This window comes from Ranitomeya imitator, chromosome 2 (assembly GCF_032444005.1).
Source record: "Ranitomeya imitator isolate aRanImi1 chromosome 2, aRanImi1.pri, whole genome shotgun sequence".
Lineage (NCBI taxonomy): Eukaryota > Metazoa > Chordata > Amphibia > Anura > Dendrobatidae > Ranitomeya > Ranitomeya imitator.
In genome coordinates this window covers 234,568,548-234,640,636 of record NC_091283.1, presented here as the reverse complement: position 1 = coordinate 234,640,636, position 72,089 = coordinate 234,568,548, and the positions used below count along the sequence as shown (strand labels likewise).

Here is a 72,089-nt window from a genome sequence, read left to right as displayed (position 1 = left end):
CCGCTGCTTTTTGCGTTGGCAGTGGAACCACTAGCACAGACATTTAGGAATTCAGTTTCGGTTAGGGGGTTCCGGTATGGCATGATAGAGGAGAAAATAGCCCTATATGCAGTTGACATGCTACTATTTTTAGAAAATTCTGGAGAAGCCTTGGAGGGTGCGATGAATATTCTCAGGACATTTGGTGATATATCGGGTCTTGAAATCAATTGGGAGAAATCAAATATCTTTATAGTGGATAAAGTGGGCGTTGACATCCCAATATCAGGGGAAGGTAGTAAGCTGACAGTGGTTTCACAGTTCAAATATTTGGGTGTCAAGTGTCTATTCCTCTTTTGAGCTATGTCGATCTAAATCTGTCCCCATTGCTGGACAGGTTTAGGAAGAAAATAGGGGCGTGGTGCAAACTATACCTTTCAGTGGTGGGAAGGATAAACTTAATTATAATGATTCTTATACCCCAATTATTGTATGTATTGCATAATTCCCCTTTTTGGTTGCCCCGAAACTGGTTTCACACCATTAACTATATTTTGAGACCTTGTTTGGGGGAAGAAACAGCCAAGAATTAGGCTGGAATTGCTTCAGAGGCCTAAAGACGGAGGGGGACTGGCCCTTCCGGATCCCTGGATCTATTTTTTGGCAGCGCAGGGTCAGCAGATGAGAGGTTGGAGAGAGGTGAATGGACTGGGCTCGGTTCAACGGATTTTGGTCTGGTTGATGTGAAGGGACCCATTGGTTCAGAGATTGGAGGCAGGGGGATTCAGGAAGTTTGGAATGGCTTATCCTACCTTGACAATGATTCAAAAGGTATGGGAGACAATTAAAAAGACAAGAGAAGTGGGACTCTTAACAAATCTATCCCCAATATAGCACAATGAAATATTACCTGAATTTATTAAAATGGGGGAATTCAAAAATTGGAAAGCATTGGGTATTCAATATATTGCTCAGATTCAGGATGCACAGGGACTGTTATCCTTTGAGGCACTGCAGGAGACTTACGAGTTGCAGGAGACCTGTAGGTTTCAATATGGACAGTTGAGACATGCCTATCTTGCGCAGAGCAAAACGGTTGATATGGAGATTCATAGAAACATTCTGGTTGACTATGTCTGTGCGACGGGAGGAACGAAAGGGGTAGTCTCGGATATTTATAGGGATTTGTTATATACCTTTATTAATAGATTCCCTATTAAAGCAAAAGAGAAATGGGAGGAAGAGCTGGGAAGGATAGAGGAGGATAAATGGGAGGATATCATGGAGTATATTCCCCAATTGTCCTTAAGTGAGCCGGGCAGACTTTCACAGGTATATGTGCTTCACAGAGTATATAGAACTCCAGATAGGCTGTATAAGGCAGGGCTGAGACAGACATCCGAGTGTCCTGGGTGCCAGTCCGAGGGGGCAGGGATTCTACACATGTTATGGCAATGTACGAGATTGAATTCATACTGGTTGGATGTGGGAAAAGCAATTGGAAAATCGTATGGCTGTGCAATTGAAAGCGATCCTCTGATATATATTTTGGGATATGTGGAAGAGATCCGAGTTCCAAATCATCATAAAGTGGCCATAGCTAGATTATTGTATGTTGCGCGAAAGCTAATTGCCAGGCACTGGTTGAGTGAGGTACCGCCGACTCTGCAGGAATTTTTATAGACAGTCTGATATGGTTATTAATATGGAAAAGGATATTTATGAAAAAAGTGTAAAAACCTTTGAAACACTTTGGAAACCGTGGATGGAGAGGAACTGATTCCAAGGGAATGTGGCTTTATTATGTAAGCAAAGAGTTTGTATGTTCTCTCCGTGTTTGCGTGGGTTTCCTCCGGGTTCTCCGGTTTCCTCCCACATTCCAAAGACATACCGATAGGGAATTTAGATTGTGAGCCCCGTCGGGGACAGCGATGATAATGTGTGCAGACTGTAAAGCGCTGCGGAATATGTTAGCCCTATATAACAAATAAAGATTATTATTATAGATTATTATTATAATGTATGCTATTGTCCTATTCTTGTTTACAGAGACTTTAAGGGTACCGTCACACTATACCATTTCGATCGCTACGACGGTACGATTCGTGACGTTCCAGCGATATCGTTACGATATCGCTGTGTCTGACACGCAGCAGCGATCAGGGATCCTGCTGAGAATCGTACGTCGTAGCAGATCATATGGAACTTTCTTTCATCGCTGGATCTCCCGCTGTCATCGCTAGATCGGTGTGTGTGACACCGATCTAGCGATCTAGCGATGCGATCCAGCGATGCGTTCGCTTGTAACCAGGGTAAACATCGGGTTACTAAGCGCAGGGCCGCGCTTAGTAACCCGATGTTTACCCTGGTTACAAGCGTAAAACTAAAAAAAAACAAACAGCACATACTTACATTCTGGTGTCTGTCAGGTCCCTTGCCGTCTGCTTCCAGCACTGTGACTGCCGGCCGTAAAGTGAAAGCAGAGCACAGAGCACAGCGGCTGTGCTTTCACTTTCACTTTACGGCCGGCAGTCACAGTGCGGGAAGCAGAGACTGCAAGGGACCTGACGGACACCAGAATGTAAGTATGTGCTGTTTGTTTTTTTTTAGTTTTACGCTTGTAACCAGGGTAAACATCGGGTTACTAAGCGCGGTCCTGCGCTTAGTTACCCGATGTTTACCCTGGTTACCCAGGGACCTCGGCATCGTTGGTCGCTGGAGAGCTGTCTGTGTGACAGCTCCCCAGCGACCACACTACGATTTACCTACGATCACGGCCAGGTCATATCGCTGGTCGTGATCGTAGGTAAATCGTATAGTGTGACGGTACCCTAAGGGGGGAACTAGGGGACTGTTTCAAAAACTTTTTGTAACATGTTTATTCTCCTTTTTGACACAATTGTGTCTGTTTGACAACTTGACTACTGTTAATAAAACATAATCTGATTTAAAAAAACAACTCCACCTATAGCAGAGATGGAACAATACTGGAGGAACATATGGGAGAAGGAAAAACACAACACCAGTGCAATGTGGCTGCAATATTTGAGAGTGAAGCACAGCAACCACCTAGAGCAAGAACCAGTCACCATTACAGAAACAGGCATCCAACAGCGGGTCAACAACATGAAGAGCTGGACAGCACCTGGCCCAGACATGATCACCTACTGGCTAAAGAAATTCACATCGGTACATGAACCCATGGCAAAGCAGATGAATCAACTGCTAGAAGCAGGCCACCACCCAGCTTGGCTAACACAAGGAAGAACAGTGCTGATCATGAAGGATCTTCACAACGTAACAGTTCCATCAACTACCGCCCAATAACCTGCCTTACAACAACATGGAAACTTCTGTCAGGCATCATATCCACCAAGCTACAGAACCATATGAACCAGTACATGAATCCAGCTCAGAAAGGCATTGGGACTGACACCAGAGGCTCTAAGCACCAGCTCCTAGTAGATAGAGCAGTCACTCAAAACTCAAGATCCAGGCAGACCAATTTCAGCACAGCCTGGATTGACTACAGGAAAGCCTATGACTCAATGCCACACACATGGATCTGTGAATACTTGGCTCTGTACAATATCATCAGGAAATTAAGAACCTTCCTCAGAAACTCACTGGGGCTAAGGAGAAAAACATTGGAAGTCAACTCAAGACAACTAGCACAAGAGACCATCAAATGCGGCATATAACAAGGTGGTGCACTGTCCCCATTGCTATTCTGCATAGGCTTGAACTCCCTCAGTCAGATAATTACAGAGTCTGGCTATTAAAGTTCAAGAGTGGAAGCACCATCAGCCACCTCCTCTACATGGATGACATCAAGCTGTATGCGAAAAATGAACGAGATATCAAATACTGATCCACCTGAGAAGGATATACAGTGAAGACATCGGGATGTCCTTCGGACTGGAGAAGTGCGGCCGGTTGTTAATAAAGAGAGGCAAGGTAATCAAGACTGATGGAGTGGAATTACCAGCAGGGCACATAGCAGATGTACAGACATGCTACAAGTACCTCGGCATCCCACAGGGATACGGTAACCATGATGAGGAGGCAAGGAAAGCAGCAACATCCAAATACCATCAAAGGGTAAGACAGGTCCTGAAGAGCCAGCTCAATGGGAAGAATAAAATCCATCAATACATATGCCCTGCTAGTTATCGGATACCCTGCTGACATAGTGTGCTGGCCAAAAGAAGAGATGGAAGCTGCAGATGTGAAAACACGAAAGCCCCTCACAATGCATGGAGGTTTCCACCCTAAGTCTAACTCCCAAAGATTGTATACCAACAGGAGGGTGGTCGAGGTTTGATAAGCATCCAAGCCACCATCACGGATGAAATAAGGAGTATCCAGGAATACATCAGAAAAATGGCACCAAAAGATGAGATGCTGAGAGAAAGCCTAAGGCAGCAACATCCACAGCTCTCGAAGGAAGACCAGGAACATGAATCGCCATGGCAAGACAAGTCGCTGCAAGAGCAAGCACTAAGTGCCAGATCCATAGAGGCAAGAATCTACCACACAAGACAAGACCAAAGGTGCAGAGTAGACTATGCAAAGAAACCTCAGAAACCGTCCAACACATAGTGTCAGGATGTAAAATGCAAGAACAGCGTATACTGAATGCCACAACCAAGTAGCGGTAATTGTATACAGGAACATCTATCTGCACAGCATATGGGCTAATTCCCCCTAAGTCCAGGTGGGAGACCCCAGAAAAAGTGGTGGAGAATGAAAGGGCTAAAATCCTGTGGGAATTCAAGATCCAGATGGATAAGCAGGTGTTGGCTAACCAACCAGACATTGTGATAGTAGACAAGGATCAGAAGACAGCAGTGATAATAGATGTGGCAGTGCTAAGTGACAGCAACATCAGAAAGAAGGAATACGAGAAGCTGGAGAAATACCAGGACCTCAAAGGAGAACTGGAGAAGATGTGGGAGGTGAAGGCAACAGTGATTCCAGTGGTGATAGGAGCACTTGGACATTGACCCCTATGTTAAAGAATGGCTGCAACAGATCCCAGGAGCAACATCTGAGCTCTCTCTCCAGAAAAGCGCAATGCTGGGAACTACTGAGATCCTGCGAAACAACCCTCGTACTCCAAGGCCACTGGTAGAGAACCCGAGAATGAGAAAGGACAACAAAGACCACCTCCATTGGGGGTGAGAAGGAAGTTTGTTTTTATAGATGTCAGTGACGCAGTGTATATATATTACATAGATAGAAGAAAAGCCGGTAATTCACCAGCCGCGATAGTGTAAATTCACCGCAGGAGCCGACAGGATAGATGACATGGATTACATACAGTAAATAGTATAGGTAGATATACAGATGTCAGTGACAAATACAATTAGTACAGTGGGTGCAGCTTAATGTTTATGTATTTAATTAATAAAATATTTTTCTGAAAAAATGGCGTGGGCTCTGTGAGATCCCCCGCTAGCACCATCAGGAAGTCGCACGGTGCAGCGGCGAGTTCACCGGGAGAATTTCACTGCGGTGAATTTAAACTCGCCTCTGCACTGTGCGACTTTCTAATGGTGGTAGCGGGGAACTCACTGAGGTCACCGCAGTTCAGCCCGGCTGGGAACGCAGCCTCAGTGATGTCACTGCTAGTGCAGAGTAAAAGCTCACAGACACAAAAAGAGGACTTAAAAATCCTCCAGAAAATTGAAAAACATCACAGAGAAAAAAGCAGAGATGATTACCTGCTGAAGCCTCCAAACAAATGCACTGGCAGGGTGCAGCGGACCCGATTAATGATGGCGGGAACACAGGTGCAAAAATTGTTTCATCTGTATTTTTTGCACCTCTGTTTTTGCCATCATTAATCGGGTCCACTGCACCCTGCCAGTGCATTTGTTTGGAGGCTTCAGCAGGTAATCATCTCAGCTTTTTTCTCTGTGATTTTTTTCAATTTTCTGGAGGATTTTTAAGTCCTCTTTTTGTGTCGGTGAGCTTTTACTCAATGTTTAGCGTTAGGACTGGCAAAATGTAAGGACCCTTGACGCGGGTTGCCAGCTTACATATTGAGGCCCCAATATAAACTAATACCTTACATACATTGATATGTGGGTTTTTTTTTGCACTTTATCTAACAGGGTGCAGTCGGACCAAGATGGCTCTGTAAACTGTAGGCCTCTGTTTACACAGCATGCATTTTGTAGCACTGGGCGGCCCGCCTGTATGTGCGTTAGTAATAGGCTGTAAACCAGATGCTCTGCATTGCCTGTGTGAACAATGCCACATACAGACTATTATCGCTTATCTCTTTGTGCACGAATGCCAAACAGCCAACACTGGATTGAAAGTGGTTGTTTCATCGGTATTTTTTGCACCTGTGTTTTAGCCATCATTAATCGGGTCCGATGAGCCCTGCTAGTGCATTTGTTTGGAGGCTTCAGCAGGTAATCACCGCTAGTGCTGTAGCGGCTGATGAATACACCTATCAACCGCTCCGGCTCTCACTATTATTAGCGGCTGTAGGTGTCGGATGATGGGAGCTGTAGTCCCATCAGCTGACACCAGACCAGTGCCCATATACCCATCAAACATCCTCCATCCCATGGTCCAGTGCCCATATACCCATCACACATCCTCCATCCCATAGCCCAGTGCACATATACCCATCACACATCCTCCATCCCACAGCCCAGTGCCCATATACCCATCACACATCCTCCATCCCATAGTCCAGTGCCCATATACCCATCACACATCCTCCATCCCATAGTCCAGTACCCATATACCCATCACACATCCTCCATCCCATAGTCCAGTGCCCATATACCCATGATACATATTTTCCATCCCATAGTCCAGTGCCCATATTCCCATCACACATCCTCCATCCCATAGTCCAGTACCCATATACCCATCACACATCCTCCATCCCATAGTCCAGTGCCAATATTCCCATCACACATCCTCCATCCCATAGTCCAGTGCCCATATACCCATCACACATCCTCCATCCCATAGTCCAGTGCCCATATACCCATCACACATCCTCCATCCCATAGTCCAGTGCCCATATACCCATCACACATCCTCCATCCCATAGTTCAGTGCCCATATACCCATCACACATCCTCCATCCTTTAGTTCAGTGCCCATATACCCATCACACATCCTCCATCCCATAGTCCTGTGCCCATACACCCATCACACATCCTCCATCCCATAGCCCAGTGCCCATATACCCATCATACACATCCTCCATCCCATAGTCCTGTGCCCATACACCCATCACACATCCTCCATCCCATAGCCCAGTGCCCATATACCCATCATATATCCTCCATCCCATAGTCCAGTGCCCATATACCCATCACACATCCTCCATCCCATAGTTCAGTGCCCATATACCCATCACTGGAGTTGAGCAACTTACTTTTTTAGGATCAAGTCGGGTTTCGCGAAACCCGACTTTGTCAAAAGTCGAGTCGGGTGAAATCGGCCGATTATTGCAAAAAGTCGGGGGCAGACTGAAACACGAAACCCAATGCAAGTCAATGGGGAATCAACCACGCAGAACATGGTTGGCTGATATACGACAAACTAAGAGGACTGAGGTACATCCACTTTGTGAGAATTTGAATCTCACTTTTTTGGGGGGGAGACTGAACCCAAACTCGGGCCCAGTGTATAAAACAACGCAATGTGAGTGGCAGCAAGTGGCTGGCTGATATACGACAAACTAAGGCTACTTTCACACTAGCGTCATACGACGCACGTCGTAATGCGTCGTTTTGGAGAAAAAAACGCATCCTGCAAAATTGCTTGCAGGATGCGTTTTTTCTTCATAGACTTGCATTAGTGACGCATTGCGACGGATTGCCACAAGTTGCATCCGTCGGACCGTCGGCACAAAAAAAGTTACATGTAACGTTTTTTGGTGCGTCGTGACCGCCATTTTCGACCGCACATGCGCGGCAGGAACTCCGCCCCGCATCCCCGGACATCACAATGGGGCAGCAGATGAGTTGTAAAACTGCATCCGCTGCCCCCGTTGTGCTTTTCTTTCACAGTTTGCGTCGCAATGCGACGTGCGTCGTACGACGCTAGTGTGAAAGTAGCCTAAGAGAACTGAGGTATATCCACTTTGGGAGAATTTGAATCTTACTTTTTTGGGGGGAGACTGAACACAAACTCAGGCCCAGTGTATAACACAACACAATGTAAGTGGCAGCAAGTGGCTGGCTGATATACGACAAACTAACAGGACTGAGGCCGTGAAATGGCCATCGTCTTGTGGAATCACGTTTGTTCCCTGATTCGTCCTGCCTTTTGACTACATGTCATAATAAAGAAGTGGATTTTAGCGGATGGTGAGTGCTCGCATTTTCTAATAGACTGTTGTACTTCAAGTTTGGATATTTTCATGGAGAGCACCCGATATCTGCATGGGCATATTTACGCATTATGAGGACATAGAATAAGTGTGTGCAGGTGACATAAACCAGCTGTTGGTGCGGCTGTAGTACAATTTCAATCTCCCTACAATGATCTCAGGACTAGTATGGCAGTAATAAAAAGGACTGCTGCACACAAAAGTGTGGACAAAGAAACAAGATAACTGCAGAAAGGAGCAACCGGATTTTTTGCTTTTAAAAAAGCAGTTGGTTTGCACAGCGGCGTACAAACAGCAATGCAGCTATCAGGGAGGCTTATAAGGCAGCCTAATAAGCTACAGAGCTGATGCACAAAGATATAGCCTCCACTGTCCCTGCAAAAAAAGGTGGTGTTGGACAGTGGAAATCGCTACAGCACAAGCAGTTGGGGGTTAATCTTCCCTCCCTAACTATATCTCTTCTTCTGATGAAGCTGCAGCAACCTCTCCCTATGCTAAGATTGCCAGAAGTAACATGACGGACGGCGTGCACGCCCCTTTATAGCCCCTGTGATGCCGCAGAAAGCAAGCCATTCACGGTCATGCCCTTCTCTAAGATGGGTGGGGACCGAGACCTATGTCATCACGCTGCCCACACTCTGCGTCCTCCTTTAATGGCTGAGAAATGGCGCTGAAAGCGTCATACGAAACGCGACTTTGGCGCGAAGATCGCCGACCGCATGGCCGATCCCACACTAGGATCGGGTCGGGTTTCATGAAACCCGACTTTGCCGAAAGTCGGCGATTTTTTTAATTTGTCCGATCCGTTTCGCTCAACCCTACCCATCACACATCCTCCATCCCATAGTCCCGTGCCCATATACCCATCATACATCTCCTCCATCCCATAGTCCGTGCCCATATACCCATCACACATCCTCCATCCCATATCCCCGAGCTGGGTGGCGCTGAGCAGGGAGTTCCTGGAGATGTTCTGTTATGTAACCTGGCAGTGCGGCTATGTGTGCGGCCGCTGATGGTGCGATTTTCTACACCGGTAACAATAGAGCGCGGCAGTACTAGAGGAGGGGGATTCATTTCTGTCATGTGCTCTCTGCTCCTTTCTGGGGGGAAGACAATGGCTGGAGCTTATGTTCCCAGGGATGCTAGATGTCTCCCACCCCGTCAGTGTCTGCTGAGGTGTTTTGGAGTGGGAAAACTGTTGCTCATAGCAACCAATCACAGCTCAGCTTTTTTTAAACAGCTATGGTGAAATGAAAGATGCTTAGTGATTGGTTTCTATGTGGAATGGGCGCGGCTTGTCACACACATACATACAATATACATACATACACTCAGCTTTATATAGATAGATTTTTTTTCTCTACGTCGGAGGGCCCAATTCCAGCTGTTGCTGTCGGACCTGTGATTTCTATCTCCTCCACTGTGTACAGGATAATAGAGTATAATAAAGTAGTTATGGACGAGACTTAACTAATATTGTGCAGTGACTCTGCTTTCCATATAGTGATGGATATTTCTTGTTGCTGAAACTATGATGTTTTTCACTTTAACCCTTTGTTAAACCTCTCTGATCAGTGCGATCATACAACATACAAGCCTCTGATGGCTCCGGTGATGCCCTGTACTACTGTAGTGCCGTGTATCATCACTGCTGTCAGTGTAATACTAACGGCCCCATACACATGAGATAAGAGTTGGCAGAATGGTCATTTGGCAGATGGCCATCTCTCCCGACCCCCCCCATACACACAAATATTCCAGCTTTCCTGGGGTCTGTGTGAGAGAGTCGCCTCCAGACTCCTCTAGCGGAGGAATATCTACAGGAAGAACAAACATATTCTCTGAAATTCAGGATGTCAGATCCTTCTCTGCCCTAACATCATCTGTCGGGAAGCCCCCAAATACATTACATAGTCGCCCAAACCCCCAAAATCAGTGCTTTCATGGAACTTTAGTCTAATGTGTATGGGGGCGGTAAAAGGTAATTTATTGGATGCTGCCTCTGGCGCGGCCTAATGGACCTTCATACATTGCAGGCCCAGACACCATTATTAGGCATGTAAGTATCATAATAACTAGGCCGCCCCATATTATCGAGCACTTGGAAGCGGGGGGTATTCAGCCAAACTCTGTCACACCTTCTTAGACGCCATGTTTGCTTTTCACAGCAGCAAGTGGTTAAACTGCCAGGGTTTTTGTTGAAGCCTCATCTGTGCTGTCCCTGCAGTGTACATCTATGTTCTGGTGCACAAAAAGATTAATTTCTTTTTAATAAATGTTTAACGTGTTAAAAATTATAAAATATGTTGTCTCGGATCCCTCTCCCTGCTGCCACTAATTCGTCACGTATCCGCTCTCAGCACGTGATTTGGGGTTGTGCCTGCAAGGGTTAATCTATCTTCCCACTCTCAGTCACGCTGCCACCACTCATCGAACACACGGGTGATGAGTCCCGGAAATATTAATAATATAATTGTCTACCACTCATAAGGCTCACACACATTATGCTTTGGATTCGTTAGAACATTCAAGGTTCAACTTGTTAAAGTTTTATACTTTAATACAAAAAGGTTCAGTGCTTACAGTAAGAGAAAGGTATAAAAATATGATAAAAAGACATACAGCTTATGCAGAACAATATAAAATAAACAAGAAAAAACTTACAGAAATCATCTAACTTGGTAGTCTGCTTTCTGCTCCCTGGGGGGGAGCGAATATGGAGTTGGTGAAACACATCAGCTTCTCAGGCTGCCCTCACATGTGAACACGATTCTAGGTATACAGGTCTAATTTATAGCTTTGGTCTGGAGGTCAGATTTCTAGACCAGCCCCTAGGGTTAATATAATAATTGCTTGTTTTTGATTGGACCACGGCCGCACTACCAATGAATATATAATTTTCTTTTGAGATCTTTTGTGTAAAAGTTCTCACAGAGATACTATCAGGCCGTAATTGTAATCTCTCTTCCAAGAGCTAGGAGGTGTCAAGTGTTACCCTTTCTTCTTGGTCCTAGCTAGACCCCCTGGTGAGATTTGGAGAAAGAAGTCTGCTTGTCTCAGGAAAATACATATTAACACCTGGATGAGACCTGCAGCCTTCAGGATAGATGTTGCTAGTCACACAATACCTATACATAGGTCACTGCACTCACACACACACATCTATATATATATACACATATTTCACCACACTTCCCTACTTATGAACGTGCATGGGGGTTGACTTACAGGTCAGCTCCCGAGCACGTATCTGGTTCTGCCCCACCTTGGCGAGATAGGCCATCAGCCTTGCCATGATCGACTCCCTTCTTATGCTGAATTGTGAAATCATATTGCTGTAATATCAGACTCCATCTAAGCAATTTCCCATTCTCCCCAACTACTCTGTTGAGCCAACTCAATGGGTTATGATCTGTGATCACGGTGAAGTTGTGCCCATAGATGTATGCTTGCAGCTTCTGCAGAGCCCACACAATTGCCAAACATTCCTTCTCAATGGTGGCATAAGCCACTTCTCTGGACAAGAGTTTCCTGCTTAAGTAAAGAATTGGGTGTTCCTCTCCTTGTTGGTTCACCTGGCTGAGAACCGCACCTAGCCCATAGGTGCTGGCATCTGTCTGCACTACAAACCGGCGAGTTAAATCTGGGGCCTGCAGGATGGGTGAACTAACCAATGCCGACTTTAGGGCAGAAAATGATTCCTCACACAGAGAACTCCAGGAGACAATTTTGGGAAGTTTCTTTCTGGTCAGATCAGTTAACGGTTTGGCCAGAGAACTGTAGTTTGGTACAAACCGACTATAGTAGCCAGCCGTACACAGGAAGCACAGTACCTGCTTCTTGGTTCGTGTGGTGGCCCAGGCTGTAATGGCTTCTACCTTCCCTGACTCAGGTTTTAGCAGTCCTCCCCCCACCCGGTGTCCTAGGTATTGTACTTCCCGCATGGCTATCTGACACTTCCCTGGCTTAACAGTAAGATCTGCAGTTTTAAGCCTTTTGCAACACCTGAGAAAGATGTACGAGGTGTTCCTCCCAAGAATCACTAAAAATGGCTATATCATTAAGATGAGGGACGACAAAACCATGACATCCTTCCAATAACTGATTGACCAACCTCTGAAAGATGGCAGAGGCATTCTTCATACCAAATGGTATCACCAGAAACTCAAACAGACCGAATGGCATTATAAAAGCAGACCTCTCCTGAGCTTCTCTGGTCAGTGGTATCTGCAAGTATCCCCTCTTTAGGTCCATGATGGTGAGGTATGATGCTTTAGCTAGCTGCTCTAACAGCTCGTCTATCCTCAGCATGAGGTAGACCTCACATGTAGTCAATACATTTAATTTCCTGTAGTCTACACAGAACCGGGTAGTGCGGTCCTTTTTTTTGGGACAAGAACCACAGCGAGGCCCAGGCACTCTGGGATATTTGTATGACCTTGAGGTTTAGCATCTCTACCTGTTCCCTCATGTGTGCCTTCACCTCTGCTGACACACGGTATGCAGACTGCCGTACTGGGGGATTAGTACCAGTGTCCACATGGTGAGCTGCTAAGTGCATCCTCCCAGGCTCCCCTGTGAAGACTTCGGTGAACTCGCTGAGCGCCCCCATCAGCTCAGACCGCTGACTGTGGGATAGCTCAGGGTTAAACTCTGCTGACTCCATGGACTCCATGTACTGAGTCCTAGCCCCCACATCTAGTAACAGATCGACCTCCCCCTCTTCAGGCAGGCTACAGAGAGGTAAGACACAGGCCTCCCTGTCATGATGAGCCTTCAGCATATTCACATGAAATACTTTCTGATGCTTTGCATGCACATCTAGTGTCACCACATAATTAACATCATTTAGCCGCTTATGTACAGTATATGGTCCCTCCCATGCGGCCTGCAATTTATTCTGTAACATAGGGACCAACACCCAAACCTTCTGCCCCTCCTCGTATGCCCTCATTCTGGCATTACGGTCGTACCAAACCTTCTGGTTGATTTGGGCCTGGGTCACATTCTTATGGGCCAGGTTGCCCAGTTTTTGCATTCTCTCTCTGAGCCACAGTAAATATTCAACCACTGAGACTCCAGTGGTTCTGGGGTCATCCTCCCAACAGTCCTTAATCAAATCAAGTGGCCCCTGACCCTCCTCCCATAAACCAGTTCAAAGGGGGAGAATCCAGCAGACGCCTGGGGTACCTCTCTGTAGGCAAACAACAGATGGGGGAGGTATCGCTCCCAGTCTCTCCCTTCAGTCTCCACCAGCATTTTGAGCATTTGCTTTAATGTTCCCTTAAAACACTCGCAGAGTCCGTTGGTTTGGGGATGATAGGCGCTGGCCACAAATGCTGTACTTGTATTCTTTCACAGAGGCTTTCCATTAGATTGGACATGAACTGGGTTCCATGATCAGTTAACATTTCGCTAGGGAAACCCACACGAGAGAACACAGTCAGTAAAGCATCCGCCACTTTGTCTGCTCTGATGGAGGACACTGCAACAGTTTCCGGGTATCGTGTAGCATAGTCCACCACTGTGAGAATGTACTTTTTGCCAGAGCTGCTAGGGATTGCAAGTGGCCCGATGATATCTACAGCCACTCACTGGAAAGGCTCATCGATCACAGGCAGTGGTATCAATGGAGCTTTCTGTACAATCCCGGACTTTCCAACTCTCTGACAGACTATGCATGATCGACAGTAATTGGCAATATCTGTCCCCATCTTGGGCCAATAGAAGTTATGTGTCAGGCTAGCTTTAGTCTTTTGTATTCCAAGGTGTCCGGCCAAAGGAATTTCATGGGCAATTCTCAGTAATTGTTCCCTAAATGGCTAAGGGACGATCAGTCGCCATTCATAGTCCCAAGATTCTGTAGTATCCATGGGGATAGTCTCTGTATAACGTCTGCCCTGTTCCCAGTATACTCTCTCTTTGCCAGAAGCAGCATGGGGTTGGTCTGCAAGACATCTGAGCTTCTCCAGACTGCCATCTGTCCGCAGAGCCTCCTGGAAGCTCTTACTGTCAGCCTGCAGGCCCTGGCCTAGTGTGACTGCCAGGCCTGTTGTGAATTCTGCTTTTGAGCTCCCTCTGGTGGTAGCAGATGGTAATGCAGTTGTTCCTGGGCTGCAGTCTTGGACAGGTGTATCTGCTAATTGAAGTTCTGACTGGGGTATTTAGGCTTGCAGGACTCATTAGTCCTTGCCAGTTGTCAATGTTTTTTGGGATATGATGGATCTCTGCCTGGCTTCTCCTGCTTGGCTGCCATTTCAGCAAAGATAAGTGTCTGTTTCTTTTTCTGTGGCACACAGGCTGTGTGCTTGTTTTTGATTGTATTCCTGCTCTGAATGTAGGATTCGCTGGAGTTGCAGATATACGCTCCTACGTCTTTAGTTAGATGGAGGAAGTTTTTGTATATTCTGCTGTGGATATTTTTGAAGGGTTTTAATACTGACCGCACAGAACTCTGTCCTATCCTGTCCTATTTTAGCTAGAGTGGCCTCTTGTGCTAAATCCTTTTTTTCTGCCTGTGTATGTTTTTTCCTCTCCGACTCACCGCCAATATTTGTGTTGGGCTGTCTATCCTTTGGGGTTCTGCTCTGAGGCAAGATAGTATTCCTATTTCCATCTTTAGGGGTATTTAGTCCTCCGGCTGTGACGAGGTGTCTAGGATGGGTTAGGTACACTCCACGGCTACTTCTAGTGCGGTGTTAAGATCAGGATTGGCGGTCAGTATAGTGACCACCTACTCCAGTGAAAGTTTTCATGCTGCTTCAAGGTCACCGGATCATAACAGTACAACTGGCCAATAATGAGTTAAATGCCTCTCAGAAGAAGGGAAGAAAGGTGTTGAGACATTTTTTTTTCTTCAGTCTGCTTTCTGTTCTCTTCCCTCTTAATCTCTCGGTGGCTGAGGAACTTTGTGCTAGCATGAATGTTCAGGAAATAACTTCTCGTGTAGACCAGCTTGCTGCTACGGTACAGGGTATTTCAGATTATATTGTTCAGACTCCTGCTTTAGAACCGAAGATTCCTACTCCTGATTTGTTTTCCAGTGACAGGTCCAAATTTTTGAGTTTTAAAAACAACTGTAAACTGTTTTTTGCTCTGAGACCTCGATCCTCCGGTGATTCCATTCAGCAGGTAAAAATCGTAATCTCCCTGCTGCGTGGCGACCCGCAGGATTGGGCGTTTTCCCTGGAATCTGGGAATCCGGCTTTGCTTAATATAGACTCCTTTTTTCAGGCTTTGGGATTATTATATGATGAACCTAATTCTGTGGATCAAGCTGAGAAGACCTTGTTGGCCCTGTCTCAGGGTCAAGAGGCGGCAGAATTGTATTGTCAGAAATTCAGAAAATGGTCTGTGTTGACTAAATGGAATAATGATGCTTTGGCGGCAATTTTCAGAAGGGGTCTTTCTGAATCCGTTAAAGATGTCATGGTGGGGTTTCCCACGCCTTCCGGTCTGAGTGATTCTATGTCTCTGGCCATTCAGATTGACCGGCGCTTGCGGGAGCGCAAAACTGTGCGCGCTGTGGCGTTGTCCTCAGAGCAGATTCCTGAGCCACTGCAGTGTAATAGGATTCTGTCTAGAACAGAACAACAAGGATTCAGACGGCGATGCTTCTCATGTCATTTCAGTCTGTCCTAAGCGGACAAAAAGGATCGCTAGTTCATTTACCATCAGTACTGTACAACCTAAATTTCTGTTATCTGTGTCCTTGATCTGCTCATTGTCATCATTTTCTGTCATGGCGTTTGTGGATTCAGGCACCGCCTTGAACTTAATGGACTTTGGGTTTGCCAGGCGTTGTGGTTTTTCCTTGCAGCCTTTGCAGAACCCTATTCCTTTAAGGGGCATTGATGCTACACCCTTGGCTAAAAATAAGCCCCAGTTTTGGACACAGGTGACCATGCGCATGGCGCCAGCCCATCAGGAAGATTGTCGATTTCTGGTGTTGCATAATTTGCATGATGCTATCGTGCTGGGTTTTCCATGGTTGCAGGTACATAATCCTGTGTTGGATTGGAAGTCCATGTCTGTGACTAGTTGGGGTTGTCAGGGGGTTCATAATGATGTTCCTTTGATGTCAATCTCCTCTTCTTCCTCTTCTGAAATTCCAGAGTTTTTGTCAGATTTGCAGGATGTATTCGATGAGCCCAAGCCCAGTTTCCTTCCACCACATAGGGACTGCGATTGTGCTATTGACTTGATTCCAGGCTGTAAGTTTCCTAAGGGTCGACTTTTCAACCTGTCTGTGCCTGAACATACCTCCATGCGGAGCTATATTAAGGAGTCTTTGGAGAAAGGGCATATTTGGCCATCTTCTTCACCGTTGGGAGCGGGGTTCTTTTTTGTTGCTAAAAAAGATGGTTCCTTGAGACCCTGTATTGATTATCGCCTCTTGAATAAAATCACGGTCAAGTTTCAATATCCTTTGCCTTTGCTTACCGATTTTTTCGCTAGGATTAAGGGAGCTAGTTGGTTTACAAAGATTGACCTTCGGGGGGCATATAATCTTGTTCGTATTAAGTAGGGTGATGAATGGATAACTGCGTTTAACATGCCAGAAGGCCATTTTGAATACCTGGTGATGCCATTCGGGCTCACTAATGCTCCATCTGTTTTTCAGTCCTTCATGCATGATATCTTCCGGACTTATATTGATAAGTTCTTGATTGTATATTTGGACGATATTTTGATTTTTTTCCGATGATTTGGAGTCTCATGTGGAACAGGTCAGGATGGTATTTCAGATCCTTCGTGACAATGCCCTGTTTGTGAAAGGGTCTAAGTGTCTCTTTGGGGTGCAGAAGGTCTCTTTTTTGGGCTTTATTTTTTCTCCCTCATCTATAGAGATGGATCCGGTTAAGGTTCAGGCTATTCATGATTGGATTTAGCCCACATCTGTGAAGAGCCTTCAGAAATTTTTGGGTTTTGCAAATTTTTATCGTCGTTTCATTGCTAATTTTTCCAGCGTCGTTAAACCCTTGACCGATTTGACGAAGAAAGGCGCGGATGTGGCGAATTGGTCCTCTGAGGCTGTCTCTGCCTTTCAGGAGCTTAAACGTCGATTTACTTCTGCTCCGGTGTTGTGCCAACCGGATGTTTCTCTTCCGTTTCAGGTTGAGGTTGACGCTTCTGAGATTGGGGCAGGGGCCGTTTTGTCTCAGAGGGATCCTGTTGGTTCCTTAATGAAACCGTGTGCCTTCTTTTCCCGTAAGTTTTCGCCTGCTGAACGCAATTATGATGTCGGCAATCGGGAGTTGTTGTCTATGAAGTGGGCGTTTGAGGAGTGGCGACATTGGCTTGAGGGTAGGGTTGAGCGAAACGGATCGTTCATTTTCAAAAGTCGCCGACTTTTGGCACAGTCGGGTTTCACGAAACCCGACTTGACCCCTGTGTGGGGTCGGCCATGCGGTACGCGACTTTCGCGCCAAAGTCGCGTTTCAATGACGCTAAAAGCGCCATTTCTCAGCCAATGAAGGTGGATGCAGAGTGTGGGCAGCGTGATGACATAGATCCTGGTCCCCACCATCTTAGAGAAGGGCATTGCAGTGATTGGCTTGCTGTCTGCGGCGTCACAGGGGCTATAAAGAGGCGTTCCCGCCGACCGCCATCTTACTGCTGCTGATCTGAGCATAGGGAGAGGTTGCTGCCGCTTCGTCAGAAGCAGGGATAGCGTTAGGCAGGGTCCATTAACCACCAAACCGCTTGTGCTGTAGCGATTTCCACTGTCCAACACCACCTTTTGTTTGCAGGGACAGTGGAAGCTACATTTTTTTCCCTCAGCGCTGTAGCTCATTGGGCTGCCCTAGAAGGCTCCCTGATAGCTGCATTGCTGTGTGTACGCCGCTGTGCAAACCAACTGCTTTTTTCAAAGCACAAATCCTGTTGTTCCTTCCTTTCTGCACAGCTATCTTTTTTGTTTGTCCACACTTTTGATTTAATTTGTGCAGCAGTCCACTCCTTGTTATTGCTGCCTGCCATACCTGGCTGAGAGTACTGCAGGGAGATAGTAATTGTAGGACAGTCCCTCTTTTTTTTTTTTTTTTTTTAATTCTCCCTAAAAAAATAAGTTGTGGGAGATTAAGATTGGCCTTTGTGCTTGTGTGCCAGTCCTGAGTGTGCCATCTCTCTTAAATAGTGGGCCATAGAAAGCCCCGTGTTTTTTTTTTTTTTATTTGGTTTCTAACTTCTCCCTGAAAAAATAAAAAAACAGTGGGAGATTAATATTGGCCTTTCTGCTTGTGTGCCAGTCCTGAGTGTGCCATCTCTCTTAAATAGTGGGCCATAGAAAGCCCCGTGTTTTTTTTTTTTAATTTGGTTTCTAACTTCTCCCTGAAAAAATAAAAAAACAGTGGGAGATTAATATTGGCCTTTCTGCTTGTGTGCCAGTCCTGAGTGTCACATCTCTCTTAAATAGTGGGTCATAGAAAGCCTAGTTTTTTTTTTAAATTTGGTATCTAAATTCTCCCTGAAAAAATAAAAAAAACAGTGGGAGATTAATATTGGCCTTTCTGCTTGTGTGCCAGTCCTGAGTGTGCCATCTCTCTTAAATAGTGGGCCATAGAAAGCCCCGTGGTTTTTTTTTTTTTTTTTTTTTAAATTTGGTTTCTAACTTCTCCCTGAAAAAATAAAAAAAACAGTGGGAGATTAATATTGGCCTTTCTGCTTGTGTGCCAGTCCTGAGTGTGCCATCTCTCTTAAATAGTGGGCCATAGAAAGCCTAGTTTGTTTTTTTTTAAATTTGGTATCTAAATTCTCCCTGAAAAAAAAAAACAGTGGGAGATTAATATTGGCCTTTGTGCTTGAGTGACAGTCCTGCGTATGTGGCATCTCTCTCATTTGGTGCCACAGAAAACAGAGTGTGTAACATCGTGCCTGATTTTCCTTGCGGTCTCACCCACCTATTAAGGGATATCTAAATCATACAGAAGTTAGAGTTCACCTTGTAAGTTGTTTGACAGTAACAAATACCGTTAGTTTGGTGACGTTTTTAAAACAATGAGGAAGTCTGGTGGAAGAGGCCGTGGCCGTGGGCGTTCATTGCCAGCTGGTAATGATGGTAGTGGTAGTGGAGCATCGGGTGGTCGTGGGAAAAACAATATAGCACCTAAGTCTCGAGCTGTGGAGCCAGGTTCGTCGTCTGGCTACACAAGGCCTCGAACGCTCCCTTTTCTGGGAGTAGGAAAACCGCTTTTAAAGCCGGAGCAGCAAGAGCAAGTTTTGGCTTACCTTGCTGACTCACTCTAGCTCTTTTGCCTCCTCTTCTGAAACTGCTAAATGTAAAAGCAGCGCGTCGTTAGTGGATGTTCACGGTCAGGGACAAGTCGCTTCCTTGTCCTCTTCAGCAAAAACAGCAACAGAGAAGGATGCAGCAGGCGACACAACGGGTTACTCCATGGAGCTCTTTACACATACCGTCCCTGGCTTAGAAAGTGAAACAGTTAACAGGCCATGCCCATTACAAGTTGAATCTGACATGGAGTGCACTGATGCACAGCCACAGCCAGACTACTATGCTGGTCCTTTGACTCAGACCACAACATTGCCCTCGCAGGGTACTGATCCAGAATCAGACCCTGATGAGACTATGGTGCCCCGTCACGAACGCTATACCACCGACTTACACGGTGACACAGACGAAGTTGCACACGAGCTAGAAGAGGAGGTTATTGATGACCCAGTTATTGACCCCGATTGGCAGCCATTGGGGGAACAGGGTGCAGGCGGCAGTAGTTCGGAAGCGGAGGAGGAGGGGCCGCAGCAGGCATCAACATCGCAACAGGTTCCATCTGCCGGGCCCGTATCTGGCCCAAAACGCGTAGCAAAGACAAAACCTGTTGGAGGACAGCATGGCCATCCGGTTAAAGCTCAGTCTGCAATGCCTGAAAAGGGATCCGATGCTAGAAAGAGTGCAGTCTGGCATTTTTTTAAACAACATCCAATTGATCAGCGCAAAGTCATCTGTCAAAAATGTTCAACTACCTTAAGCAGAGGTCAGAATCTGAAATGTCTAAATACAAGTTGCATGCATAGACATTTAACCACCATGCATTTGCAAGCCTGGACTAACTACCAAACGTCCCTTAAGGTTGTAGCACCCTCGGCCAATGAAGCTAGTCAGCAACTCTACATCCCTTCCGTCACTGTAAGGCCACCATTTTCCGCACCACCTGCAGTATCTGTGCAGGTTTCTTTGCCAGGCCAAAGCAGTCAGGGTCAGGGAATCACCAGTTTCGTAGTAGGAAACACTGCATCTAGGGCACCGGCGGCAACAATACCGTCTCCAACCGTCTCTCAGTCTGCCATGTCCACCGACACCCCCGCTAGTTCCATGATCTCCAGCTCTCCAGTCCAGCTCACCCTACATGAGACTCTGGTTAGAAAAAGGAAGTACTTAGCCTCGCATCCGCGTACACAGGGTTTGAACGCCCACATAGCTAGACTAATCTCGTTAGAGATGATGCCCTACCGGTTAGTTGAAAGCAAAGCTTTCAAAGCCCTGATGGACTACGCTGTACCACGCTACGAGCTACCCAGTCGACACTTCTTTTCGAGAAAAGCCATCCCAGCCCTCCACCAGCATGTTAACGAGCGCATCGTCCATGCACTCAGGCAATCTGTGAGTACAAAGGTGCACCTGACAACAGATGCATGGACCAATAGGCATGGCCAGGGACGTTACGTGTCCATCACGGCACACTGGGTGAATGTGGTGGATACAGGGTCCACAGGGGACAGCAATTTTGGGACAGTTCTGCCTAGCCCACGGTCTAGGAAACAGTTGGCTGTAGCCGTTCGCACCCCCTCCTCCTCCTCCTCATCCTCCTGCAGAAGCGAGAGCTCGTCCACAGACCGCAGTCGCCCAACCACTCCATCCGCAGCTGCCACTTTTGCACACCAGTTGTCCCATTATGGGGCAGCTACTGGCAAGCGTCAGCAGGCTGTATTGGCTATGAAGTGTTTGAGCGACAACAGACACACCGTGGAAGTTCTGTCCGAGTTCTTGCAGAAAGAAACGCAGTCGTGGCTTGGCACTGTAGATCTTGAGGCAGGCAAGGTAGTGAGTGATAACGGAAGGAATTTCATGGCTGCCATCTCCCTTTCCCAACTGAAACACATTCCTTGCCTGGCTCACACCTTAAACCTGGTGGTGCAGTGCTTCCTGAAAAGTTATCCGGGGTTATCCGACCTGCTCCTCAAAGTGCGCGGACTTTGCTCGCATATCCGCCGTTCGCCCGTACACTCCAGCCGTATGCAGACCTATCAGCGGTCTTTGAACCTTCCCCAGCATCGCCTAATCATCGACGTTGCAACAAGGTGGAACTCAACACTGCACATGCTTCAGAGACTGTGCGAACAGAGGCGTGCTGTTATGTATTTGTGGGAGGATACACATACACGGGCAGGCAGTAGGATGGCAGACATGGAGTTGTCAGGTGTGCAGTGGTCGAAGATACAAGACATGTGTCAAGTCCTTCAGTGTTTTGAGGAATGCACACGGCTGGTTAGTGCAGACAACGCCATAATAAGCATGAGCATCCCCCTAATGCGTCTGCTGATGCAAAGTTTGACGCACATAAAGGAGCAGGTGTCTGCAGCAGAGGAAGAGGAAAGCCTTGATGACAGTCAGCCATTGTCTGGTCAGGGAAGTGTACAGGACGAGGTAGCGGGCGAACAGGAGGAGGAGGATGATGGGGATGAGTATTTTTTTAATGAGGAAGCTTTTCCGGGGCCACTGGAAATTGGTGGCGTGGCAAGGCCAGGTTCTGGTTTTTTGAAGGACACAAGTGACGTAGATTTGCCTGAAACAGCCCCTCAACCCAGCACAACCGCAGATTTGACAACTGGAACTTTGGCCCACATGGCGTATTATGCCTTACGTATCCTCAAAAGGGACACACGCATTACTAAAATGATGAACGATGACGATTACTGGTTGGCCTGCCTCCTTGATCCTCGCTATAAAGGCAAATTGCAAAATATTATGCCACATGAGAACTTGGAACTAATATTAGCAACCAAACAATCAACTCTTGTTGACCGTTTGCTTCAGGCATTCCCATCACACAGCGCCCGTGATCATTCTCACACGAGCTGCAGGGGGCAGCACACCAGAGGTGTTAGAGGTGCAGAAATCAGAAGTGGCATTGGACAGAGGGGTTTTCTGACCAGGTTGTGGAGTGATTTTGCTATGACCGCAGACAGGACAGGTACTGCAGCATCAATTCAAAGTGACAGGAGACAACATTTGTCCAGTATGGTTACTAACTATTTTTCATCCCTTATCGATGTTCTCCCTGAACCGTCATTCCCATTTGATTACTGGGCATCCAAATTAGACACCTGGCCAGAATTGGCAGAATATGCATTGCAGGAGCTTTCTTGCCCGGCAGCTAGTGTCCTATCAGAAAGAGTATTCAGTGCTGCAGGTTCAATATTAACCGAAAAAAGGACTCGTCTGGCTACCCAAAATGTGGATGATCTAACCTTCATTAAGATGAACCACAACTGGATTTCGAATTCTTTTGCCCCACCTTGCCCTGCTGACACCTAGCTTTCCTATGAAAAGGTCTTGCTTGTGGACTACTCTGACTGCCTTTTCCAATCGCGTAATTTGCAGCAGCTGATTGTCCAGCATACGACATGTTTACACCTCCCTAAATGGCCAAACTCCCCCCAAGGGGCCGTGGTCTCGCCACTTGGCACAAGCACCCGTGAGAGTGCCATTTGTCTGAAGAGGTGGGTGTGCCCGCTTTTGGTCGACGGCACTGCCACTGGGTCCCTCATAGTACAATAAAGTGTCTCTGGCGGTGGTGGTGCGCACCCAACGTCAGACACACTGTTGTAAGATGAGGGGCCCTGGGCCTGTACCGCCGGCCACAAGAGAGTTCCCCCCCCAGCTGAAACATTGCTCTACCACTTGCACAATTATCTCTCACAGTTCCACCAATGTTTAGTCTATGCGCTGACATCATTCAGTGCCTGGCACTGACAATACCATTGTGTTGACATGTATGATGGTACTTAACATAGTCAGGGGCAGTGTCCTATATTTACACCAGTCAATAATTAGCGCCAAATTACTAGGTCTAAAACTCAGTAGAGTAGCCCACCCCTGTACCTAAGTATTCCACCCTTTTCTGTTTTGGTTTTGTTGTAATGCGAGACATTAACATCTATTTATTTTATTGGAGTACTAACTGGCAGACACTCATAACAATCGGCCTCCGCTGACAACACCAATGCTGCCTGTGTACCCCTGCAAGAGAATTGCAAGTGCCTACAGCCGAATTTTGTTATGTTAGGCCTACTACGCCTGTCTGCGGTCCCTCCTTCCACTAGTCCTCCACTGACCAGACCACTGCTGCCCCTGTACACCTGGAACCAATTTAAAAGTGCCTACAGCCAAATTTTGTTATGTTAGGCCTACTACGCCTGTCTGCGGTCCCTCCTTCCACTAGTCCTCCAGTGTCCTGTCTACTGCTGCCCGTGTACCCCTGGAACCAATTTAAAAGTGCCTACAGCCAAATTTTGTTATGTTAGGCCTACTACGCCTGTCTGCGGTCCCTCCTTCCACTAGTCCTCCACTGACCTGTCTACTGCTCCCCGTGTACCCCTGGAACCAATTTAAAAGTGCCTACAGCCAAATTTTGTTATATTAGGCCTACTACGCCTGTCTGCGGTCCCTCCTTCCACTAGTCCTCAACTGACCTGTCTACTGCTGCCCGTGTACCCCTGGAACCAATTTTAAAGTGCCTACAGCCAAATTTTGTTATGTTAGGCCTACTACGCCTGTCTGCGGTCCCTCCTTCCACTAGTCCTCCAGTGTCCTGTCTACTGCTGCCCGTGTACCCCTGGAACCAATTTAAAAGTGCCTACAGCCAAATTTTGTCATGTTAGGCCTACTACGCCTGTCTGCGGTCCCTCCTTCCACTAGTCCTCCACTGACCTGTCTACTGCTACCCGTGTACCCCTGGAACCAATTTTAAAGTGCCTACAGCCAAATTTTGTTATGTTAGGCCTACTACGCCTGTCTGCGGTCCCTCCTTCCACTAGTCCTCCACTGACCTGTCTACTGCTGCCCGTGTACCCCTGGAACCAATTTTAAAGTGCCTACAGCCAAGTTTTGTTATGTTAGGCCTACTACGCCTGTCTGCGGTCCCTCCTTCCACTAGTCCTCCACTGACCTGTCTACTGCTGCCCGTGTACCCCTGGAACCAATTTTAAAGTGCCTACAGCCAAATTTTGTTATGTTAGGCCTACTACGCCTGTCTGAGGTCCATCCTTCCACTAGTCCTCCAGTGACCTGTCTACTGCTGCCCGTGTACCCCTGGAACCTATTTTAAATTGCATAGAGCATCCTTTTTTTAATAGTAGGCATACAAACTCTGTCTGTGGTCCATAATTGAAATTGTCCTCCACTGAACAGACCAATGCTGCCTGTGTACCCCTGTAACCTTTTTTAAACTGCATTGAGCCAAATGTTGTGTTTAAGGCCTACTACCTGTGTCTGTCTGCGCCACTCAATACACCTGTCCTCGTTTTAAAAAAGCTGAGCGTCAATAGTCTGGTTTTCAGCCTATAGGAGTTTGAAAACTGCATTGGGGCTACTACTACTTCGGTAGGGCCTACTAACAGTGTCTGCCGCTCCAAGGTGTTCCCCTGGTTTCCTCTGTTGAAAACAACACTGCATTAGGCCTACATGTTGGGTCTGGGTTGTAGAGACGGTGTGTTCCACTCCAAGGTGTTCCCCAGGTTGCCTCTCCATTGCTTCAATCTTCTGGCTCTCGTTTAGTAGTTGTTGAAAACAACACTGCATTCGGCCTACAAGTTGGGTCTGGGGTGTAGAGACGGTGTGTTCCACTCCAAGGTGTTCCCCAGGTTGCCTCTCCATTGCTTCGATCTTCTGGCTCTTCTTAAGTAGTTGTTGAAAACAACACTGCATTCGGCCTACAAGTTGGGTCAGGGGTGTAGAGACGGTGTGTTCCACTCCAAGGTGTTCCCCAGGTTGCCTCTCCATTGCTTCAATCTTCTGGCTCTCGTTTAGTATTTGTTGAAAACAACACTGCATTCGGCCTACAAGTTGGGTCAGGGGTGTAGAGACGGTGTGTTCCACTCTAAGGTGTTCCCCAGGTTTCGTCTCCATTGCTTCGATCCTCTGGGTCTCGTTTAGTAGTTGTTGAAAACAACACTGCATTCGGCCTACAAGTTGGGTCAGGGGTGTAGAGACGGTGTGTTCCACTCTAAGGTGTTCCCCGGGTTTCGTCTCCATTGCTTCGATCTTCTGGCTCTCGTTTAGTAGTTGTTGAAAACAACACTGCATTAGGCCTACTAGTTGGGTATGGGGTGTAGAGACGGTGTGTTACACTCCAAGGTGTTCCCCAGGTTGCCTCTCCATTGCTTCAATCTTAAAGCTCTTGTTTAGTAGTTGTTGAAAACAACACTGCATTAGGCCTACAAGTTGGGTCTGGGATGTAGAGACGGTGTCTTCCACTCCAAGGTGTTCTCCAGGTTTCCTCTCCATTGCTTCAATCTTCATGCTCGTCTTAAGTAGTTGTTGAAACAACACAACATTAGGCCTACAAGTTGGGTCTGGGTCGTAGAGACGGTGTCTGCCGCTCCAAGGTGTTCTCCAGGTTGCCACATAATCGAAGCTGCATAGAGCCTATTTTGTAATTTTACGCCTACAAAGTCTTTCTGCGGTCCCTCCTTCCAATTGTCCTCCACTGAGCACAACAATGCAGAACGTGTACCCATGTAACCTTTTTCAAACCAGCGTCGAGCCAACTTTTTGGTTTAAGGCCTACTTGTAGTGTCTGGCTGCGCCACTCAATACAGCTGTCCTCTTTACAAAAAATGATCTACAATTATCTGGTTTTCAGCCTATCGGAATTTTAAAACTGCAGTGGGCCTACTAGTTTGGTTGGGGCCTTCTATCTGTGTCTGCCGCTCCTTGTTGTTCTCCTACAGTGAACAAAGCTGTGCCGCCTGTTTAATACTCTTGCCAATTTTGAACTGCATTTAGACTACTTACAGATTTGGGCCTACTCTCTGTGTCAGCCTCTCATTCCAGTTGTCCTCCACTGAACAAAACAATGCCCCCTGGTTTATCCTGTCACCAATTTTGAACTGCATTTATCCCACTTTATTCTTTGGGCCTATATCTGTGATTCCTCCTCATCCTGCCCATTGCCCAGCCAGTGATAGATGAGTCTGCTGGTACATTGACCCATAACGCAACATTCCCCGTGCACGCTACACTGCAAGATTGTGACCCTGCTGAAAGTCAGGTCCCCCTTCCCGCATACCATACCACCTTACACGGGGACAAAGAGGAAGGTGCAGATGAAGGTGCAGGTTCCTTCATCAGGTGGGGGGAGGAATACTCGTTGGTGACGTCACTGGCACAGGGCCCCTCATAGTACGCAAAAGTGTTGCTGCCGGTGGGAGGCGCCCCCGCTGTGCAAACACACCGCTGTACTTTGAGGGGCCCTGTGCCAGTGCCAATGCCAACGAGGGGGCCCCCCCTGCTTGCTCAGGAACACAGCACTTGCAAAGTTGAAATACTTATCTCTCCCTGCTCCACTGCCGTGACGTGGTCCAGATTTACTGGGCCCACTAATTACTTGAACCAGCCCTACCCCCCACAACTTTAGCCAAATGACCCCCAATTTCAAATGCCTTACAATTATTATAAGCTAAATTAAGATTGACAAGCTTCAGTAACAAGAATGGATGTTTTTGCCATTAAAATGGGCTCTGTACATGTTTTCCTGGCCTCTACTCACTGCCGACTATGCTCCCCCATTGACTTGCATTGGGTTTCGTGTTTCGGTCGATCCCCGACTTTTCGCGATAATCGGCCGATTCCACTCGACTCGACTTTTGAGATAGTCGGGTTTCGCGAAACCCGACTGGACTCTAAAAAGGTCAAGGTCGCTCAATCCTACTTGAGGGAGCTAAGCACCGTATTGTGGTCTTGACTAATCATAAGAATTTGATTTACCTCGAGTCTGCTAAACGGCTGAATCCTAGACAGGCTCGATGGTCCTTGTTTTTTTCCCGTTTTGATTTTGTGGTCTCGTACCTTCCGGGTTCTAAGAACATTAAGGCTGATGCCCTCTCTAGGAGTTTTTTGCCTGATTCTCCTGAGGCCTTGGAACCGGTCAGTATTTTTAAAGAAGGGGTGGTCCTTTCTGCCATTTCCCCTGATTTACGACGGGTTCTTCAGGAATTTCAAGCTGATAAACCTGACCGCTGTACTGTGGGGAAATTGTTTGTTTCTGACAGATGGACTAGTAGAGTGATTTCTGAGGTTCACTGTTCCGTGTTGGCTGGTCATCCTGGCATATTTTTGGTACCAGAGACTTGGTTGGTAGGTCCTGTTGGTGGCCTTCTTTGTCGTGTGATGTGCGTTCTTTTGTGCAGTCCTGTGGGACTTGTACGCGGGCCAAGCCTTGTTGTTCCCGTGCTATTGGGTTGCTTTTGCCATTGCCGGTCCCTGAGAGGCCCTGGACGCATATTTCTATGGATTTTATTTCCGATCTTCCGGTTTCCCAGAGGATGTCGGTTATCTGGGTTGTTCGTGACCGGTTCTCTAAGATGGTTCATTTGGTTCCTTTGCCTAAATTGCCTTCCTCTTCGGATTCGGTTCCGTTGTTTTTTCAGCATGTGGTCCGTTTGCATGGTATTCCAGAGAATATTGTGTCCGACAGAGGTTCCCAGTTTGTTTCTAGGTTTTGGCGGGCCTTTTGTGCTAGGCTGGGCATTGGTTTGTCTTTTTCTTCTGCGTTCCATCCTCAGACAAATGGTCAGACCGAGCGAACTAATCAGACTTTGGAGACGTATTTGAGATGCTTTGTGTCTGCTGATCAGGATGATTGGGTGGCTTTCTTGCCATTGGCCGAGTTTGCCCTTAATAATCGGGCTAGTTCGGCTACCTTGGTTTCGCCTTTCTTTTGTAATTTTGGTTTTCATCCTCGTTTTTCTTCTGGGCAGGTTGAGCCTTCTGACTGTCCTGGTGTGGATTCTGTGGTGGACAGGTTGCAGCAGATTTGGGCTCATGTGGTGGACAATTTGGTGTTGTCTCAAGAGGAGGCTCAACATTTTGCTAATCGTCGTCGGTGTGTTGGTTCCCGACTTCGGGTTGGGGATCTGGTCTGGTTGTCTTCCCGTCATGTTCCTATGAAGGTTTCTTCTCCTAAGTTTAAGCCTCGGTTTATTGGTCCTTATAGGATTTCTGAGATTATTAATCCGGTGTCTTTTCGACTGGCGCTTCCGGCCTCTTTTGCTATCCATAATGTCTTCCATAGATCTTTATTGCGGAAATATGTGGAGCCCGTTGTTCCCTCTGTTGATCCTCCGGCCCCTGTGTTGGTTGATGGGGAGTTGGAATATGTTGTTGAGAAGATTTTGGATTCCCGTTTTTCGAGGCGGAAGCTTCAGTATCTTGTCAAATGGAAGGTTTATGGCCAGGAAGATAATTCTTGGGTTTTTGCCTCTGATGTCCATGCTGCTGATTTGGTTCGTGCCTTTCATCTGGCTCATCCTGATCGTCCTGGGGGCTCTGGTGAGGGTTCGGTGGCCTTTCCTCAAGAGGGGGGGACTGTTGTGAATTCTGCTTTTGAGCTCCCTCTGGTGGTAGCAGATGGTAATGCAGTTGTTCCTGGGCTGCAGTCTTGGACAGGTGTATCTGCTAATTGAAGTTCTGACTGGGGTATTTAGGCTTGCAGGACTCATTAGTCCTTGCCAGTTGTCAATGTTTTTTGGGATATGATGGATCTCTGCCTGGCTTCTCCTGCTTGGCTGCCATTTCAGCAAAGATAAGTGTCTGTTTCTTTTTCTGTGGCACACAGGCTGTGTGCTTGTTTTTGATTGTATTCCTGCTCTGAATGTAGGATTCGCTGGAGTTGCAGATATACGCTCCTACGTCTTTAGTTAGATGGAGGAAGTTTTTGTATATTCTGCTGTGGATATTTTTGAAGGGTTTTAATACTGACCGCACAGAACTCTGTCCTATGCTAGAGTGGCCTCTTGTGCTAAATCCTTTTTTTCTGCCTGTGTATGTTTTTTCCTCTCCGACTCACCGCCAATATTTGTGGGGGGCTGTCTATCCTTTGGGGTTCTGCTCTGAGGCAAGATAGTATTCCTATTTCCATCTTTAGGGGTATTTAGTCCTCCGGCTGTGACGAGGTGTCTAGGATTGGTTAGGTACACTCCACGGCTACTTCTAGTTGTGGTGTTAAGATCAGGATTTGCGGTCAGTATAGTGACCACCTACTCCAGTGAAAGTTTTCATGCTGCTCCAAGGTCACCGGATCATAACACAGGCCCTGGTCTGAAGCTGAGTTTTCAGTGTCTGTTATCAGGGACCTTGTTGGGTCTGCCATGTGATTAGGCTCCGGGGCCACAGTATGGGCCTCCTGTTCTGGCAGTTCTGTCTGAGACTCACCCTCTAATCTCTGGGCCTGAGTCTGAGCCGCAGCCTGACTCCGGGTCACAGCTGCCACATATTTACAGTCCTGTGCATTGGGACATTATCCCTCCTCGCACGGGATCTCAGGTGGGTCACTTGCTTCCACCTTCTGTGTAGCATTTACTTGCAAGGGAGGAACATAGTGGGACACCATCCTCCCCAGGTCAGTGCCTAGCAACACATTGGTGGGAATAGCCTCTGATACTCCCACTTCTCTCAGTCATTTCCCTGCTCCCCAGTCCAGGTACACATGGGCCATGGGCATGGCAGGGCTGAACCTTCCAATCCCGGTTATAGACGTAGTCTTTCCTGGTATGATATCGGCAGGGGTTATCATGGCTGGACTCACCAGGGTCACCTCTGCCCCAGTGTCCCTGAGACCAATGGTGACTTTATTGCCAACAGTGACAGATTCATGTAGAGGAGCTGCGGAGACACCATCACGTGTTTCTCAACGCAGGCAGTGAATAGCCAGGCCTTTCCCCGGGAAGGAACAACCAAGGGAAGGGCAGCATCCAATAAAGGAAAACATCCAATAAAGGAAAACCACCTATGCCAAGCATGGTATCCATCCACAGACAGCTGTTTCGGGGTTTTTGCCCCTCATCAGTGTGGAGTAGGAAACTAGCTATCAGGAGCACTGCCTAGTAGAAAGTCTATAAAGGCACGGATGGAGACCAAAACATCCAACACCGCGGAGACACCATCACGTGTTTCTCAACGCAGTGATCCAGAACACTGCCCCCAAATATGCAAATGCATGTAGAGGAGCTGCGGAGACACCATCACGTGTTTCTCAACGCAGGCAGTGAATAGCCAGGCCTTTCCCCGGGAAGGAACAACCAAGGGAAGGGCAGCATCCAATAAAGGAAAACATCCAATAAAGGAAAACCACCTATGCCAAGCATGGTATCCACCAACAGACAGCTGTTTCGGGGTGACAGATTGACAGTTCTCATTAGCCCTCGCATCAGAGCCGGCCACAAAGAGGACAGACGGTGGGGACACAGACTGCTTTGAGGTTGTAGTTGGGTGTTTCTCCCTATCAGGGCAGACAGTGCTAACATATCCCACTTTGTTGCAGGAGAAGCACCAGCTTGCATCGCCTAGAGAATGTCCATTCCCCGGGGCCCCATAGAAGGTAGGCTTGGACACCACTGGTGATCGGTCGGCAGAGGGAGAAGGGTCCCCGTTTGGCTTGCCTCCCCTCCAGCTGAATCCCGATGGCTTCCGCTCCTCAGGCATCCTGTTAGCCACATAGCAGTCTACAATCTTTGCATTAAACCAAACAAAGAAAGTGGGTCCTAGAGCAACTTGTGAAAATATATATATACATTTTATTCAAAATTCCAACAAGGCAATATTTAGTCAGAAAAACAGATAAATATAGAGAAAATCGGGGTAAAGTGACAGCATGGTGCCACGTCTGCAGACCAGTTGGTGAAAATGTAATCATGAAGTAAATAAATAATACAGATATGCTTGTATCAAAGTACAGACAGCAGAAATACTAAATACACTGACAAAAATGATACACATATGTTTGTATAATCCAAATAAACATGGCCAGGTGCTGAATGTGCTAACAGAGCATATGGTACTTCATAAATTCATATATGCACCCAGAATGTAAACAATAATAACTGCATAATACTGCATGATACAGGGAAACATGAGGGTTGACATAATAATATACAAGAAATAGTACTAAAGTGCAGCGTATACAGGCCAATGTCATTCAGACTGTGCTGGAACAAGAAGTCTGTAAATGGCATGCAGTGGGTGATATGAAAAAAGAAGAAATGCTTGTCCTGAACCAACCTGGATGCGGGACGTGGGAAAACAGTCCCCAATGCGCGTTTCGCAATGTTGCTTCCTCGGGGAGCGTCAGCCTGATCCGCAGTTTGTAGCTCCCGATCACACACGAATTGTCGTACATCCGCGGGGCACATGTGAAGAAATTGATCCGTTAAGTCCTCAAAACTGTTAACAGAAAGTCCCCTGATCCTTTGGTGGAAAGTGGTCCTCAGGGTGCTCACAACATCCACATAGCTGTCAGTTGATCCACGTTGTAGGTTCCGGAACTTTCTCTGATACACTTCTGGTGTTAGGTTGTATTTCCTGATCAGGGCCTCTTTTATGGCCTCATAGTTCCCATCTAGCTCTGGTAGGAGGCCAGCAAGAACTTCCAGAGCTTTGCCTCTCAACCCTGGGGTTAAATGCTGTGCCCACTGCTTACGGGGTAGATGGTATTGCCTGCAGGTTTTTTCAAACCCCCGAAGGAAAGTATTCAAGTCCGTATCCTTCTCCATCACAGGGAAGTTTTCCAGACGTGGTCTCAGATTTATGTCCTGGGAGGGGGTTAACTGAGGACTGATACCCCTCTCTATTTGAGCCATCTGAAGCTGGAAAGCTCCGTCCTCCCAGCATTCTGTAGCCTCTCTCTCAGCCCGGTCCCGGCATTCTTCAACAGCAGCCTGTCGGTACTATAGAATAAGCTGCATGCGCTGATTGGGATAACTTTTTCCCAGCCGTTGTAAGTCCATTTGTAAAGTACAGTCCATAGGCTCCTCAGCACTGGCATTTCCATCAGGCATCTCCGGTGCAAGAGCTGGCATTGCTGGGTCTCTCTAAGATGGACTCTCTCCTTGGCCAGATGCTTCAGCACTTTGCTCTATGTCCTGATCAACCAAGGCGCGTATCAGCCGCTCCCTGGATCTGTCGGCCGTCTCTTTCTTCCTGCTCACAGAGGTCGATCAGAGCCTCTTTGCTCTGCTTCTTGTACTGGGCTGCCATATCGGTGAACAGCCTTTGCCAAATAAAAGATAGAAAAGAAAAACGGGGAAGGAAAACTGTTTGCAAGTATGTCTATGTAAGCACCGAGTTGAACCTTGTAGAACCGGTGCACTCCTCGCAAGGATACCAATTCTTTAGTACAGGGAATAATTGCTTAAACCATGCACTAATGCTCTAATAGAAATAATTCTATCCCACCGCTGCCACAATTGTCACGGATCCCTCTCCGTGCTGCTACTAATTCGTCACGTGCCCGCTCTCAGCACTTGACTTGGGGTTGTGCCTGCAAGGGTTAATCTATCTCCCCACTCTCAGTCCAGCATTCAGTCTCTGTCCAGTGCTGTAATGGGAGCATAAATCACACACCGACCCAGGCTACACATCCGCTCATACACACTGCCACCACTCATCGAACACACGGGCGATGAGTCCCGGAAATATTAATAATAATATTGTCTACCACTCATAAGGCTCACACACCTTAGGCTATGGATTCGTTAGAACATTCAAGGTTCAACTTGTTAAAGTTTTATACTTTAATACAAAAAGGTTCAGTGCTTACATTAAGAAAAAGGTATAAAAATATGATAATAAAAAGACATACAGCTTATGCAAAACAGTATAAAATAAAGAGGAGAAAACATAAAGAAATCATCTAACTTGGTAGTCTGCTTTCTGCTCCCTGGGAGGGGGAGGGGGTGAATATGAAGTTGGTGGAACACATCAGCTTCTCAGGCTGCCCTCGCATGTGAACATGATTCTAGGTATACAGGTCTAATTTATAGCTTTGGTCTGGAAGTCAGATTTCTAGACCAGACCCTCAGGTTAATATCATAATTGCTTGTTTTTGATTGGACCATGGCCACACTACTAATGAATATATTATTTTCTCTTGAGATCCTTTGTGTAAAAGTTCTCACAGAGATACTATCAGGCTGTAATTGACATCTCTCTACCAAGAGCTAGGAGGTGTAAAGTATTACCCTTTCTTCTTGGTCCTAGCTAGACCCCCTGGTGAGATTTGGAGAAAGAAGTCTGCTTGTCTCAGGAAAATACATATTAACAACTGGGTGAGACCGGTAGCCTTTGAGGACAGATGTGACTAGTCACACAATACCTATACATAGGTCACTGCACACACACACACACACACACACACACACACACACACACACACACACACACACACACACACACACATATGTGTGTGTGTATATATATATATATATTTCACCACATGTGTCTTCTGCTTTTTCCATGTTTTTTTCTTTTTACAAGAATTGTTGGAGCCAATTTTCTTTAGAAACATCTTAATATCTGTTTTTTTTCTGGTGTTTTTCTTGTAATATAGGAAAGCCTAAGGCCGGAAATAAATAAACCCCATAAATCAGGAGACTTTGGGATCAGATAATTTCTTTCCGCATTGATTGTGGAAACAAAAAAGCTTTTTAAAATCCTCAAACTTCTGTGTGTGAATCAGACCTGAGATCTAACATGATAGAAGATTACAGTGCGGGGAAGACGGGAAACCTTCATATAGAGGTCGGTGGTGATGGAGTCAGTGACCGACTCTGGCCAAATCTGTTTCTAGAGCCGTAGTAGAAGATGAAGATGTCGTCCTCACCATGAAGTAGTTATTTCTCATGTCGCATGTAATGAATATCTCCTGCAGTATTGCTAATGCCGATTCCAGGGTCGGTAAATGAGACGAGAATTAGCGTTATGGAAGATGAGTCTATGAGAAACGTATTCAGCTGCCGACTCCGAGGAAGAAACTGCTTGTTGTCTGTGGCCTAAATATATAGGATTTATTAGTAGATGTAAAGAAGGAAACTAAATACTGTAAAATAATAAATCTCCTGATATGTTTCCCTTATTATCTCCAGTAATTGTATTATTACAGGATTCTTATGATGTTACATCAGCTCATCTTCTCATTCAGGTCTCTACAATATCGGATCCTCTTAGTGAAGATCTTCTACAAAAGAGAATTTTCCTGATTTACCCATTAAAGATGGATATGGACAGAAACAAGATGGCGGAGAGGATATTACACCTCACTCTAGAGATCCTCTTCCGGCTTACTGGAGAGGTGAGAGATTCTGATGACGTCACATTACATCATTCTTATCTATGGGAATAACATATGGACAGAACTGGAGAGGTGAGGACTCTGGAAATGTCTGTAGTGAGATTTATTAATGTGTCTCTCCATTACCAGGATTACACAGTGGTGAAGAAGACCTCTAGTGATCGCTGTCAGGACCCTGTGTCTGAGGGATGGGGAAGACCCCTGAGCCCAATCACGGGGCCTACACCTCACCCCCTGATCCATGAGGACATCAATGACCAGAAGATCCTAGAACTCACCTACAAGATGATTGAGCTGCTGACTGGAGAGGTGACACTGCTGGGAATGCTGGGACATTATACAGTAACACTATGAAGGGATCGGGGGATGACTGTATCATTGTATGTGTCAGGTTCCTATAAGGTGTCAGGATGTCGCTGTCTATTTATCCATGGAGGAGTGGGAGTATTTAGAAGGACACACAGATCTGTACAAGAACGTCATAATGGAGGTTCCCCAGCCCCTCACATCTCCAGGTAATAGACAGGACTAAATACACACGGCCTATAATTATCTGTATGTAAAGAATGAATTCACTCCCTGTATGTGTTTCATCCAGATCTATCCAGTAAGAGGACAACACCAGAGAGATGTCCCCGTCCTCTTCTTCCACAGGACTATAACCAAGAAGATCCCAATGCTCCTCAGGACCATCAGGTAGATGGAGAGAAGGTGTCAGGAGATCTCCCCTATGATGTGTAGACGCCGGTGAAGGTCTTGTGCTCAGTCTTGTTTTATCCACCAGTATTATATGTTTTATACTTGTGTAATGAGAACGGTGGAGATGGCAGGATTAGAGCTGATCATAGATGTGACTTCTCCATCTGTTGGTGACTTTTATAATATTAGTTTCAGGGTGAAGATCTGACCCATATTAATACTACAGAGACATATGTGAGGGGGGATGAGTGGTGTAAAGAGGAGATTCCCACATATGGCTACCCAGGTGAGTAGTAACCACTAAATGCAGAGAAGTCACAGATTCTTCTCAGTCACTGGCTGTGGCTGCTTTATCGGTGGTGTAGTCCGGCCGTATTACCATGATCACCATTTTGCCTCTAGACCACAACATTCTCCTCCACCCAAAACTGTTCAAATGACTTTGGGCATTGAAAGCCCTTTTCTATAGAACTTACAACCTGGAGGATCCACCTACCCCCTGGTATTAGTGTGAGGGTGATCACTTAAAGCGAGATCTATATGATTGCTTGTAGCTGACCCAATATAGGCCGAGTGCGCACTTAAAGAGTCACACCGAATACAGAGTTATATGTATATTCCTTTCTCAGCAAAGGCTTGCACACAACTGAAGTTTATTCTCAAGACAAAGAGACAGAAAATGGCTGTCACACAATCTTCTGAGTAGCCAGTGTCAGTCTATGATAGGTCCATTTCAACTTCACTTCCATATATGGTATCCAGTATCTTAGCTTCTGCATTTCAGCCTCCCAATAGCCACAATATTATAGGGATTATCAACAATAATATCAATGCTATTATATGCATTATGCAAAAATGGGGGGCAGTGAGGGATCAGCGACCGGTCATAAGCCAATACAGATGAATATGTAATCAGCGCACCGCATAAAGCCCCACCCCAGAGCACCACATAAAACTACAAATACAGATTAAACAACAACCACAAGACGGATTTCATCACCAGGTATCGGTGTAATCAGTGTAACGGCACCGACCTAACAGTGTCTGTAGTCACTGAGCACAATCCTGCTGACAGGTTCCCTTCAAGACATCTCCGCTATGCACTATTATACACAGTTCTCTTTAAATGTGTAATATTTCTTCTTGAAACTCATCTGACAGAAAATATTGAAGCTTCCGATAGTTTAGATTGTGAAGTCACCGAGCCCCGTGCTCTAATTACCCCAGAGAGGTTTCACCACTAGCTGCTCATTTATTACTGATGGAGACTGTTCAGTTTGAGCATTTCAGTAGATGTTATTGTCTATAGTCAGTTTTTGATTACAGTAGTGTCCAGAATCCTCTGATTTAACCTCACCCGCAGCCAGTTTTGTGTTCTTAATCCGGCCCCATTTTTACAATCTGACGTGTGTCACTTTATGTGGTGATAACTTTGGAATTATTCACAAAGGATAATAGAAAACAAATGGATCTTACAAATTATTTTCCAGCTTCTCACAATACCCTACATACGATTGTACACTACTCTCTGGGCACATGGCAGTGTTCAGAAGGGACGGAGCGCCATTTAGCTGTTTGACTGCAGATCTAGCTGGAATAGTTTGCAGACACAATGTATTGGGAGCAATGTTCATGATCAACTGGCAGCTCAAAAGATCTCCACCATGAACATGCTTGACACTATCTTCTCTGCTTTCCGTATCCCAAGGATTGCCTTGCTCATCACCCTTTAACACCATTACATGGATCTGGACTTACACTGGGACCCCTAGGCTTGGACCATGGTGTTACCTGCTATTCTGTGGTATTAGATGGCAAGAGGAATAGTCAGGTAGCTTGGTCAGAACCGGAAGGACCGAATACAGAATTAGAAGACACAAGAGTAGTCAGTAAACGGGCCATAGTCACAACAGGGAACAAATACACAAGCCACAAGCTGAGCACAGAGGACTGAACCAGAGGAGAACAACGCTGTTTCTGGCAGATTCCGGCCATGTGCTTTGAGCTTTAGTAGGGTGTGGTACTTTCCAATTGGCTGAAGTGGGGAGCAGATTACTCCAGCTGGACAGCAGGAACAGATCCCAGATGAGATTGGACACACCATATGCAGAAGCCCTAATATGACTAAATGATGGAAAGCCAGAATAGTCGAAATACCCATAAAGTGATTCCATTTTATAAATTAATTCACTGAGGGTTATAATCTATACATATGTGGTCAAAATTGTTGGTACCAACAGAAAAGCAGGTGTGTCCAGCAAGTGACGAAGGTAAAAAATAACTTTTAATGAAAATAAATTAGACATATATCCATATATATGGTATCCAGCACTCAGTGCACACTGGCTATAGAACCCAATGACGATCTACGCGTTTCGACCTGGTGGTCTTAGTCATGATCTGCTTTTCTGTTGGATTCATTGTGGCTACTTCACCCTGGTCCGTGCGAGGTGTTTGGTGATCACACAGGAGGTCAAGATAAAAGACGTGGTGAGCTGATTTTTTTTTCACAAAATTGTTGGTACTCCTCGTTTAATGACAGAAAAACTCACAATGGTGACAGAAGTAACTTGAATCTGACAAAACTAATAAGAAATAAAAGATCTATGAAAATGAACAAATGAAAGTCAGACATTGCTTTTCAACCATGCTTCCACAGAATTTAAAGAAAAATAAAACTCATGAAATAGGCCTGGACAGAATTGATGGTACTCCTGAAAATAATGTGACAAAAGGGACATGTTAAATCACGGTGTGTCCACTAACTAGCATCACAGGTGTCTACAATCCTGGAATCAGTGAGTGGCCGGTATATAGGGCTACAGATACTCTCTGTGCTGTTTGGTGACATGGTGTGTATCACACTCAACATGGACCAGAGGAAGCGAAGGAAAGAGTTGTCTGAGGAGATTAGAAAGAAAATTATAGACAAACATGTAAAAGTTATAAGGCCTTCTCTAAGCAGCTTAAAGTTCCTGTGACTACATGTTAGGGCTAGCGGAACGCACCGGGTAAATATAGATGTTATTATTGGTGTGTTCGCAGCCCGGGGTCCACCGTGCAGGAGGAACCTGCTGCTAGCAAATGACGGCACTATATGGCTGTATAACCAAACTCTGTTACGTCACAGAGTTGCACAGAAAGAAGACGCTGTGCCCTGGTAATGTCACAGGGGAACACGGGTAACGGCTGAGCTGATGGCAGTCAGTGGTTACGCACTCAGAGAAGCACACAAAACACTCCTCTCCGGTGGAACCGGAATTCTAGAGGCTATGAGCCAGCCCTGAATACATTCATACAAATCTCACCGGAGGTGTCGGTATTCTAGGGGCTTATTTCAGCCAAACCATGTCCACATACAACCGTGACCACAATAGCAAAGATCATACACATGTTGATACTAGCGCATGGCCATGTGGCCATACAAACCTTTTATAGCTGCAGCAACTTCAGGACCTTCCTAGAGGACCAATGGGAGCTGCCACAGTACCTGAGCAACTTCAGGACCTTCCTAGAGGACCAATGGGAGCTGCTGGAGTACCTGAGCATGTGACCCCTGACCTCCAATGAGAGGTCTTACGTTGGGAATGCCCAGAAGGGGAAAAGCAGGACTTAGTCCCAGAGACGTCTGCTCGCCGCTAACCAATACTGTCTATAATTGCAGAACCTGTAAGAACAGCAGTAACCAGGCGCAGAGTATCTTCCTGAGCCAGACGCTGGGACCAACGTCTCCGCTGAGCAGGCTCCACTGCGGCTGGAGAAGGATGGGAGACCGCAGCGGAGCTGGCTCGAGATTCCCCCTGTGCAGAGGCGGGAACTCGACACCTAACACTACAGTTGCACATATTATTCAGAAATGTAAGATCCATGGGACTGTAGCCAACTTACCTGGACGTGGCTGCAGGAGGACATTTGATGACAAATCAAAGAGTCGGATAATACGAATGGTAACAAAAGAGCCCAGAAAAACTTCTAAACAGATTAAAGGTGAACTTCAAGCTCAAGGAGCATCAGTTTCAGATCACACCATCCATCGTTGTATGAGCCAAAGTGGACTTCATGGGAAATGACCAAGGAGGACACCATTGTTGAAAAAAAATCATAAAAAAGCCAGACTGGAATTTATCAAAGTACATGTTGACAAGCCACAAAGCTTCTGGGAGAATGTCCTATGGACAGATGAGACAAAAATGGAACTTTTTGGCAAGGCACATCAGCTCTATGTTCACAGATGGAAAAATGAAGCAAGAAAAGAAAAGAACACTGTCCCTACTGTGAAACATGGAGGAGGCTCTGTTATGTTCTGGGGCTGCTTTGCTGCATCTGGCACACAGTGTCTAGAATCTGTGCAGGGTACAATGAAATCTCAAGACTATCAAGGGATTCTAGCGAGAAATGTGCTGCCCAGTGTCAGAAAGCTTGGTCTCAGTCGCAGGTCATGGGTCTTGCAACAGGATAATTACCCAAAACACACAGCTAAAAGCACCCAAGAATGGCTAACAGGGAAACATTGGACTATTCTCAAATTGCCGTCTATAGTTAATAAATAACATTTCCCACATGTCTAATTTACATCAGCACAATTTTGGAAAAAAAATGTTTTCTTAGGAAGTTATAAGTGTTAAAAGTTGACAAGCGATTTCTCATTTTTACAACAAAATTTACAAAACCATTTTTTTAGGGACCACATTTCAAGTGAATTTGAGGGGTCAATATGACAGAAAATACCCAAAAGTGACACCATTATAAAAACTGCTCCCCTCAAGGTGCTCAAAACCACATTCAAGAAGTTTATTAACCCTTCAGGTGCTTCACAGGAATGAATGGAATATGCAAGGAAAAAATAAACATTTACTTTCATAAAAATTTTCCTTTAGACCTATTTGTTTTACTTTTGCAAGGGTAACAGGAGAAAATGGACCATACATTTTGTTTTGCAATTTTTCCTGAACATGCTGATACCCCATATTTGGGGGAAATCTACTGTTTGGGCACATAGCAGGGTTTGGAAGGGAAGGAGCGCCATTTGATTTTTTGAATATAAAATATGTTGCAATAATTAGCGGTTGACATGTTGCATTTGGAGAGCCCTTGATGTGCCTAAACCGTGGAAACCCACCACAAATGACACCATTTTGGAGACTAGACCCCTACGGGAACTTATCCAGATGTGTATTGAGCACCTTGAACCCACAGGTGCTTCACAGAAGTTTATAACGTAGAGCCGTGGAAATAAAAAAAAAACATTTTTCACAAATCATTTTTTAGCTCCATATTTTGCATTTTCATAAGGGTAACAGGAGAAATTGCTCCATACAATTTGTTGTGCAATTTCTCCTGAGCACGCCGATACCCCATATGTGGGAAAATACTAATGTTGGGCACATGGCAGAGCTCGTAAGGGAAGGCGTGCCATATTGGAGAGCAGATTTTGCTGGAATTGTTTGTGGGTGACAAGTCACATTGTGAGAGCCCCTGAGGTGTCTAAACAGTGGAAACCCCCAAACATGTGACCCTATTTTGGAAACTAGAACCCCCAAGGAACTTATCTAGATGTGTGGTGGGCTCTTTGAGCCCCCAAGTGCTACACAGAAGTTAATTACGTAGAGCCATGAAAATAAAAAATCATATTTTTTCCACTCAATTTTTTTCAAAATCGTAACAGGAGAAATTGGAACCCAAAAGTTGTTGTGCAATTTGTCCTGAGTATGCTGACATCCCATATGTGGGGAATCCCACCGGAATCCCCTCGTTATAAGATACGTGGGGGTCCCGATGAGCACAAATCTGCAGACAAATGTCGGCACTGCACAAAGCCCTGCTAGCGCCGACGTTTATCTACTGTTGGCGGTCACGAAGCGGTTAAGTTAAGGGTAGCATCATTCCTGTCCAGGCCTATTTCATGAGTTCTATTTTCTTTAATTTTGTGGAAGCATGGTTGAAAAGCAATGTGTGACTTTCATTTGTTACATAGTTACATAGTTATTAAGGATGAAGGAAGACTATAAGTCCATCTAGTTCAACCCATAGCCTAACCTAACATGCCCTAACATATTGATCCAGAGGAAGGCAAAAAAAAACCATGTGGCAAAGAGTAAGCTCCACATTGGGGAAAAAAATTCCTTCCCGACTCCACATATGGCAATCAGACTAGTTCCCTGGATCAACGCCCTATCAAGGAATCTAGTATATATACCCTGTAACATTATACTTTTCAAGAAATGTATCCAGTCCCCTCTTAAATTTAAGTAATGAATCACTCATTACAACATCCTACGGCAGAGAGTTCCATAGTCTCACTGCTCTTACAGTAAAGAATCCGCGTCTGTTATTATGCTTAAACCTTTTTTCCTCCAAACGCAGAGGATGCCCCCTTGTCCCCGTTTCAGGTCTATAATTAAAAAGATCATCAGAAAGGTCTTTGTACCATCCCCTCATATATTTATACATTAACATAAGATCACCCCTTAGTCTTCGTTTTTCCAAACTAAATAGCCCCAAGTGTAATAACCTATCTTGGTATTGCAGACCCCCCAGTCCTCTAATAACCTTGGTCGCTCTTCTCTGCACCCGCTCCAGTTCAGCTATGTCTGTTGTGAATTCTGTTGTCGGGCTCCCTCCTGTGGTTATGAATGGTACTTCGGCTGGTTCTGTCCATGGACTTTCTCTGGTGGCTGTGGGTGTTTCTGAGTTTCCTTCCACAGGTGACGAGGTTAAATCGTTAGCTGGCTCCTCTATTTAACTCCACTTAGATCTTTGCTCCATGCCACCTGTCAATGTTCCAGTATTGGTCTAGTTCTCTCCTGGATCGTTCTTGTGACCTGTCTTCCCAGCAGAAGCTAAGTGACCTCTTGTTTTTCTCTGGTTTGCTATTTTTCTGTCCAGCTTGCTATTTGGATTGTTGTCTTGCTTGCTGGAAGCTCTGGGACGCAGAGGGAGCACCTCCGCACCGTGAGTCGGTGCGGAGGGTCTTTTTGCGCCCTCTGCGTGGTCTTTTTGTAGGTTTTTGTGCTGACCGCAAAGCTACCTTTCCTATCCTCAGTCTGTTCAGTAAGTCAGGCCTCACTTTGCTTAATCTATTTCATCTCTGTGTTTGTATTTTCATCTTTACTCACAGTCATTATATGTGGGGGGCTGCCTTTTCCTTTGGGGAATTTCTCTGAGGCAAGGTAGGCTTTATTTTTCTATCTTTAGGGCTAGCTAGTTCCTTAGGCTGTGCCGAGTTGCATAGGGAGCGTTAGGAGCAATCCACGGCTATTTCTAGTGTGGTTGATGGGATTAGGGATTGCGGTCAGCAGAGTTCCCACGTCCCAGAGCTCGTCCTATATTATCAGTAACTATCAGGTCATTCCGTGTGCTCTTAACCTCCAGGTCCATTATTGTCCTGACCACCAGGTCATAACAGTACAGGTGGCCCAAAGTACTAATGCATCTCAATAGAGGGATAAGAGAAGTTCTGAGACCATTTTTTTTTCTTTGCAGTGTGTTTTGTCTCTCTTTTCCCCTTTACCTCTGGGTGGTTCAGAACACAGGTGTAGACATGGACATTCAAGGTCTGTCCTCTTTGATGGATAATCTCACTATAAGTGTAGAAAACATTCAAGATTTTGTGGTTCAGAATCCGATGTCAGAGCCTAGGATTCCAATTCCTGATTTGTTTTTTGGGGATAGATCTAAGTTCTTGAATTTCAAAAATAATTGTAAATTGTTTCTTGCCTTGAAACCTCACTCCTCAGGTGACCCTGTTCAACAAGTAAAGATCATTATTTCTTTGTTACGTGGTGACCCTCAAGACTGGGCATTTTCCCTTGCGCCAGGAGATCCGGCATTGCGTGATGTTGATGCGTTTTTCCTGGCGCTTGGATTGCTTTATGACGAACCTAATTCAGTGGATCAGGCAGAGAAAATCTTGCTGGCTCTGTGTCAGGGTCAGGATGAAGCGGAGATATATTGTCAGAAGTTTAGAAAGTGGTCTGTGCTCACTCAGTGGAATGAATGTGCCCTGGCAGCAATCTTCAGAAAGGGTCTCTCTGAAGCCCTTAAGGATGTCATGGTGGGATTTCCCATGCCTGCTGGTCTGAATGAGTCTATGTCTTTGGCCATTCAGATCGATCGACGCTTGCGTGAGCGTAAAGCTGTGCACCATTTGGCGGTACTATCTGAGCATGGGCCTGAGCCTATGCAATGTGATAGGACTTTGACCAGAGCTGAACGGCAAGAACACAGACGTCGGAATGGGCTATGTTTTTACTGTGGTGATTCCACTCATGCTATCTCCGATTGTCCTAAGCGCACTAAGCGGTTCGCTAGGTCTGACACCATTGGTACGGTACAGTCTAAATTTCTATTGTCCGTTACTCTGATTTGTTCTTTGTCATCCTATTCTGTTATGGCATTTGTGGATTCAGGCGCTGCCCTGAATTTGATGGACTTGGAGTATGCTAGGCGCTGTGGTTTTTTCTTGGAGCCCTTGCAGTATCCTATTCCATTGAGAGGAATTGATGCTACGGCTTTGGCCAAGAATAAGCCTCAGTACTGGACCCAATTGACCATGTGCATGGCTCCTGCACATCAGGAGGATATCCGCTTTCTGGTGTTGCATAATCTGCATGATGTGGTCGTTTTGGGGTTGCCATGGCTACAGGTTCATAATCCAGTATTGGACTGGAAATCTATGTCTGTGTCAAGCTGGGGTTGCCAGGGGGTACATGGTGATGTTCCATTTTTGTCTATTTCGTCTTCCACTCCTTCTGAAGTTCCAGAGTTTTTGTCGGATTATCGGGATGTATTTGATGAGCCCAAAGCCAGTGCCCTACCTACTCATAGGGATTGCGATTGTGCAATTAATTTGATTCCTGGTAGTAAGTTTCCTAAGGGCCGATTGTTCAATTTATCTGTGCCAGAACACGCCGCTATGCAGAGTTATATAAAGGAATCCTTGGAGAAAGGCCATATTCGCCCGTCGTCATCACCGTTAGGAGCAGGGTTCTTTTTTGTGGCCAAGAAGGATGGTTCTTTGAGACCTTGCATTGATTACCGCCTTCTCAATAAAATTACAGTCAAATTTCAGTATCCTTTGCCGTTGCTGTCTGATTTGTTTGCTCGTATTAAAGGGGCTAGTTGGTTCACCAAGATAGATCTTCGAGGGGCGTATAATCTTGTGCGTATTAAACAAGGCGATGAATGGAAAACAGCATTTAATACGCCCGAGGGCCATTTTGAGTACCTGGTTATGCCATTCGGGCTTTCCAATGCTCCATCAGTATTTCAGTCCTTTATGCATGACATCTTCCGAGAGTACCTGGATAAATTCCTGATTGTGTATTTGGATGATATTTTGGTCTTTTCGGATGATTGGGAGTCTCATGTGAAGCAGGTCAGAATGGTGTTCCAGGTCCTTCGTGCGAATTCCTTGTTTGTGAAGGGGTCAAAGTGTCTCTTTGGAGTTCAGAAGGTTTCATTTTTGGGGTTCATTTTTTCCCCTTCTACTATCGAGATGGACCCTGTTAAAGTCCAAGCCATTTACGATTGGACTCAGCCGACATCTGTGAAGAGCCTGCAAAAGTTCCTGGGCTTTGCTAATTTTTATTGGCGCTTCATCGCTAATTTTTCTAGTGTTGCTAAACCGTTGACTGATTTGACCAAGAAGGGTGCTGATGTGGTCAATTGGTCTTCTGCAGCTGTAGAGGCTTTTCAGGAGTTGAAGCGTCGTTTTTCTTCTGCCCCTGTGTTGTGCCAGCCAGATGTTTCGCTCCCGTTTCAGGTTGAGGTTGATGCTTCTCAGATTGGAGCTGGGGCTGTTTTGTTGCAAAGAAGTTCTGATGGCTCGGTGATGAAGCCATGTGCTTTCTTTTCTAGAAAGTTTTCGCCTACTGAGCGCAATTATGATGTTGGTAATCGAGAGTTGTTGGCCATGAAGTGGGCATTCGAGGAGTGGCGTCATTGGCTTGAAGGAGCCAAGCATCGCGTCTTGACAGATCACAAGAATTTGACTTATCTTGAGTCTGCCAAACGGTTGAATCCGAGACAGGCTCGATGGTCGTTATTTTTCTCCCGTTTTGATTTTGTGGTTTCGTACCTTCCGGGCTCTAAGAATGTGAAGGCTGATGCCCTGTCAAGGAGTTTTGTGCCTGACTCTCCGGGTGTTCCTGAGCCGGCGGGTATTCTCAAAGAGGGGGTAATTTTGTCTGCCATCTCCCCTGATTTGCGGCGGGTGCTGCAAAAATTTCAGGCTGATAGACCTGACCGTTGCCCAGCAGAGAAACTGTTTGTCCCTGAGAGATGGACTAGTAGAGTTATCTCTGAGATTCATTGTTCAGTGTTGGCTGGGCATCCTGGAATCTTTGGTACCAGAGATTTGGTGGCTAGATCCTTTTGGTGGCTGTCTTTGTCACGGGATGTGCGTTCTTTTGTGCAGTCCTGTGGGACTTGTGCTCGAGCTAAGCCCTGCTGTTCTCGTGCCAGTGGGTTGCTTTTGCCCTTGCCGGTCCCGAAGAGGCCCTGGACGCATATTTCTATGGATTTTATTTCGGATCTCCCCGTCTCTCAAAAGATGTCGGCCATTTGGGTGGTTTGTGATCGCTTTTCTAAGATGGTCCATTTGGTACCTTTGTCTAAATTGCCTTCCTCCTCTGATTTGGTGCCATTATTTTTCCAGCATGTGGTTCGTTTACATGGTATCCCGGAGAACATCGCTTCTGACAGAGGTTCCCAGTTTGTTTCGAGGTTTTGGCGATCTTTTTGTGCTAGGATGGGCATTGTTTTGTCTTTTTCCTCGGCTTTCCATCCTCAGACAAATGGCCAGACCGAACGAACTAATCAGACTTTGGAAACATATCTGAGATGCTTTGTTTCTGCTCATCAGGATGATTGGGTATCCTTTTTGCCGTTGGCTGAGTTCGCCCTTAATAATCGGGCCAGCTCGGCTACTTTGGTTTCGCCATTTTTCTGCAATTCTGGTTTCCATCCGCGTTTCTCTTCAGGGCAGGTTGAGTCTTTGGACTGTCCTGGTGTAGATACTGTGGTGGATAGGTTGCAGCAGATTTGGACTCATGTGGTGGACAATTTGACATTGTCCCAGGAGAAGGCTCAACGTTTCGCTAACCGCCGGCGTTGTGTGGGTCCCCGACTTCGTGTTGGGGATTTGGTTTGGTTGTCGTCTCGTTATGTTCCTATGAAGGTTTCCTCTCCTAAGTTTAAGCCTCGTTTCATTGGTCCGTATAAGATTTCTGAGATTATCAATCCTGTGTCATTTCGTTTGGCCCTTCCTGCTTCTTTTGCCATCCATAATGTGTTCCATAGGTCGTTGTTGCGGAGATACATGGCGCCTGTGGTTCCATCCGTTGATCCTCCTGCCCCGGTGTTTGTTGAGGGGGAGTTGGAGTATGTGGTGGAGAAGATTTTGGATTCTCGTATTTCGAGATGGAAACTCCAGTACCTGGTCAAGTGGAAGGGTTATGGTCAGGAAGATAATTCCTGGGTTTTTGCCTCTGATGTTCATGCTGCCGATCTGGTTCGTGCCTTTCTTTTGGCTCGTCCTGGTCGGCCTGGGGGCTCTGGTGAGGGTTCGGTGACCCCTCCTCAAGGGGGGGGTACTGTTGTGAATTCTGTTGTCGGGCTCCCTCCTGTGGTCATGAATGGTACTTCGGCTGGTTCTGTCCATGGACTTTCTCTGGTGGCTGCGGGTGTTTGAGTTTCCTTCCACAGGTGACGAGGTTAATTCGTTAGCTGGCTGCTCTATTTAACTCCACTTAGATCTTTGCTCCATGCCACCTGTCAATGTACCAGTATTGGTCTAGTTCTCTCCTGGATCGTTCTTGTGACCTGTCTTCCCAGCAGAAGCTAAGTGACTGCTTGTTTTTCTCTGGTTTGCTATTTTTCTGTCCAGCTTGCTATTTGGATTGTTGTCTTGCTTGCTGGAAGCTCTGGGATGCAGAGGGAGCGCCTCCGCACCGTGAGTCGGTGCGGAGGGTCTTTTTGCGCCCTCTGCGTGGTCTTTTTGTAGGTTTTTGTGCTGACCGCAAAGCTACCTTTCCTATCCTCAGTCTGTTCAGTAAGTCGGGCCTCACTTTGCTTAATCTATTTCATCTCTGTCTTTGTATTTTCATCTTTACTCACAGTCATTATATGTGGGGGGCTGCCTTTTCCTTTGGGGAATTTCTCTGAGGCAAAGTAGGCTTTATTTTTCTATCTTTAGGGCTAGCTAGTTCCTTAGGCTGTGCCGAGTTGCATAGGGAGCGTTAGGAGCAATCCACGGCTATTTCTAGTGTGGTTGATGGGATTAGGGATTGCAGTCAGCAGAGTTCCCACGTCCCAGAGCTCGTCCTATATTGTCAGTAACTATCAGGTCATTCCGTGTGCTCTTAACCTCCAGGTCCATTATTGTCCTAACCACCAGGTCATAACATATGTCTTTCTTATACACCGGAGACCAGAACTGTGCACAGTATTCTAAGTGTGGTCGAACTAGTGACTTGTATAGAGGTAAAATTATGTTCTCCTCATGTGCATCTATGCCTCTTTTAATGCATCCCATTATTTTATTTGCCTTTGTAGCATCTGCCTGACACTGGCCACTGAATATGAGTTTGTCATCCACCCATACACCCAGGTCTTTTTCATTGACGGTTTTGCCCAGAGTTTTAGAATTAAGCACATAATTATACATCTTATTACTTCTACCCAAGTGCATGACCTTACATTTATCCCCATTAAAGCTCATTTACCATTTATCAGCCCAAGCTTCTAGTTTACATAAATCATCCTGTAATATAAAATTGTCCTCCTCTGTATTGATTACCCTGCAGAGTTTAGTGTCATCTGCAAATATTGAAATTCTACTCTGAATGCCCCCTACAAGGTCATTAATAAATATGTTAATAGAATTTTTTTATTTATTATTACTTTTATCAGATTCAAGTTATTTCTGTATTGTGGGTTTTTCTGTCATTAAACGAGGGGTACCAACAATTTAGACCACGCGTGTAGGAGGAATTAATATTTTGACTCCACAGCCACTTTCTGGAAATTAACACGCAGTGAATGTTGGAGAGTGAAAATTACACATTTGCCATTTTATTACCCAGCACATAGTGCCCAGATTGTGCTCCAGGAGACACACACCGTAAATTAAGTGGATTCTTCTCACTATATATTATTGCTAAATACAGGGATCCGAAATGTTGTTTGAGCACACTGCAAGACTCAGACGTGAGAGCGGATTTTGCTGGATTGGTTTATAGAAACTCTGTTGCTTTTCAACAGCCTTTGAGCCACTAGTATTGTTTTTTGTGAAATGAGAATTGGCATTATTTTTGCCTACATAACATTGATTGGTTTCTTTTTATTCATTATTTGGGATGCAGAATAAACAAACAGTTGAACACCACGCACTACTGGTTCATCCAACAAGGTTTTATACTAGACTGTGAACTGTCATTGTCTTGGTAAATAAAGTTTTTTTTACATAGCTTGCCATTTTTATGGACAGTTTAAGTAGAAATGTTCAAAAATATATAACTCAAGGATATTTTATTAAAAAAATAATAATTGTTTTTTATCTTAGCAGATGACTGTACCAGGAGATTAGAGGGACAGCTGACATCTTCAATTTTTAAATCTGATGATCTTGAGATCCTACAAGATACAACTGAAGTGATTGCTGTTACTCCAGATATATCATCAGCCATTCACAGCAAAGATTTGTCATCTGATCCTATGAAACAGCTCCCATCTTCTGATTCATTACTGACTACTAAGGAAAATCAAAGTCACAAAAGAGGCATTAAAAAACAAACTGCTCCTAAAGCAAAGAGGTCCTTTTCGTGTTCAGAATGTGGGAAATGTTTTAACAAGAAATCACATTTTGTTATACACCAAAGAACTCACACAGGGGAGAAGCCTTTTTCCTGTTCAGAATGTGGGAAATGTTTTGCATGTAAATCATTGCTTGTTACTCACCAGAGAACCCACACGGGGGAGAAGCCTTTTTCATGTTCAGAATGTGGGAAATGTTTTAATCAGAAATCAGATTTGGTTAATCACCATAGAACTCACACAGGGGAGAAGCCATTTTTCTGTTCAGAATGTGGGAAATGTTTTATCCAGAAATCACATTTTGTTACACACCAAAGAACTCACACAGGGGAGAAGCCTTTTTCCTGTTCAGAATGTGGGAAATGTTTTGCACGTAAATCACGGCTCGTTACTCACCAGAGAACTCACACAGCGGAGAAGCCTTTTTCATGTTCAGAATGTGGGAAATGTTTTCCACGTAAATCACTGCTTGTTATTCACCAGAGAACTCACACAGGGGAGAAGCCTTTTTCATGTTTAGAATGTGGGAAATGTTTTGACCAGAAATCAGATTTGGTTAGGCACCATAGTACTCACAGGGGGGATAAGCCTTTTTCCTGTTCAGAATGTGGGAAATGTTTTAACCAGAAATCAGATTTGGTTAGGCACCATAGTACTCACAGGGGGGATAAGCCTTTTTCCTGTTCAGAATGTGGGAAATGTTTTAACCAGAAATCAGATTTGGTTAGGCACCATAGAACTCACACAGCGGAGAAGCCTTTTCCATGTTCAGAATGTGGGAGATGTTTTAAATGGAAAATAGATCTTGATCGCCATCAGAAAACCCACACAGGGGAGAAGCCTTTTTCCTGTTCAGATTGTGGGAAATGTTATAAATGGAAACAGCTTCTTGTTAGACATCAGTGCAGTCACACAGAGGAGAAGCCCCTTTCATTTTCTTAATGTGGGAAATATTTTACTTGGAAATCAACTGTTAATAAACATCAGAGACGTCACATAGGGGAGAAGCCTTATTTATGTTTATAATGTTGGAATAGTTTTAACCAAAATTGAATCTTCTTAAAGGAGTTGTCTCCTGTCATTCCACATGTTTGCTGACAAAAGGATAAAACTAAACTTTATTCATTCCAAATGTAAAACTATACCCACAATTCACCCCCTGAAGGTTAGTCAGTAGGTGACTAATAGAAAAAACATGTAGCCCACAGTTCAGTATATAGGGTGAGGTGACGTATACACACTCACTCTCCAAGCCTCTCATGTCTACGGGTTTCATCATCCTCACCAAAGGCGACTCATCAGGAGACTATTTAATATCGACCTATATTCAAGCGAGACTAGACAAAACAAAAACTAAAATCATGTATCATGTTATCCGAAACAGTCAGAAAACCAGCCACATAGTGGCAGATCCCAGACCTCATACTATATACTTCGTAAGTTTATACATCTCTCCAGTGTCAGGAATAGATAGTATGTGACAATACAGTATAATTCTTGTGTTTTTCTCCTATAGGGACTGCCCGAGTTTGGTATTATAACAGCTGTTAATTAATAGTGCAGACAAATTGTCCTAGACTAAACTCCGTTTTCAGATGGCCCAATATGTACCACTCAGGGAAACTTACCTGCTCCAAAGATCAATAGCAGCTTCTAACTAATGGTCATGCTGCGGTCTGTCAAGGAATGAGTGCAGTATCGTTATAAAGACTAGGAATGTGTGCAACCATAATGTCTGGAAGATCGGTGCCATTATTTAGTATGAATATGGAGATTATCTCCGAAAGTTAAGTGTTCCCTGAGCGGTATATACTGTATTATCACATACTATCTATTCCTGACACTGGAGTGATGTATAAACTTATGAAGTATATGGTTAGAGGTCTGGGATCTGCCAATATGTGGCTGGTTTTCTGACTGTTTCGGATAACATGATACATGATTTTAGGGTTTTCTTCATCTAATCCCTCTTGAATATAGTTTAATATTAAATAGTCTCCTGATGAATGAATCCAATGAAAATTCATTTCTCTTAAGTAGCGGCACATGTGACCGCCGGCAGCAGCAGGAAGTCGGTGGCTGACACTGCGCACTACTGAAGAGCAATCAATACTCACCACTCTCTGTGCACAGTCCCGGCGAGTACTCCAGCAGCTGTGCTCTGCTTGTGACATCCCTGCCATGTGCTGCTTACAAGCATAGAGCAGCTGCTGGCATCGGAGCAGGACGTTGCGACGGAGCGCCGGGTAGGTAAGTGTAATGTTTTCTGATAAGGCATGCATATCAGGATGGGAGTGGGCGCCAATCATACCAGAATAGGGATAAGGGTGATCATTCCTGCTAGGCTAGGGATGAGGGGGCCATGTGTGTCAGGATGGGAGTGACGGGACCATATATACCAGGATAGGGGATATTAAGAACAGAGTTGACCACATTTTTTGCTTCAGTTTTTTTTCCCAATTTCCTCCTCTAAAACCTAGGTGCGTCTTGTAGTCCAAAATACGGTATATATACTGTATATATATATGTATTTTTTTTTCTCAGTGAACTCATTCCTCATGTTTGACCTCATTAGAATAAAAACACTCATACTCCGCTGGCGGCCGGCTCCACTTCAGCGGTGTCGAGACTCACTGTCCCGGGGCTTATGTGAGGTTGTTACATCACACGAGCTCTGCACCCAATCAGCGGCAGCTTCACTGTACCTTCCTTCGGACGTATTGAACATGAACAGGAAGCCAGGGCCGCGGCTGCTCTCTGCCTCATGATGCTTGATTTGTCCGAAGGTGGGGACAGTGACGTCAGCGCTGATTGGGCACAGGGATCACATGACATAACAACCTCAAAAGAGCCCCAAGAACACAAGCGCCAACACCAGTGAAACGGCGCCACCATGGGAGGTTTGTATGAGGATTTTTATTTTAACAGGACCAAACATGAGGAATGAGAAGGGCTTGTCCAACTAGTTGTCAACCTTTCTAAACATCAAAAATCCCACACAGGGAAAAGCCATTATTATACCTAGAGGGTGAGAAATGAACTACAGGAAAATCGTATTTTGTTGACCTTCAAAAATAACTCAGATGGAGAGAACCTATATATATTATTGACAAATTGTACAAAACATGATGCACGCAGCGTGCGTTCAAGGTGAGAATATTATATGGGAGTTTTATAGGATAAACCAAATAACAACAGAAAATAAATGACCCAAAACAAACATTTATCAGTAAAAATAACTCCTCTTTATTAGGTAAAGTATGAAAGAATTGCGCCATTTTCCGATACCCGTAGCATCTCTATTTTTCATGTTCTTGGGTTGGGTGAACTGAAGGCTTATTTTTTGCATGCTGAGCAGACGTTTTTAGATCCTTCACCCCCAGAGCTTTTCCGCTTTTTCATTTTCGTTTTTTGCTCCCCTCCTTCCCAGAGCCATAACTTTTTTATTTTACCGTCAATATGGCCGTATGAGGGCTTATTTTTTGCGGCACGAGATGTGTTTTTGAACGATACCATTGGTTTTACCATGCCATGTAACAGAAAACGGGAAAAAAATTCCAAGTGTGATGAAATTGCAAAAAAAGTGCAATCTCACACTTGTTTTTATGTTTGGCTTTTTTGCTAGGTTCACCAAATGCTAAAACTAATCTGCCATTATGATCATCCAGGTCATTACGAGTTCATAGACACCTAACATGTCTAGGTTATTTTTTATCTAAGTGGTGAAAAAAATTCCAAAGTTTGCTAAAAAAAAAAAAAAAAATTGCGTGATTTTCCGATACCCGTAGCGTCTCCAATTTTCGTGATCTGGGGTCAGGTGAAGGCTTATTTTTTGCGTGCCGAGCTGGCGTTTTTAATTATACCATTTTGGTGTGTATGCGTTCTTTTGATCGCTCGTTATTGCATTTTAATGCAATGTTGCGGCGACCAAAAAAATGTAATTTTGGTGTTTTGATTTTTTTTCTCGCTACGCCATTTAGCGGTCAGGTTAATCCTTTGTTTTTATTGATAGATCGGGCGATTCTGAACTTGGCGATATCAAATATGTGTATGTTTGATTTTTTTTTAATTGTTTTATATTGATTGGGGCGAAAGGGGGGTGATTTGAACTTTTATATATTTTTTATTTTTTCATAATTTTAATCATTTTTTTTTAAATTTTGGCATGCTTCAATAGCCTCCATGGGAGGATAGAGGCATGCACTACACGATCGCCTCTGCTACATAGAGGTGAAGCACAGATCACCTCTATGTAGCAGAAATGCAGGTGTACTTTGAACGCCGACCACAGGGTGGCGCTCAAAGCAATCAGCCATCAACAACCATAGAGGTCTCACGGAGACCTCTGGTTGTTATGGCAATGCACTGCTGACCCCCGATCATGTGACGCGGGTCAGCAGTGCGAGCACTTCCGCCCGCGCGGCCGGTAGCGCTATTTTAAATGCCGCTGTCAGCGCTTGACGGCGGCATTTAACTAGTTATTGTGCGCGGGCGGATCGCGATTCTGCTCGCGCTCATTGCGCGCACATGTCAGCTGTACAAAACAGCTGACATGTCGCGGCTTTGAGGTGGGCTCACTGCCGGAGCCCACCTCAAAGCAGGGGATCTGCCAGCTGACGTACTATTCCGTCAGCTGGCAGAAAGGGGTTAATGAATACCATTTGGGTGCAGATACGATCTTTTGATCACCTGTTATTGCATTTTAATGCAATGTTGCAGTGACCAAAAAGCCTAATTGTGGCGGTTTGACTTTTCTTTTCTCTTTACGCCGTTTAGCGATCGGGTTAATTCTTTTTTATATTGCTAGATAGGGCGATTCGAAACGCGACAATACCAAATACCGAATATACTCAAGTATATGCCGAGATTTTCAGGAGTTTTTTTGCTGAAAAAGCACCCTCGGCTTATACATGAGTCATTGTCCCAGGGGGTCAATGGGGGAGAGGGAGCTGCAGGAGCCGGCGGCTGTCACATCATACTCACCCACTCCTCACGCAATCACTGCAAGTCCTCCCTGCATCACTCTCTTGTCTCGGTGAGGCAGCTTCTTTCTGTGTTTAGCGGTCACATGGTACCGCTCATTAAAGTAATGAATATGGACGTGCCTTCACTCCCATAGGCGTGGAGCGCATATTCATTACTTTAATGAGCAGTACCACGTGACCACTGAACACAGGAAGAAGCTGCCAGTCCGGGGACAATAGAGAGATGCAGGGAAGTGCATCGACACTTTGAGCAGGGTGAGGAGGACGGAGAAGGACGGGGAGCCGAGCAGAGCCATGCATACAACAGGGGGAGGACGGAGGAGCCATGCACACAACCGGGGGAGGACGGAGGAGCCATGCATACAACAGGGGGAGGACCGAGGAGCCATGAAACTGCACAAAAAAGAAAAGAAGCCACTCAAACGAATGCACACCACAAGAAAAATAAATGACAATATTCCAAATATAACAACAGGAATTTTATTAACAAACAGCAACTTCAAAACCATAAAACATACTTAAAAACAATAATACATGAGAAACTTGGTCCACATGAACATATACAATGTGAAATACAAAAATACGTTATGTAAACCTGCACACCCTTGTATATAGCGGGAAACCCCACCGTCTGGCTCATGGGCCCATATGCGCAAATAAGGGCCAAGTGTAACCCCTATGATGTATATGGCCCCAGAAAATCAGGGACACGCACAAAGACAGGGAGAGCACCCCCTAGTAATGCAATCACAGGGTCAGACCACCCAGATATACTGAATAAGGTAGCATACTATACCGAAAGCCAGAGAAAACAGTGGGGTATATAGCCCAACTACAACACAGGCCCATAATAGAGCAGCAAGGATTATACCATTACCCACATAGAGTAAGAGGAGGCGGAGCCCTTTTGTACAGGGCGATACGCATTGGGCTGTGCGTCTCTTGGTCCACACTGACCTGCACCTGGGGACGGTGGTGCCTCCGCCTCCTCTTACTCTATGTGGGTAATGGTATAATCCTTGCTGCTCTATTATGGGCCTGTGTTGTAGTTGGGCTATATACCCCGCTGTGTTTTCTCTGGCTTTCGGTATAGTATGCTACCTTATTCAGTATATCTGGGTGGTCTGACCCTGTGATTGCATTACTAGGGGGTGCTCCCCCTGTCTTTGTGCTTGTCCCTGATTTTCTGGGGCCATATACATCATAGGGGTTACACTTGGCCCTTATTTGCGCATATGGGCCCATGAGCCAGACGGTGGGGTTTCCCGCTATATACAAGGGTGTGCAGGTTTACATAACATATTTTTGTATTTCACATTGTATATGTTCATGTGGACCAAGTTTCTCATGTATTATTGTTTTTAAGTATGTTTTATGCTTTTGAAGTTGCTGTTTGTTAATAAAATTCCTGTTGTTATATTTGGAATATTGTCATTTATTTTTCTTGTGGTGTGCATTCGTTTGAGTGGCTTCTTTTCTTTTTTGTGCAGTTTCATGATATTAGCCACTTGTTTGCACCCCGATTGGTATTTTGCACCATTCAGTATTGGTAGTGCGCTCTTTTTGTCTTATTGCCTAGACTGAGGAGCCATGCACACAACCGGGGGAGGACGGAGGAGCCATGCACACAACCGGGGGAGGACGGAGGAGCCATGCATAGAACAGGGGGAGGAGGAGTACCATGCACACAACAAGGGAGCCACACATACCAGGACAGGGATGAGGGGACAATGCATACCTTGCTTGATGTTCGTCCTTCGTTTTCGAAGATGACCATGACTTCAGGGTTAGAAGAGAATTAATAGTTATGGGTCCGGAGGTGGCTGATGAGTCCAATCCGGGCCCTGAAGGTTCGCCCACATACTTGACATACGAAAGCAGATGTGGTCAGTACACCAGATTCTGCTTGTGCCTTGCGTACAGCACGCTTTCTTTTTGCGTCACAGATTTTCCTATCTTCAGCTGCACGTGCTCCTGAGGTGATCCTGCCCGCCAACCTGGACGATCCAGGGCAAGCTCTTCCCATTCATTGGTGTTGACTTCCAGGTTTTTGAGAGACACCTTAAGGCAGTCTTTGTAGCGCTTCTTCTGCCCCCACAACTGCTCGCTTTCCTTGGCACAGTTCTCCGTACAGCAGTTGTTTCGGTAGTCGGCTGTCCGGCATTCGGACCACATGTCCAGCCCACCTGGCTTGGACTTTCAGCAGGAGAGTGTAAACGCTGCAGAGCCCAGTTTGTTCCAGAAATGCCGTGTCTGGGACATTGTCTTGCCACCTGATGTGGAGGAGTCTGCGGAGGCAACTCATGTGGAAATGATTAAGCTGTTTAGCATGCTGGCTGTACACTGTCCAGGTCTCGCTAGCATAGAGAAGTGTGGTGAGGACCACCGTGCAGTAGACCTTCAGCTTGGTGGTAAGGCTGAGTTCCCTTCGTTCCCAGACGTTCTTACGCAGTCTCCCGAAGGCAGCACTGGCTTTGGCGATTCTGTTGTTAACCTCAGCGTCTATGGTTACTTCACGGGAAAGTGTGCTGCCTAAGTAGGTGAAGTTATCGACTGCTTTGAGGTTTTGCTCCTTCACCGTGATACGTGGTTCCTTGTACAGTTTTCCTGGAGCCGGTTGATACATAACTTCGGTTTTTCTAATGTTGATCTCGAGACCAAAACTGTCGCAGGCTTGCGAGAAACTGTCCATTTCATGCTGCATCTGCTGTTCCGCGCTAGCGTTAAGTGCACAGTCATCAGCAAATAGTAATTCACGGATAACAGTCTCATGCACTTTCGTAACCGCCTTCAGGCGTTTTGGGTTGAATAGCTTGCCATCAGTCCTGTACCTAACCTGGATTCCATCTTCACAGTTGTTAAAGGCATCACTTAACATTGCAGAGAACAGCATACTGAACAGGGTTGGAGCCAGCACACAGCCTTGTTTTACACCATTTGTTACTGGCAAAGCCTCAGATACGTCTCCATCGTTCAGAACCTTCACCATCATGCCATCATGGAACTGCCGGATGACTGAGATGAACTTGCTCGGGCAGCCAAATTTTGCCATGATCTTCCACAGGCCATCTCTACTGACTGTGTCAAAAGCCTTGGTCAAATCAACAAAAGTTACATAAAGGTCACGGTGTTGCTCCTGGCACTTTTCCTGAAGTTGACGTGCTGAAAAGACCATATCTACTGTTCCACGTTTAGCACGGAAACCACACTGGCTTTCGGGTAATAGTCCTTGCTCAAGGTGATGTAAAAGGCGGTTGAGCAAGACACGAGCCAATATCTTGCCTGCAGTGGACAGAAGGGAGATGCCTCGATGGTTGTCACAAGATTGGCGATTACCTTTTCTCTTGTATATGTGGATTATGCTGGCATCTTTCATCTGTTGTGGAACCTGTTCCTTTGTCCACATATATTGGAATAGTTTGGTCACCATTTGCATCAGAACAGGGCCACCAGATTTATATACCTCAGCAGGTATAGCATCATTTCCGGGTGCTTTTCCACAAGAAAGTTGTTTTACTGCTTTCCTGACTTCATCTCCACTTGGAAGAACATCAAGGTCATTGTTGATTTCTACCTGGGGCAGGCGAGCAATAGCCTCATCATTGATATTGGCAGGGCGATTAAGAATATTATTAAAATGCTCAGCCCACCGTTCCAGAATTTGTTTCCTTTCTGTCAGCAGCTTAGTTCCATCTGCGTTAAGCAGAGATGAAGAGCTTGATGACTGGGGTCCATATACAGCTTTGAGTGCATCGTAGAAGCGTTTCTGGTCATGGGTATCTGCATAGCCCTGAATTTCGTCGGCCTTCTTGCTAAACCAGATATCCTGCATCTCGCGTAGCTTGATTTGTACCTTTTCTTTTTATGTTGGTAAAGGCACCTTTCTTAGCTAACGATGTGGGGTCATTTTGGTACACCTTATACCGCTGATGTTTCTCTTCTAGGAGTGTCTTTATTTCCTCGTCGTTTTCATCGAACCAGTCTTGATTATTTCTGGTTGTTGATCCAAGATGCTCCAGAGCAGTATTATAAACAGCATCTCTCAGAATTGTCCACTGTTCCTCAACGCCAATCTCCTCTGCCTGTAGTAAATTTAACAGTCTGCCATCAAGGTCACTGGCAAATTCCCCTGAAATTCTTTTGTTTTGCAGCTTATAGACATTCAGCCTCTTTGTCGTTTTCTGCCCTTGGGGTCTCCTCGCAGGCAGGATGCGGAGCCTGCACTTAGACACAATGAGGCGATGGTCAGTCCAGCAGTCTGCACCACACATGGCCTTCGTCACTCTAAAGTCCATCTCATCCCTTTTCCTGGCAATGATGTAATCAATGAGATGCCAATGCCTCGAGCGTGGGTGCATCCATGATGTCTTCTTGCGGGTGGGTAAGCAGAATAAAGTGTTGGTGATGACAAGGTCATGTGTGGCACACATCTTGAGGAGCAGCAGGCCATTACTGTTACACTTGCCAGTGCCGTGTCTCCCAATGACCCCTTCCCAGTTTTGATGGTCTGTTCCCACTCTGGCATTAAAGTCTCCAAGTATAATGAGCTTGTCTGCCCGTGGGATTGCTGAAATAAGTGTGTCAAGTTCATCGTAGAATTTATCTTTAATGTCATCCGGATTAGTCATCGTGGGAGCATAGGCACTGATCAGAGTCGCGCGTTTCTTGTTTGTAAGTGGGAGCTGAAATGTCATCAGACGGTCGTTAATGCCCTCCGGAAGCCAGGTAAGTTTACGAGCAAGATGAGTTTTGATAGCAAATCCCACGCCTGCTTCTCGTTTTTCAGTGCTGCCTCGACCACTCCAGAAGAATGTATATCCACCACCATGCTCTGTCAATTGACCTTTGTCTGCCAGGCGTGTTTCGCTGAGAGCTGCTATATCAACCTTGTAACGAGCTAGCTCCCGAGCAACCAATGCCGTTCTCTCTGGTCTGTCTGCCTTGGTATTATCCAGCAGAGTTCTCACATTCCATGTGCCAAGGTTGAGTACCATCATTTTCTTTTTCTTTATTGTGTGTCGACCGCTGTATGGGAAACCCGCCAGCTGCGGTAGGCTGGCCAGGTGAAATGAAGCAGACTATGTTTGAGGCACCTTTTCTAGCCCCTTCCTCGATTGAGGTGAGCAGAGTGATCCTGAACAGGACTGCTCAGACACCCAGGAGGCTGCCGAACTCCACTGCTGCTTCGGTCCAGTAGAGAGTGACCATATGGCCTGGGCCGCCTGTGTGCAGGTTCGTGACTACAGCTTCCAGTGACTCCACACCTGCTGCTTTGCCACTCTCCCATCGCCACAGGACTTTTTGTTACGCAGTGGTTGAAGTCATGACTTGCGCTTGACTTGGATTAAAGTGAGGAGGAGTTGCGCAGTCGTCAACCTCACTCTCTCGCCCGTACCTATCGAGCCCCAGTGGCAAGAGCTAAGCGAGACAAATGGAGATAGGTCAGGGTGCAGTGGATGGCCAGCAGTGTCCTATATGTGCCTCGCTGCGCCCTCTCAGCGCTCCACAACACTGCTGGAAATCGCTTGTCTGTCCGTTGAACCTTGGTTTCTTCCGCACAGTCTGCCATATCCAGTCTTCACGTGCATGGGTAGGCAAACCCTTGAAAATCACTATAGGTCTCAAAGAACCCAACAGCTACCCTCACCTGGTTTGGCCCGCCTGCCGAGGCGGTGTTCCGGGGTGTACCCGCTGCCGCATGCTAGCAGCTACTTGGAGGTACAGGTGAGAGTTGAGCATCAGATGAGGACCAAAGATGGAAGAGCTGTCCAAAGAGGACACGGCAGGCACTCCACCAGAGGTACTACCTCTATCTAGATACCCCATACCTTGCTTATTCTCGAGTCAATAAGCTTACCCATTTTTCCGTGGCAAAATTAGGTGCCTCGGTTTATACTGGAGTATATACAGTATGTTTGATTTTTTTATTGTTTTATTTTGAATGGGGTGAAAGGGTAATAATTTGAACTTTTATATACATTTAAAAACATTTTTTTTTACTTTTGGCATTGTGAAGACATACAGCATTGTATCTTAATTAACCAGATGACTATTTTTAGCAAATGAAGAATAATAGAAAGTTATCTGTATGTTGGCTTTCAAATTTAAGTGTTGATTTCCGGTTTGTCAAGAAACAGACTTTTGTTTGTATAGGCCTGGAATATTGACTTTTATTGTGCGCTTATCCTTGATCACTAGTGATGTTTGCTGATATGCTAATTATGCATTGTGTTATTGAGCCAATTTGTTGACGTCTAAAGCAGAGAGGGAAAAACTACGCAAATAGTTTAAAAATGAATTAATGCTACTTGATCTCGTCTCCATTCTTGCCTTTTATGTGACTGAATGAGGAACATTTGTTAAGTCTAAAAATAGGTTACATGCCTCTGTATAAAGAGACTCAGTGAGAAACAGCCAGAGAGATTCTGCCAAGACATCCATACATCTCAAAAGTACCAGAGACCTGACAGCAGCCGATTTACATCATTGCTTCATTATGAGGGACATGGATCTATCATTCTATAGGAAACAACCTAGGGGTTTTCAGCCACGGTTGGAAGAATACAAATCTGCTCCATTGACCATCTCTGAACCATGGATACGTTGGGATGTGATCCTCAGATCAACTGGCCTTGTACCTTGTATGGACTCAATGGACTGTCATCTTCCTACACTTGTTGTTACCTCCTCTCTGTGTGCGTGTCACAGGTGGAGTAACCAACCCTGGAATATGAAGCCAGGTTGTGATCCTCAGATCAACTGGCCTTGTATGGAGTGCCATCTTCCTAAGCTTGTCCTTACCTCCTCTCTGTGTGCGTGCGACAGGTGAGGTAGCGACCCTGGAAGATCTGCAGTCACTGCTGCTATTATCCTGACGAGTCAGCGGAAGGGTGAGACTGTAATGTGCACCCATATAGAAAAAGCTGGCAGCTCTCACTTTATTGGGGTGCTAGTTCCAGATCCAAGAAACCCTCTTGGAGAAAATCCAGCAATCAGAAGATGAATGAACAGCTCCACATCCAGGTGTAGTAGTAGAAAAAAAGACTTTATTCCGCCATAGAAAAAATACAATGTTTCAATCAAAAGTAGATCTTTGTCGGACATCAACACTGGAGGAAAAGATGGATGCTGTGGCTGATTCGTTAGAGATAAAACAAAATAGCAACTCTATTTCCCAGCCCGATAATATAAAATATAAAAAATAATCAGAGAAAAATAAAAATTGCTAGAAAAAGAATGGCTAACCACTCGTGATGTATAGCACAAAACAAAAAAACACAATATAGGATTTAAAAAAATATATAAATATATAATACAATAAAATATGCCTTTATTATATATTATTGGCAGACAATGGCACAAACAAAGTGCGCATACTTAGGAATAATAAATACCAGGAGGTGTAATGGTGTGGGGGTGCTTTGCTGGTGACACTGTTGTGGATTTATTCAAAATTGAAGGCATACTGAACCAGCATGGCTACCACAGCATATTCCATCCGGTTTGCGTTTAGTTGGACCATCATTTATTTTTCAACAGGACAATGACCCCAAACACACCTCTAGACTGTGTAAGGGCTATTTGACCAAGAAGGAGAGTGATGGGGTGCTACGCCAGATGACCTGGCCTCCATAGTCACCAGACCTGAACCCAATCGAGATGGTTTGGGGTGAGCTGGACCGCAGAGTGAAGGCAAAAGGGCCAACAAGTGCTAAGCATCTCTGGGAACTCCTTCAAGATTCTGGGAAGACAATTTCCGGTGACTACCGCTTGAAGCTCATCAAGAGAATGCCAAGAGTGTGCAAAGCAGTCATAAAAGCAAAAGGTGGCTACTTTGAAGAACCTAGAATATAAGACATAATTTCAGTTGTTTCACACTTTTTTGTTAAGTATATAATTCCACATGTGTTAATTCATAGTTTTGATGCCTTCAGTGTGAATGTACAATTTTCATAGTGCTGAAAATACAGAAAAATCTTTAAATGAGAAGGTGTGTCCAAACTTTTGGTCTGTACTGTACATATATGTACATATATTTTTTTGTAGGTCTGATTTTCAGAGGGTTGAATATATTATATGATTTATATTCTATCTTCCACTTCTTTTGTCTGCTTTTTTGCTACTATTTCCATTTATATTTTGTAATACATATGTATTTTAATCTTTGTGGTATTTATTGTCTGCCAATAATATATAATAAAGGCATATTTTATTGTATTTATCACGCATATATTGTTATATATATATATATATATATATATATATATATATATATATATATATATATTTTTTTTTTTTTTTTTAACTCCTATATTGTGGTTTTATGATTTGTGCTGACTCATTAGAGGAACATCATGGGGCTCTTAAACATCACATTAATGAATTAGAATTAAAATGTGAGAACATTGAAAATAGATCCCGCAGGGGTAACTTGCGCTTACGTGGACTACCTGAGGAAATATCAGCTCTTAAAGACACGGCCTCCATGCTTTTTGTTGCCTTCCACAAACAGACCCAGCTCTGCTACATGTAACCAGAATACATAGAGCTGTGAGAAAGCCCCGATCAGACAATAATCCTAGAGATGTCATTTTTAAACCACTTCTTGAGGAAACTCAGCACTTGATCCTAGCGACAACAAGAGGTCTTTCCACGTTGCCCAGCCTACCACAGTTCATATTTTTGCAGATATAGCACCTGCTACTATCACAAGGAGGAGAAATTTAAGACCAGTATCTACTTCCTTGCAAGCAGCTCAAATTAAATACAAGGGCTTCCCCCTTGCATTACTTTTCGCAGCAAACAACAAAACCTATATACACTGCTCAAAAAAAAAAGGGATCACTAAAATCCCACATCCTAGATATCACTGAATGAAATATTCCAGTTGTAAATCTTTATTCATTACATAGTGGAATGTGTTGAGAACAATAAAACCTAAAAATGATCAATGTAAATCACATCTAATATCCCACGGAGGTCTGGAGTTGGAATGATGCTCAAAATCAAAGTGGAAAATTAAGTTACAGGCTGATCCAACTTCAGTGGAAATGCTTTAAGACAAGGAAAAATATTTAGAATTGAGAGTCCTCAGTGGTTGATACATTTTAATGGCTAACTGAAAAGATGGAAACAAATTGCAGCTTTCGAGACTACTCAGGTATCTTCATCAGGCATAGACTAAAAGAAATTCTGTAGAATCACATATATATGCACAACATAGCACAGAAAAAAAATGGATAAGACAGGTGACATGGAGCAGAATTACCATGAGTGATAAACCATTATGTCCATTAATATTGGACCAGTTCTTAGATAAGGAATGTTTTATTGTCCTCTGATTGGGGTCTGGTTCTGTCGACCATCCAACATACCTTAAATGGGACAGTTTCCATCCAAAACACATAAAAAAACTCCATTGTCTACAGCCAAGCCATCAGATAAAATCGTATATGTTCCAACCCCATGGATAGGGATGAACACCTTGGTCGCCTCAGAAAGACCTTTTTGAATCAGGGCTACCATCCAAGAATAATTGAAAACCAGATTACAAGAGCCACCAGAATATCAAGGAATCACCTGCTACATTACAAAGCTAAAGAAGAAAATAACCGGGTGCCTCTATTAGTTACCTACAATCCAAATCTTGAGGTGCTAAGGGGAGCTGCACGGAAATTACAACCTTTACTACAAAAAGATGCACGATTACAATCCATTTTTCCAGATCCCCCACTACTGTGTTTTAGGCAGCCCCCAAATCTAAGAAGCATCATTGTCAGAAGCTCCCTGTCCTCTCCAACAGCTGCAGGTACTTTTCCCTGCAATCAGAAAAAATGTAAAATCTGTCCATTTATAATGACCACCGACAAGATAAAGATCCCCAATTCACATCAGGACTACAAGATACCAGGTACCTTCAGCTGCGTCACTTCTAATGTGGTGTACCTAATTATTTGTACTAAATGTCCAACTGGGGGTCTGTATGTGGGGAAGACAGGGCAAAAACTGAGAACAAGAATGAATGCTCATCGCCATACAATGCGAGAAAAAAGAATGGATCTACCTGTGGCAATACACTTTTGTCTCTCCGATCATATCATTATGGACATGAAATTACTTGTATTGAAAGGTAACTTCAAATCTCAGAGAGACAGAAGAGTCTGGGAATGTAAAGTGATGATGACCTTTGACACGCTTACTGCAGGAATGAACGTGTCGTACGGATTTATGTCTTTTTACATCAACTAAGGAATTTGCCCTTCAGACCATGTGGGGTCATCACAACAGAACCAGACCCCAATCAGAGGACAATAAAACATTCCTTATCTAAGAACTGGTCCAATATTTATGGACATAACTGTTAATCACCCATGGTAGTTCTGCTTCATGTCACCTGTCTTATCCATTTTTTTTTCTGTGCTATGTTGTGCATAAATATGTGATTCTCCAGAATTTTTTTTAGTCTATGCCTGATGAAGAGACCTGTGTAGTCTCAAAAGCTTGCAATTTGTTACCATCTTTTCAGTTAGCCATTAAAAGGTATCAACCACTGAGGACTCTCAATTCTAAATATTTTTCTATGTACTGGCTAACACGGTACCAAGATATATATCTTTCCTGTATCAAGACAAGGAAATGATGCTCAGTAGTGTGTGTGGCCTCCACGTGCCTGTATGATCTCCCTACAATACCTGGCCATGCTCCTGATGAGGCCGCAGATGGTCTCCTGAGGGATCTCCTCCCAGACCTGGACTAAAGCATCCGCCAACTCCTGGGCAGTCTGTGGTGCAACGTGACGTTGGTGGATGGTGCAAGACATGATGTCCCAGATGTGTTCAATCGGATTTTGGTCTGGGGAATGGGCGGGCCAGTCCATAGCTTTAATGCCTTCATCTTGCAGGAACTGCTGACTCACTCCAGCCACATAAGGTCTGGCATTGTCCTGCATTAGGAGGAACCCAGGGCCAACAGCACCAGCATATGGTCTCACAGGGTGTCTGTGGAACTCATCTCCGTACCTAATGACAGTCAGGCTACCACTGGCGAGCACATGGAGGGCTGTGTGGCCCTCCAAAGAAATGCCACCCCACACCATTACTGACCCACTGCCAAACCGGTCATGCTGAAGGATGTTGCAGGCAGCAGATCGCTCTCTACGGCATCTCCAGACTTTGTCATGTGCTCAGTGTGAACCTGCTTTCATCTGTGAAGAGCATAGGGCGCCAGTGGCGAATTTGCCAATCCTGGTGTTCTGTGGCAATTGGGAAGCATCCTGCACGGTATTGGGCTGTGAGCACAACCCCCATCTATGGACGTCGGGCACTCAGACCATCCTCATGGAGTCGGTTTCAAACCATTTGTGCAGACACATGCATATTTGTGGCCTGCTGGAAGTCATTTTTCAGGGCTCTGGCAGTGCTCCTTTTTCTCCTTGCACAAAGGCTGAGGTAGCGGTCCTGCTGCTGGGTTGTTGCCCTCCTATGGCCCCCTTTACATCTCCTGGTGTACTGGCCTGTCTCCTGGAAGCGCCTCCAGCCTCTGGACACTACGCTGACAGACACAGCAAACCTTCTTGCCACAGCTTGCATTGATGTGCCATCCTTGATGAGCTGCACTACCTGAGCCACTTCTGTGGGTTGTAGAGTCCGTCTCATGCTACCATGAGTGTGATGCACAACCAACATTCAAAAGTGACCAAAACATCAGCCAGAAAGCATTGGTCCTGAGATGTGGTCTGTGGTCCCCACCTGCAGAACCACTCCTTTATGGAGTGTGTCTTGATAATTGAAAAAACCTAAAGCAAACAAGGATACCTAAAATATAACTTTTATTACACAGCACTAAAAATACTCTTTCCATAAACTATAAAAAATAAAGAAAACATTAAATGATGTACTGTACCTGTTAGGTCCTAGGGAGTAACTACACTGAGTCCTACCTGGCAGTGGGGGTTGGCACACTAAGTTTGAGTTTTTCTAGGATTCCAAATAATTTTTTTGTAAGGTTGTCTTGATAATTGCCAATAATTTCCATCTGTTGTCTATTCCATTTGCACAGCAGCATGTGAAATTGATTGTCAATCAGTGTTGCTTCCTAAGTGGACAGTTTGATTCCACAGAAGTTTGATTTACTTGGAGTTATATTCTGTTGTTTGTGTTCCCTTTAGTTTTCTGAGCAGTGTACTTAAGCGTCTCTGCTCCCCATCCAATGTTTTGCTTGATAGACAGGAATTTGTCAATAAGTATGAGCCCCCAGTCAGAGAATTTATGCGTATAAATCAGATATTCCACTTCGCCAAGCAAATTCTTCCGGGTAAAACCCCTCTCCAGGTAACGAGCTTTGAAAATAAGTGTCTAAATAATTCCTTAGGAAGAGGAACAATCTCACTGATTTATTCTATCAGTCCGCCTCAGGATGATAAAAAATGTAAATACATGTTACAATGAGAAGAGGATTTGGAATTTGATATGCCAATAGATGATTGGAACCGCAGTTGTGACATATTGTCAAAAGGCAGTTTTCAAACTTCACTTGTAGAGACTTCCTTGAAAGTTTTACACAGCACATATTATGTACCAGAAAAAAATCATAGTATTTTCCCAAGTGCCTCTGGTGTATGTTTTAGAGGATGCAATATTTCGGGTGATATGAAACACATCTGGTGGACTTGTACAGTAGTATCTGACCTATGGAAAAAGGTGAAACGTCTAATAGAGCCAATGTTTGGTGAATCGATTTGATTTGGAACCTTCGGCCCTTTTGTTGGGAGCTAGACCCCCGCGATTCTCAAAAAAATTTCCATAAACTTGTAAATTATTTGTGTATGGCTGCCAAGATCCATATTACGGCGAAGTGGAAAACTCCCTCACTATCGATATCTCTGGTAAAAGAAAGAATGAATACTATTATGTTATATGAACGAATAGAAGCAACCAGAACTGATACGTGGGACTCCTTCTTAAAAGTTTGGAACCCTTGGATTGGACTAAACTGAAATCCGCAATTAGACCTGGCCCTATGACTACCTCCTTAGTAATTCAGGACTGAAGTTGGGTTGGATACCTTGAGCCAGATGATGGTAATTTTATTGTAAGTCTATAACCCTCGTGAAATTAGATTCCTTGTGTTTTACCCTACCCCTACCTTTGTCTCATCTTTCCTTTTGTTAATAATTTATGTTGGAATAATAATATGCGCTCCCTTGCATGGGAGAGTGACTCTTGATGCTTGATCTTTTTGATGTTATATTTCAAAATAAAGCTCATTGAAACTAAAAGTAGATCTTTGTCAAGTATACACAGTGGTGCAAAGGGCTGGCCGTATAGTGTGGAGCTACAGCAAGCACCAATCACCTTCAGGTCACTGCCTACTCATACAAGATATCAATAATAAATATAAATAACAAACATCACCGCTACAGAGGGTCCATATCTAGTGTTGAGCATTCCGATACCGCAAGTATCGGGTATCGGCCGATATTTGCGGTATCGGAATTCCGATACCAATTTCCGATACTCACCACATATTGGATACCGGAATCGGAAGTTCCCAGAATTCAAACTACACGCAGCAGCCAATGAGGAATGAATGGAAGTGTGGGCACATCCTGTTTAGCATGGTGGGCATGTAACTACTGGCAAGGCTGTGATTGGCTGCTGAAATTATGTCATGATGTACTATAAAAAACGCTGCCGCCATTTTGCGCTCACTCTGCTGTGAATTCAGTTAGTCTGTGTGCAGCCACAGCCGGTTGTATTCAGCTCAGGGTGCGTCACTGCCTCATACCGTAAAATAAATTGTCCTTTTTTGCTAATAGTGCAGCATGCTGCACATTTTTTCTAAAATGTCCTATTAGTGGCTTTCCACCCGTCTCCAGCTAAATTGTGGAAAAACACTACATAGGATAACCTAGAGGAGGGTTTTTGGGCCTTGCAGTGCCGTTTACGGCTGTCTGCACGGTCTCCGTATGATTGCAGCTCACCCTCTAGTCTGTGTGCAGCCACAGCCGGTTGTATTCAGCTCAGGGTGCGTCACTGCCTCATACCGTAAAATAAATTGTCCTTTTTTGCTAATAGTGCACCATGCTGCACATTTTTTCTAAAATGTCCTATTAGTGGCTTTCCACCCGTCTCCAGCTAAATTGTGGAAAAACACTACATAGGATAACCTAGAGGAGGGTTTTTGGGCCTTGCAACGCCGTTTACGGCTGTCTGCACGGTCTCGGTGTGAGTGCAGCTCGCCCTGTAGTCTGTGTGCAGCCACAGCCGGTTGTATTCAGCTCAGGGTGCGTCACTGCCTCATACCGTAAAATAAATTGTCCTTTTTTGCTAATAGTGCAGCCTGCTGCACATTTTTTCAAAAATTTACTATTAGTGGCTTTCCACCCGTCTCCAGCTAAATTGTGGAAAAACACTACATAGGATAACCTAGAGGAGGGTTTTTGGGCCTTGCAGTGCCGTTTACGGCTGTCTGCACGGTCTCCGTGTGAGTGCAGCTTGCCCTGTAGTCTGTGTGCAGCCACAGCCAGTTGTATTCAGCTCAGGGTGCGTCACTGCCTCATACCGTAAAATAAATTGTCCTTTTTTGCTAATAGTGCAGCCTGCTGCACATTTTTTCAAAAATTTCCTATTAGTGGCTTTCCACCCGTCTCCAGCTAAATTGTGGAAAAACACTACATAGGATAACCTAGAGGAGGGTTTTTGGGCCTTGCAGTGCCGTTTACGGCTGTCTGCACGGTCTCCGTGTGAGTGCAGCTCGCCCTGTAGTCTGTGTGCACCCACAGCCAGTTGTATTCAGCTCAGGGTGCGTCACTGCCTCATACCGTAAAATAAATTGTCCTTTTTTGATAATAGTGCAGCCTGCTGCACATTTTTTCTAAAATTTCCTATTAGTGGCTTTCCACCCGTCTTCAGCTAAATTGTGGAAAAACACTACATAGGATAACCTAGAGGAGGGTTTTTGGGCCTTGCAGCGCCGTTTACGGCTGTCTGCACGGTCTCCGTGTGAGTGAAACTTGCTCTGTAGTCCGATCTGCCCCCCCAAAAAAAGTAAAGTTCACCAAACACCACTTAACAGTTGTGTAGGCCAGGGGTGTCAAACTGCATTCCTCGAGGGCTGCAAACAGGTCATGTTTTCAGGATTTCCTTCTACTGCACAGGTGATAATGTAATCACCTACACAAATAATGAGTTGGTGATTAAATTATCACCTGTGCAGTACAAGGAAATCCTGAAAACATGACCTGTTTGCTGCCCTCGAGGAATGCAGTTTGAAACCCCTGGTGTAGGCCACATTAGCTCATAATATAGTCTAGTCCACACTTTAGGAAATTAGTGTTTCTTATACCTGTTAGGAGGAGCTGTTCAGGAATAAGCACACTAAGGCCTTAGTACTTTTTTGCTTATCTTTATCTGTCAACCAAGATGAAGAGGGCAGGGAGTAAGGGGCGTGGGCGCGGAGCAGAAAGAGGAGCAGGGAGAGGACGTGGTGATTCTGTGCCTGCTGCGGGCACCGGTGACTCATCATCACCCAGTTTCAGCAGGGAACAGTCCTTCATGCGCAGCTTTGTAGGAGAGCGCCGTACCACGCTGCTGCGTGAAGATCAAATTGAAGCCGTTGTCAAATGGATGGCAGCTAAAGCATCGGCATCGACTTCAATTAGTGCCACATCCTCTCAGGCACAGACCACTGGAGACCAGCCATCTGTCTCTTCACCACCTGCCAAATTGGCCAGGCAGTCAGAGAGCCCAGGACAGGAGCCGTCTCTACTTCTGTTCTCTGAATCTCTTGGCTTGGAAACAGGGGGCCAGCCAAGCAGCATTGGAGAAATGGAAGAAGAGGCAGTGTGCAGTGATGCCCAACAGCTTTGTCTCTCTGACTCTGAAGAGGTGGGTGGGCCAGTGCCTCCGGTCACCACAGCGCAGTACGCATCTGATGATGAAACTCAGGTGCCACTTTCTGGTGCGTACTGTGCTGCCGAGACTACCCAGGAGGAGCAGTTGGTGGCAGAGGGTAGTGGAGATGATGAGGTCCTTGACCCATCGTGGCGTGAGGAACAGGAAGGTGGTGGGAGCAGCTCTGAGGAAGAGATTCCCCGAACGGGCCAAAGAGGGAGAGGGAGGGGGAAGACTGCGGAGCCTGTAGCCTCCACTTTGGCACCCGTTAGGAGCTTGTCTCTTCCAAAAGCCAAAAAGGGCGCTCCCAAGACTTGCAGTGCCTGGTCCTTTTTTGACACAGTTTCAGATGACATTTGCTTTGTCAAATGCAAGCTGTGTCATTCATCAGAAAGTCAAAAGAGGGAAAAGTGTCAGCAACCTCAATACTACAAATATGTGGAAACATGTGCGGACCAGGCAAGCGGTGGAGTTACAAAAACACAATGAAGACCTAGGCCAACCAACAGCGGCAGCTACCACCTCTTCAGCTCGTGTTGCCTCTTCCTCCAGCACACACACAGCTGGTTCGGCTTCCTCCCAGGATCGCCATGGAAGAACCTCTGGCACTGTTGTCCAGAGACCCACTGTAATTCCACCCACAGCACCACGTTCTCAGTCATCCTCACACTCCCAGCCCAGTCTACAGCCATCGGTAGTACAGGCATGGGAGCAAAGGTGGCCATTCTCGGCAAACCACCCCCGAGCACAGGCTCTGAATGCAGGCATTGCCAAACTTCTGTCACTGGAAATGCTCTCATTCAGGCTGGTGGAGACTGACAGCTTCCGTGACTTGATGGCATTGGCAGTCCCACAGTACAAGGTGCCCAGCTGCTTTTATTTCAGCAGGCATGCCATCCCTGCCCTGCACAAGCATGTGGAGGGACACATAAAACACGCGCTACTGAACACCGTCAGTAGCAAGGTCCACCTCACCACCAATGCGTGGACCAGTGAACATGGACAGGGGCAATACCTTTCCCTCACTGCCCATTGGGTTAATGTTGTTGAGCCGGGTACAGATCGTGCGAGTGGCGCAGGACGTGTCCTGCCCACTCCAAGGATTGCAGGAATCTAGTCTGTACGCATAGACTCCTCCTCATACACAAGTTCCTCAGAATCATCGCTGCAGGAGCCGTCACAGTCCACCTCCACATGGACCCGTGGCCAAACGTCAACAGGCCGTCTTGAAATTGGTTTCTTTGGGGAATCGAAGCCACACAGCGCAGGAGCTCTGGAATGCCATCAAGCAGGAGAGCGATGTGTGGTTTGTGCCAGCGAATCTCCAGCCAGGCATGGTAGTGTGTGACAATGGCCGAAATCTGGTGGCAGCTTTGGCCCTTGGCAACCTCACTCACATCCCATGTCTGGCACATGTGGTCAATTTGGTTGTGCAGAGTTTTCTGAGGGACTATCCGGATCTTGATGCACTGCTGCACAAGGCCCGCCTAGAGTGTGCTCACTTGCGGCGTTCCAGCTTGGCAAGATCGCGCATTGCTGCTCTGCAGCGCCGATTCCACCTTCCGGAACATCGCATCATATGTGACCTACCTACCAGGTGGAATTCCACGTTACATATGTTGGAGCAGTTGTGTGAGCAGCAGCAAGCAATAATGGAGTACCAGCTGCATCAGGCGCAAAGAAGTCGCAGTCAGCGCCGTTCAGACTTCACAACCACAGAGTGGGCCACTATGAAGGATGACTGCCAGGTTTTGCGTCCCTTCGATTATTCCACGCGGATGGAAGTGCAGATGATGCACTAGTCAGCATGACTGTCCCTCTTATCTGCCTGCTTCAACAAACACTGCAAGCGCTAAGGGATGATGTTGCGGAAGAGGTGGAGGATGAGGAGTCACCATTTCCATCAGCTTCTGGACAGTCAGCGCCACGTGGTTCCTCACAAAGGCGTAGGCAGGGGACACTTTGTGAGGAGGATGAGGAG

The 72,089-nt window shown here is 45.4% G+C and overlaps 1 protein-coding gene across 4 annotated transcripts; it reads left to right on the top strand.

The window, feature by feature from the left end:
- The first annotated feature begins 34,570 nt into the window (after positions 1-34,570).
- LOC138667329 (gastrula zinc finger protein XlCGF57.1-like) lies at positions 34,571-50,519 on the top strand. 4 transcript variants are annotated; one of them, XM_069755562.1, is made up of 6 exons: positions 34,571-34,716; positions 34,846-35,025; positions 35,108-35,231; positions 35,315-35,412; positions 35,611-35,701; positions 48,983-50,519. In XM_069755562.1, exons 1-6 carry the CDS (start codon positions 34,639-34,641, stop codon positions 50,170-50,172), a joined length of 1,761 nt encoding a protein of 586 aa, XP_069611663.1. In that variant the 5' UTR covers positions 34,571-34,638; the 3' UTR covers positions 50,173-50,519. The 4 variants fall into 4 exon arrangements, with proteins under 4 accessions (XP_069611663.1, XP_069611662.1, XP_069611661.1 ...); XM_069755561.1 differs by having other exon boundaries at positions 48,980-50,519; XM_069755560.1 differs by having other exon boundaries at positions 35,605-35,701.
- Positions 50,520-72,089: the final 21,570 nt, after the last annotated feature.

Bases quoted from the DNA above. Each gene is read 5' to 3' on its own strand.
- LOC138667329 (XM_069755559.1), top strand. From the start codon at position 34,639: ATGGATATGGACAGAAACAAGATGGCGGAGAGGATATTACACCTCACT. The intron at 35,232-35,314 runs GTAATAGACAGG...TGTTTCATCCAG, and splicing joins CCAGCCCCTCACATCTCCAG to ATCTATCCAGTAAGAGGACA. The intron at 35,702-48,979 runs GTGAGTAGTAAC...TTTTTATCTTAG, and splicing joins TCCCACATATGGCTACCCAG to CAGATGACTGTACCAGGAGA.